Source organism: Papilio machaon, chromosome 6, assembly GCF_912999745.1.
Source record: "Papilio machaon chromosome 6, ilPapMach1.1, whole genome shotgun sequence".
Taxonomy (NCBI): Eukaryota; Metazoa; Arthropoda; class Insecta; order Lepidoptera; family Papilionidae; genus Papilio; species Papilio machaon.
Genome location: NC_059991.1, coordinates 2394103 through 2457364, shown reverse-complemented (window position 1 = coordinate 2457364; position 63262 = coordinate 2394103). Strand labels below are relative to the sequence as shown.

Below are 63262 nucleotides of genomic sequence, written 5' to 3'. Positions count from 1 at the left end.
CCAAGTAAAAAATGTAAGAGTTTTACTGAAAACATTATTATAAAAATAAGCATTATTTTAATTTGAAAATGTATTTTATGAACCCAGGACAGGTGCTCAATTTTTTAAATGAATTTTATTTGACTGAACTCTCTTTGCTCCGTTGCCAAGTACGAATTCATCCATGTTTTCTCAGTCAGTTTTATATAATTTGCGATAAGGCTTCATTTTATTCCCACAAATGTTTCATTTTTGAATCAAACAATTTAACAAATTAAATACCTTTTTACAGCAAGCAGTGATTTCAAATTATTTTCAAAAGTTAATAGATGTGTGAAGAAAAAGCAAAGAAGTAAATCAGGTTCGATAGTAACAAAGCATGTGCGTGGAAAAAGAAATAAAAAAGGCAACAAGAAAGTTGCCCATAAGAAAAAAATTGTTAAAAAACGAAGTTGTACGCCGCCAAAAAAGCCTAAATGTCCTAAAAGAAAAACTAAACAAAAAATTGTAATACATAAGAAAAGTAGGTCTGCTAAAGACCTTAAAAAGCATAAATCGAGCAAAAGCAAAAATAAGAAAAAGAAAGGCAAGACTCGAAGACGAATCAAGAAAAGTAAAAGTGTTTTCAAGAAATGTTGTCTACTTTTTAAAGATGAGATTAAAATAAAACGAAAGAAGAGGAAGTCATCAAAACCGAAAAAAAAGAAATCGAAATCCAAACCGGTTATTTGCAAGAATAAAGACAAACCTCGCTGCTGTGACTCGAATTTCGAAAAGTGTCAGTACGATTACCTGAAGCACACGAAGACGCCGTGCTTGTGGCTGTTCGTTACCTGTCCTTTCCTACATCGAAATTATATGATGTTTCGCTCTATATTTCATGATTGCACTCGTTGCATGTTACTGATGCTTGCCTTGGTTTTCTGGTGTCCGTGTTTCTTGTGCATTGAATTGTTTCGTTGTTTTTGCACTTAGTTAATTATTCCGTATCTAGTGTTGTCTACTTGTAAACAGTTTATAAAAATAAGTGAACAATAAAGTACTTTGTATCTTTATTATCTTTTTTTCCGTACAAATTAATGATTATGATGAGTTATATAATTAATAATGAATATACATAGTGTCCGGGGAAGACGTGTAATCTTTATTCGGTAAATACTCTCTTTGTACGGTAATCTCCGAAACAGCAGGACCGATTTTGACGGAACTTTTATGGGAATGTATGATCTATGCGTTAATATTGTAGCCTACTTTTCTTTACTTTTAATTCCACGCTGACAAAGTTGCGGGCAACAGCTATTTGCATTATAAAATTGGTTCACAATAGGCAGATAATTAATATTCACTAATGGTATAATACTACGGCACTATACACGGTTCACTCAGTGTGCACGTCGAAGTGTCTGAATGAATACGAGTGTCTCAAAAGACATTCATCCGTACAATTGTAAATCGTAAAGACATTAATGTCGCAATTTCTGTCGTAGTCTAGTTGAACCTTAAGATTGTAATCTTAAGGTGTACAACCTGTGGGTTGTAGGTGTCACCAAAGGGGAGCAGGGGAGGCAGCTGGCGCTTATAGAATAAAAAATGTAAATTAGAGATATAAATTACTTCGAAATACTAAGATTAAACTTATTCTTCGAAAAACTAAAACGACGAGTTTTTCATTAAAAAATGAACCACATGTTCACAAGCATTCTCGTTGAAAAAAAAAATTACCAGCCCTGTCAGTTCAACGTAAATGAAATACAAAATGCGTTCTTATAATTTTATAAATAATCGATACATGGTGTGATTGAAATATGTACATTTATGCTTTATAAAATAAGGGATTACACTTTTAGTAACTGCTTCCTTCTACAATGCCACTAGTATACAGTCACCTTACAGTTCCTATAATATTTGATTCATTTTCTTTCTTGATCCATGTCGTTATCAAAATATGTATCTGTGTTTAAAAGTTTAGACAACCTCGTATTTCTACTTTTTTTCTTTGAGTTCATATTACTTAAAATTTCTTCTAGCAGTGATAAAACTTTGGTCATACTTTGTTTTTCTTTCACAAGTTCTTTAACACCACTAAAATTGTTAGTATGGGGATTGACATAAGCAGAAGCCGTAGTTTCTTGTACTTGTTGCAGATACGCGTCATCAAGCAGTTTAGAATTTATTTCTGCCGTTAAACCAACCTTGTCATCATTATGTACTTCGCGTAATTCTTCGTGGATTCTTGCTCTAAAACTTTCTTGATCCGATAAAATATTATGAGTAAATTCGTCCAATTCACCTGATCTCAATCTCCCCCCGGGGCCGCTTCCGCCTCCGGTTGGTCCAGATGTAGTAGTGTTTGTCGCAAAAGGAGAAGTTGTAGTATTGGCCATTGTACTAGCAGTTGTTGTGGTTGCATTCGCTTTTACAGACGTACATTTACCTAATAGAGTATCAATCCATTGCGTATGAAATATGATCATAAAAATAGCCACGACTATCAGTAACAAGCAACTGATGCTGCACATTATCTCGCAGGTCTATACGATGCAATAAGATTTTGGGCATGAGTCTTTCGTTTTTTCATTAATATAATCCGTCAGTCGTTCAATTAAATCACAAAGTACTATTCAGATAAATACAATTAATGATTCCGCATATAATTGTACTTTTAAGTTCAAATAATCCCACTATGATATTTTGAGAAGTATTTTTGAGATTAGTGCAGTAAAAGACAGGGGGACAGATATTGCACATCGCACACGCAGTATTTTTATCTGAATTTTATTTAAGGTCACAAGTAATACCGAATGAACACAGTTGTAATGAAACATAAGCAATGGCTAGACAACTATCACTTAAATTTTTATTCAATATTCATTATTTACCGCAAATGACGGCTTTCACATTTTAATGATTTATAAAGCGACAAGGCTATTTTAAATGGTGGGCATAAGTCAAACTAAATTAGGACAGACCACTAGCGCCCCTCTATCAACGTCAAAAAATGTCACAAGATTGTACAAGATTCTCTTTGTACTGTAGGTGTCATGTCATTTTCTATGCCTAAGTAGGTTTTATATATTCTGACAAAACTAACCGCGATAGCAGCGTCTCCCTCACCGGTTCAGATATCCTTGTTTGATTATAACTATAACAGTACTTTCAGATTATACGAAGAGTATGTACAATTTTTTTTTATTTGTATAGGTATCCGAGGAAAATAAAACACCTCGCCGTGTTGCAGAAGTCTACGGAACTAAATACTGATAATGGCAACAGTTTCATAAAAAAAATGTCGTTGCTATGGCAAGTATTTTATGGTAATCACTTATAGCCGCAGATAAAAAATATATACATGCGTTAATGTGGAATAAGTCTAAAATACTGGATATAATTTCAAATTACATTTATTTATTAGCTGGACGTATTGAAATTAATGTAAAATGTTGCAATATCAAAGGAGATTGTGGTGCTCTTATATATCAAAGGAGGTAGAGGTGTCACTATAATTATGGGCACTTTGAATGTACTCATATATTTTGACGATGTGAAAGCTCCGATGTATTTGCGCAGAGTGGGTGTTTCATTTAATTTGACGACTTTAGTTGTACTTATATAATTGATCACTTTAGATGTTCCTATATATTTGGATATCTTGTTTGTCACTATATTTATTCAACTGACTGTACTAACTCGTACCATGTTAAAAGTACATTAGGTGAGATTCGATCAAGCGCTGAACATCTCGTATCTCTTAGGTTTATTTCTTAAAAGCTTTCATCAATACTTATGTTAGAGGATTATGTATTTATTTGCAGATTACGTCGTTAAATGCAATAAAAAACGCATTCTCATATTTCTTTTTAAATAATCTACACAAACGTAATGAGATTGAAGTACATTTATGCTTTATAAAATACACTTTTGTTAATTGCTTCCTTCTACAATGCCACTAGTATACAGTGACCTAACAGTTCCTTTATTATTTGTGTTATGATATTTGGTTCATTTTTTTTCTTGATCCATGTCGTTATCAAAATATGTGTCTGTGTTTAAAAGTTTAGACAGTCTCGTATTTCTACTTTTTTTCTTCGAGTTCATTTTTGTTAAAATTTCTTCTAGTAGCGATAAAACTTTGCTCATACTTTGTTTTTCTTTTACAAGTTTTTTGACGTCACTAAAATTGTTAGTATGGGGATCGACAAAAGCAAAAGCCGTAGTCTGTTTAAAATACACGTCATTCAGTAGTTTTTGATTTATTTCTGCCGTTAAATCAATCTTCTCATCATTATGTACTTCTAGCAATTCTTCGTGTTCTCTTTCTCTAAAGCTTTCTTGATCCGATAAAATATTAAAAGTAAATTCTGGCAATTCACCTGATCTCAACCCACCTGGCTCAGTTGACGGTGTGAAAGGCGTTGTAAGGGGCCTAGAAGTTGTAGTATTTACAAGTACTACAATTTCGGGTTTACTGCTTATAGTATTTGTACCTCCTTTTAATGAACTATCGTATTTACCTAATAGAGTATCAATCCATTGCGTGTGGAATATGATCATAAAAATAGCCACGACTATCAGTAACAAGCAACTGATGCTGCACATTAATTCGCATGACTGTACGGTGCATTGCGACTTTGGGCATGAGTTTTTCGATTTTTCATTTATATAGTCCGACAGTCGTTGAATTAGATCACAAATTAGTACAACTGTATTATAAATACAATTAACGATTCCACAAATAATTGTACTTATAAGTTCAAATATGCCCAGTATGATATTTTGAGAAGTATTTGCAAGTTTAGTGTAGTAAAGCACAAGGGGACAGATATTGCACATCGCACACGCAGTATAATTATCTGAATTGTATTTAAGGTCACTGGTAATACCGAATGAATACAGTTGTAATGAAACCCAAGCAATGGCTAGACATTTGTCACTTAAATTTGTATTCAATATTTATTATTTATCGTAATTGACGGCTTTCACATTTTAATGATTTATATTTCTAGCAAAGATTATGTAACTACTTCGTAGTAAGAGTTGAGACTTAGGACAATAAAGGGATGTACCATTGGCGCGGCTTTTAATCATCGAGAATGGGTCTTGTATTAAATTTAATAGATCAAAAAAATACTACAACTTAGCCTAGGTTAATTAAGTGATCATTTTTAGTTTAAATTTTTATTTCTTTATTCGGTTTTGATAGAAATATAAGCTCCCTTCCTACCCTTTTCTTCTAAATAAAGAGTGGGGAGGGGAAGTGGATTTGATGGTCGAGAACATGCATAAGAAGGGGAAATATTCTTTATCTGTACGTCTCTTCCGCCGTCGATTAAGGGTAGGCAACGCATCTGCAATTGAGGATGTCTATTGGCAGCGGTCGTTTCGCCATTTGGGCGTATTCAGGTGACCGCTTGCTCGTCTTCCACCAATAATTAATTAATTATCATAACTTATTTACTTTTATTTTATACTAATTTAAATTTAAATTTTTGATCCCACAGTCAAATTATTTTATATAGTTTTGTGGGACATAGTTCTATTTTTGGTTATCATTGTATTATAAATAAATAAATAATAATAATAAGAAAGAAATAATTATATTTAAACTGTAATTCCAAAATAATAATCCCGAAATTATCGATGACAAGTTCTATGAGAGCAACCATCGAAAATCGAGAAGATTCATAACCGATTTTACACAACCCATCTGTCAATATTGTCAAACTAATCATCTTAAAACAGACAAAGACCAACAACAACAACAAGGCTTTCTGAACTGGTGGGCATAAGTCAAACTAAATTATGACAGCCCACTAGCGCCTCTCTACAATGTCAAAGTCACAATATCCTCTTTGTCATGTCTTTTTTTTAATTTCCCATACCTAATTAGGTTTTATTTATTCTAACAGAACCAATAACGATAGCAGCGCCTCTCTCAACAGTTTAGACATCCTTCTTTGACTACAAAAATAATTTGACACACTTTTTTATTGATCTACCGGGACCATTAGTCGGCTGTTATAATATAGTTTATGAATTAGTCACTTATTGTTTACTAATAAAATAGCAACACTGAAACATTGAAATTGAATGAAATATATCTAAATAGTAGATGATGATACATTAAAAAAAATAATTAAAAGAATTTCTTTCGTATATTAGTCATTTTGTAATGCTAAAATGTATGTTGGTGTAGAGTTTATCATTGTACGTTAGTCTTTTCTTCATTTAGACCATTTATAAGAATAGATTTTTTATTTAGTATCTTGATCGAATGCTCTAAACTCGCGACCTTATATGGAGCGCTTTATTTGTGGAAGGTGTACTTGATTGGGTGCACAAGGTTAGTTTTATTGCCACGCTCGAGTAAATCCAAAAATCCCCGCTTCGCCTACCCTACTATTTTGGTTTCACCTCATCGACTAAGTTAATTCAGTCTCTGTGTACATAGTTCAATACTATTTAAGCCCTCTATCTCCAAAATTTTTGTTTTATTCGATAAACAAAACTAAACAATTTTATATTGGTAGGGTTTAATTAAAAAAAAACAATGGTATTCTAAAATAAACAGTTCAGAATAAATAATACAGCATAGTGGACAAGTTACCAACTTTACTATATTCAGTGGCGGCGTATGTGTCCGCCATTTGTAAAGTTGTCATGACAGTCGTCGTGCTATTTTCAAAATCATCGAAGATATAATTTGTGATATCGTCTTCGCTAGATTCGGTTCCCATTCTACCCTCGGGGCCTCTCCTTTTGTGGTTTGCCTTGGGTGGTGCGGTGAACGTCTTGCCCTCGTGTTTCCACGCCCTGGAGTAACCCATGCGCGCCAAAAACTTGTCGGCGAGGCCGTAATGCCGCAGGGCTTTGAACAAGAAGATGAAGAAGAGCACGGAGAGGAAGCAACCCACGAAGCCACCGCCACCGCCACCGCCGCAGCCGCCACCGCCGCCGCCGCACAACAAGCAGCGCATCTTCGCCGTAAGCATAAATATGCAGCAGATCGGTATCAGAGATATGACTTGAAGTATCGTTGATATGAAGTTGTATATTGACTGCAGCAGCATTCTGATCATATTCTCAATCATCAGGAGCACCGTCATGAAGATCCTTGTGATCATTTGTAGCGCGCATATGATGGTTTGTATTAGAGACTGAATGGTGCGGCACATTTTGCATTATTCTGTAAAATGTTTATAAGGAAATCGTTACGCGGTCATTTTACCGCCGAAGCGCTGAATACTTAAACATATAGCTATCTTATCTCCTTAAAGAGAAGAAGACGTTATGATATATTCGATTCGATTTTTAGCCCACTTCGCAGCAACTTATCTAGCGGTTTAACAGAAATGACAATGTTTAGGTACCCAAGTACCTCCGTAATGTCTAAGAACAAGATTATGTGAACAAGGTTTTACTAAATTAGCGTCCATCAGATGGAATTGTGGTAAAGCGTTGAAAACTTTAAAAAGGAACGGTGTTTTTTCAAGTTGTCAGTATTTCTTGAATAATCCATCCATCCATCTATTCAGCCTCGTAACGTCCACTGCTGGGCATAGGCCTCCCCCAAAGATCGCCAGGATGATCGGTCCTGTGCAACCCACATCCAGGATACTCCCGCAACCTTGACCAGATCATCGGTCCATCTTGCGGGAGACCTGCCCACGCTGCGTCGACCTGTACGTGGCCGCCATTCCAGTACTTTGCGGCCTCATCGGCCGTCCGTTCTGCGGGCAATATGGCCGGGCCTTGAATAATATTAATTAGTAATGATACATACCTTTCACACTTTTTACAATTAACCGAATCTGATTCAATTTCAACTCAAATCGTATATTTTAGTAAACTGAAATTGATGTTTATTCCTTCTTGTACAAACGTCTAAAAATTAATATAAACAGGACTGTGACAGATAGTTAACTTCTTTTTAAATCAATACAAAGTAGTTTAAAAAAAGAATAGAATATAGTGACTGTGTCTTTCAAAGAATTGTCAAATTAACTTTGAGTATTTACTGTTATTTACTTCCAAGATATACTGAAAGCAAACAAGTCACGTAGCCACCGTCGTTGTTAATGTGGAGTTCGCAGTGGTTTGAAGGTCCGAAACCCCGATTTTTCCAGATGACTTTACCTTGTCCCAGAATCCCTTCATTGTAGGTGGGCCATTTTTATAGCTCACGTTTGACACTTCATCAAAATCCAATAACCTTATAACGGCCGGCATAAATATTATTTACTAGCTGTCGCCCGCGACTCTGTCCGCGCGGCATACAAAAAGACCTGCTGTCACTGAATCCAAAAATGTTGATGTTTTGTAAAAATATAATATAAAATATAAAATGCAGCTGCTCACCGGCACTTAAAAAATTACTTCTGACTTTTACTAAATATAAATACTTTCTGTTTAAGAACTAAACATTTTTGAGAAGTCATCAATTTATTTAAACTACTTTAAATATGCGACTCTTCAAACATCGAACATCGATGTTTTTGAGAGTATTTTGGCCTATAGTTAGTAGCTATACCTATACATAATAGCTGCATCCCTGCCATGCCTATTGCGTATTTGCTGCCGGTCCGCATCCATTTTGTAAACACCATAATGCGTCACAAAATTATTAAACCAAAAGAACCGGAAAAATCGGAACACATTACACACAGGTATAAGTAATATGCGTCATAAAATGTTGCATTTGCAGTGAAAATGATCCGGTTTGTTATAAATAATAAAACGTTTATTTTTCATTATTACAGCTCTTGATACCGCATAAACAATTCCTCTAATGAAAACTCTCATTCCGAATGTAAAAAACGTTTATTCTTGAAAAAGATCATTCAACTACCAGTAAAACCAAACAAAAATATAACGAATGTTACTACAACATTTTTTTTTCGTTATTACTTTAAACCAGTGATTGTCAAACTTATTTCTTTCACCGCCCCCTTTGAAAATCAATTATATTTCAGAGCCCCCTAATTTTTATTAAGCCCTAAAACTTTAAAACCACAATTTCATTACTTTAATTAATTTCAATGCCCCCCCATTTTTTGGGTCCCTTATCGACACCTCCTAGATTTCAAACGCTCCCAAGGGGCGTTATCGCCCCCAAGGGGGCATTATCTGCTTTGGGAAACACTGCTTTAAACCATCAAGTTTGTATAATAGTAGAAATTAGGTATTGTTAGGACTGTTGAGGGTAGTCTCACAAAAGGTTTTATAAGGAAGCGTGCGCTGCTGCTCGAGGCAGTCTCTTTCCATCCGTCATTGCGGAACGTCTGACATTTTTGTTTGTTTACGTTCGGTTTGAGTTTATACTACAGCGAGGATTATTATGAAGTAGAGTTAAATTCATTATTTCGCTGTTAGTTTAATTCTTTTAAAATACTTTTGCATCAAATATCTTACATCAGAAGTGGGATAGGATCCGCGTGATTCTATCCACTTTGCTCACTCTGTGTTCGTGTTTGTATTTTTGTGAAAATAAATGCAAAGAGAAAAATGTCAGATCGTTACCGTGATCATAATAATCGTCGTAGTAGCAGCAAGTTGAGTCAAGATGAGAGTCGTACCAGTGTTCGCGAATCAAGGGTAGCGTGGACCAAGCCATGTATTCTGCATGGAAATATGTGGGTGGTGAGGCGAACGCGCTGTCTGTGTATTTCACAGCAGACGGGATTGTGGATACGATCTATTCAATTTGTACTGCGGTAAGATCGAACCAATATTTTTATATTTCATGTTTTGATGCCAAATAAGACAACATCTTTTTAATTAATGTAAAAATGTGTTCTTTACTTAAGACCGAAATTGAATACCTCGATCAGTTCATTAGTGAGGGTCAGGTAAGGCCGAGTCGTGATAAGATTAAAAGCCTTTGCCTGAGTCAGATGGATGTCATTATGTCGTAATAGTCATTGATGCCCTTTATGAGTTCAGTTTGCTTTGTCCATGTATTGTCGGGATGGTCTGCGTTGCGTAGACTGTGGGATACCCAACTGCAGAAGTGAGATAGTGAACGAACTGTGAGACGTTTTTGTATCAGGAGATGATGCTTCTAGGGTATTTTCAGGACTGACAAACTGCGGGTTGCCATTAATATCATGTAGAGGACGGACTGCGGGACGCTTGCCCTACATGGTGCCACGGTGAGGGGAGTGGACTCCCGAGACATGCTCTGCTTTTTTTTTTAACGGTGAGACATCTTATGTTCGTATGACACGCAAACGACGTGCCTATGTTATACGAACGATTGTGTGATACTACTTGCGTATAATAAGCGAACGTCGTGCCTATGTTATGCACATGTAGATGACACATGATATGCGAACGTCGTGCCTATGTCATGTGCTGAAGTCATTTGTGTAGATGAACTATGCAAACGTCGTGCCTATGGTTCACTATGTTGTTGTAAACGAACTATGCAAACGTCGTGCCTATGGTTCACTATGTTGTTGTAAACGAACTATGCAAACGTCGTGCCTATGGTTCGCAAAGTTGCAAAGAAGTACAGGAGGACTAGGACGTCCTCCAGTCAGGAGAGGCCGTGTTAGGACTGTTGAGGGTAGTCTCACAAAAGGTTTTATAAGGAAGCGTGCGCTGCTGCTCGAGGCAGTCTCTTTCCATCCGTCATTGCGGAACGTCTGACATTTTTGTTTGTTTACGTTCGGTTTGAGTTTATACTACAGCGAGGATTATTATGAACTAGAGTTAAATTCATTATTTCGCTGTTAGTTTAATTCTTTTAAAATACTTTTGCATCAAATATCTTACAGTATATAATAATAGTACTTACTGTTTGATAATGTGTGTGGTTTACCAAGATACATGTCATCCATTTTTAACTTTGAACGAAATTACTTCAATTTATGCACTATAAATGATATAGTATTCTTTATTTTATTTAAAAGTTGCAATACATCCCTCGGACCTCCCGGAAACCACCCACACCACCATCCACTTTTCGCGAGAGGTAAGGATACTGGCCTGTACAGATATCCGCTAGACAGGTAGCTGCTTGGAAAGAAGAGCTTTTGCTTCGTTCTATCATAAAAGCGCCATTTGAAGTTACTGTCGGCTAACTTTAAGACTCTTATTAGTTCGAGTTTCCAACACCGATATCAATAAATAAAAAAATTAAATAATATAAATAAATAATAATAATATAAATTATGACAAGGACGGCTTAACCAATATGGGTTTAATTTTCATTAATATACTGTTGTAGCCTTGAAATCGACAGTTGCGGACATTTTGAAAATATAAACTACGCATATTAAAACTGTGCCTGTGGGCGGTAATCTCAGAAACGGCTTAATCGATTCGGGTACGGTTTTCACTTATGTATAATAATAAGTGTCACTTAACATTCAGTGTTAGTATATCTCAAGGAATGTATAAAAATGTGGCAATTAAAATGTTTGTTTAGATATTTTGATTTTCTAATTTATAATTTTATTTTAGGATCAATATTTTTATGGGTATAACTGCAAGGTGCGAGGCCCCTTGAAGCGCGAGGTCGTGGGCGACTGACCATACCACCCACGCCTTCCTCCGCCTCTGAACACTGCAGTCAAAAATATGTGAACTAACGATGTCATCATAACAGCATCTTATTTTGACCAATTAGAGAGCAGCAACTGCACGGGAGTTGCCATTTTTATATTTTGGAAAATTCAGAAAAATATCACTTGTGACGATTTAACGTATTTTTAATTGCTAATATCAGGACCATGGATATAATGAAGCTAAGATTCGACTAATCGTTATTAATGTACTGATATACATATTTATTAAAATTTGTTTTACCTTGTGTTTTCTAGAAAATTCTAAAGCTGTACCAATTTGTGTAGATTATCAATTTAAGTAGTAAGTATTACAAGGGCACAGGTTTGAAGTTGCAAATGATTAACTTACAAATTGTTTTTGTTTGTCTATACAGTACAAGCAACCTTTGACACTTTCATCATTAGCACGGGGCGCTACTGAGCTATCACAATCTATATATATAAAAGAAAGTCGTGTTAGTTACACTATTTATAACTCAAGATCGGTAGAACTGATTTAGCTGAAAATTGATGGGGAGGTAGCTTAGAACCAGGAAACGGACATAGGATAATTTTTACTCCGTTTTCTATTTTTTATTCCGCGCGGACGGAGTCGCGGGTAAAATCTAGTTTAGAATAACATGTCCACCGGGTCACATGAATTTAACCGTCTTTACAGTACCCTAACAATTAATAAATCCAAGATGGCTAACATAATTTGAGGTGACGTATTTTTGTACGATCACCCAAAAATATTTATAAAATTTAATCCTAATCAAACTAGATTACAGCACACTATGAAAAAATCCAAGATGACTGCCATTACATAGAAGCATTCCTTTGAGCCCTAATGAATTTTAAAACACTGTTAATAAGGTTAATAAAACAAAAATTTTTTTTATGTTAAACATTTATTAAAAATATACTCTTTATCATGAACAATAGAACACAAATATAATTTAACGGATAACATTAAGCATTAGGCAATTATCGAATAGAATTGCGTCGTGCGTGCGTAACAAAAGTTTCATAGTTAATGCGTGTTGTCTGTGTGTATATAATATATATTGAAATTACAACTTGTAACATTGACGCATCATCAAGTCGAAGTAGCAATCATTGTCGATGGACACGCTGATGCCACTGTAGTAGTTCATGAACTCCTCCAGTGTTACCTGTTACAAAAAAAATATATATATTCCGTACACGATATCTGTTCATAATTTATAAAATGGCAACCCTAAAAATTCATTCGTAATCAAAAATCGTACGTTTTTTATCAGATTTCTCAAATGTACACAAAATCGTTAAACAAGGCATATTCTATAATTTGAAAACACAAAGTCTGACATAAAGTTTTTTTGTAGTGTTTTGTAATGCGGTCAACCAATGTTGCTATGTTCAAATTTTCGATTTTGGTAAATTGGCAATATATCATGGTTAGAGTATAGCAACATTGGCTGTATAATTTCAAGTGTACCGTTCCGTCTCTATCGCCATCCGGCTCAAAGTTGGCGAGGAACCTCGTCATCACCACATCAGCTGTTTCCTCGCCGCTCATATATCTACAACACAAATCATTACATTTTATTACTTATTTTTGCCATTCCTTAATTATATAACTGCAGATTAATGTTAATTTACCTAGGATGAGCTTCCATAGAATAAACTCTTCTTATATCATTAACAGACAGCACACCATCACCCGTTTTGTCTAACTTATTGAACGCTCGCTCCACTATAGCACGCCGTGACTCAGACATTGGAGGCTGAAATAATCTGACTTTATTTTAGAGTACTCAAGCTACTAAAGCTAACTCTTAACCTTAAGGCTTAGCTTTAGTAGCTTAGTCTTAGGCTTTAGTATAGAAGACTCCTTTAAGGGTGACTAAATAAATTCCAATAAAGTGTTAACATCTAATAAACACGCATCGCAAATCTTCATATTGATGCACCTATAGCACTAAGAAAATATAATATAAATAATCTACATACTTACACGTAGTTGTTTGATAAATTCATCGAGATCAACAAATCCACGGTAATCGTAGTCAAATTTATGGAATAGTACCTCGGCTTGCTAAAAAAATTATCAAAATTAGTTACCAACATGTCTTATTAACTTAAAACTATTTAATCTGTCTCCCATTGGTCGAAATTTGAGCATCTCATAATCAAAGATTTTTATTAAAAATAACTCTATGCACTTCTTCTCCAAAACTTCTACAAATAACTGTAACTGTGTCCATTTTCATGTTTGCGCAAATTCCTTAAAAAGGGGTGCAAAGTTTTTGCATCACGTATTTATCTTATAATATAAGATACGAGATACATGGAAATAAATACAACAAGATACATAACATTGTAACATGGAAATTATATATATATATATATTATATCAAATTTCCATGTCACAATGTTAGTTACCGTACTCCTCCGAAACTACTTCACCGATTTTTACCAAATTTTATATGCGTATTCAGTAGGTCTGCGAATCGGCCACTATCTATTTTTCATACCTATTAAGTTTTTTTTAACTGCGCGCGGACGGAGTCGCGGGCGACAGCTAGTATTATATATAAAGTTTGATTGTGGAATAAAATTGATATACAAAATTAAAAATAAATCAATAAAATGTTTGTTTAGAAATAGTACAATATTTTTAACCAATTTTAGTCCGCTAAATAATTTAAAAAATTAATTTATTAATAATAAATTAAAAGACATACGTCTTTGGTCAACTCCAGTCCTGTTTTCTGCAAGATGAAGATGAATTTTTCTTTGTTTATATGTCTGCTATCATTCAAGCTTCTGAAGATCCTGTATACATTTTAATGATTATCTTTAACAAAGACTTCCATTCCTAGAAAAAAGTCTCGCCCCAAAAAATCGCCTTATTCTCGTGCAAATGCCTGGGCCTGCAAATGGGCCATATGATATGATGATAGCTCATGCCCTTGGCCCAGAAGGGTAGGCAGAGACCACAGACCTCCATTTGGAGCGATGTTGACACACCTCTCTCGGTTCTTCTACATTCATACATCAACGCATTGCACGTTGTTTAAAAAAAAAATTAAAATGCTACTAAATGATACAATGACAGTTTTTCACGGGGACAAAGTCGCGGGCACAGCTAGTATAATATAAGGTGACAAACGAGCAAGCGACCACCTGGATTCGCCGAAATGGCGACGCCACCGCTTCCCATAGACATCCGGGACGGGCACCGATGTCGTTCTCCTGTGTCGGAGGACAAGTCCCACTTTGCGTCGATGTGCCAGCGAAGTAAGTATGAAACTTATGGGTTTTAAATGCACTCATTATTGCAAATATGAGATGACTATGCAAATATAATCTGAAAGTGTAGATTGTAAGGCCCTTCGTAAACAAGGCAACGTAAATCGCCGAAAACAATATCGCATGGTTGCGTCGCGAGACTCGCGTTGCGCGCGCTCCGTACACACAACGTTGTATCGTCGATGCGCATGTCGCTTAGCGATTAAAATCGCCGGCGTTGAAGAATTCAATGCTTGGGAAAAATGCCCATAAAACTAATGAGACAAATAGAAGGAATAGAATCTGTCTTAGAAGTTTGTGGTACATCAAAGGCCCTTCCATGGCAACCATATGTTACTGATATGACCCACTAATATTGTATTACAGAAATAAAATGTAAAGTGTTCTGTAGGTATTAAGATCCTAACCTTGCCAAGACCAGTATCCCAGTGGCTCCTCGAGACAAGCACAGGAACCGCAGCTTTTCCAAAGGATCTGTTGCGTGCATAGCCGCCTGGGTACTGTTCTTGATGAGTTCCTCTTCCACCCTGGACGTAGCAGATTGAGGACGATGCCATGCTACTGTAATTTTCAATACAATCACAATATATTTGACCCTCTTTACATTTAAGTTATCTGTACCTTAAGGAACTGGGCCTGATGTCGGGTAAGCACTCATTCAAAACTATTTTTACATTTGGTTCACCGTTATCAGTCACGCACCATATTTTAATGTATCTCTATCTACCATTATATATAAAATGTATATAACTATGTATCTTGTTTAAACTTTCGTGAGACATAATAATTAATTAATTAAAAAACGGCTAAACTCACGTTTGATCGTCCGGTGACGGCACCGACTAGTTTCGGACCCATCGGGGGTCCATCATATTAGTAAAGTGTTATCATTAGTGATGCAACGGATGTCTGTTTCCGTTTCCGCAAGTGCGGAAGTTCCGCGCACTTTTCAACATCCGTTTCTGCTTCTGTTTCCGCATCTTTTATAACGGAGATAAAACGGAACTTTACGACCCGGAACCCACTCGGATCCGAGTGGTCAGCAGTGAATGTATTAATAAAGAAATATATTTGTAAAATGGTTTTAATATTTAAAAGCCTCCGTTTGTCAACACGTATTTTAACTTATTGCAGCACAGTAAAAATACATACATTGATGGCTAAAGGACACCGATATCCAATGCCTTAATAAATTAAAAACGAATACAAACTGTTTTTGCCAAAAAAATATATATATGTATTTGTAAATTTTTTTTTTCATATTATTTACACTTCTGTTTCCGCATCCGTTTCCGTTTCTGCTAAAAATTATTTTTGACATCTGTTTCCGTTTCTGGTTCCGCTAAGACACTTCCGTTGCATCACTAGTTATCATGTGAATGTGTAAAGATCTGATTGTTTGCTTGAATTGGATATGCTCCGAAACTACTAAAGTGATTTGAAAAATTCTTTCACTGTTGGGAAGCTACACTATTAATGGGTGACATAGGCTATCTTTATTACTAGATTTTTTTTCCGCGTGGACGAAGTCGCGGGCAACTGCTAATTTTTAATAAAATAAACAATGTTGGAATGGTTATTTTTTTAGCTCTTTATAAGACGTAAATATATTCATAGATAGGTATAACTTGCACTGAGAAGTAACAGTCTAAAATAATTATACTAAAAAGACAAACGTTAATCTGCTAACAATTCAAATTATTTTCGTTGGTTTCTAAGTCCAAAATCCTTATATAAAACATATCGTCATCACTATCATTATCTTTGGCATAACAGAGATAATATGTTTTATACAAGGATTTTTGGTCTCAGAAACCATCGATTACCTTGACTGACGGCACAGATGCCACAGTGGTTTTAGCACAAGCTTTACTATGCCTATCCAGTCCTTTATCAGAAATCCTGCAAGCACTATTTAGGTTTTATCGAAACGGCTTAAGAACTGAAGGTCATGTCTGCGACTGGGTACTTTTCCAGCTAGTAACTACGCCTAATACGAATTTCGGCCGTGTGCAATCGAAAATGATCCCTAATATGTTAACTTAAGAAATAAATTCATTATAAAATATCAGTTACATTCATTAAAGAAAGTACGAAAACTAAAAAAAAATGTGACAGTGAGGATGCAATGTTTTGTCATTTTCATATTTACGTATGAATAATTATTACAAAAAATAATAAGTAACAGAATAACGTTAAATTCTGCTGGCAATATTGAAATTGTAACGAAAAATAATAATTTAACTTCTTTAGGCCATTCTTTTATTTGACCTTGCGGGGACAAGCGCGAATTACGTCGCGTCGGACTCACTTTGAACAAATAATTTTCTTTCGGGTAAACTTTCATTAGGTAGTCGATATTACAATAAGTTTCGCCAATCGTATTGTTTATATCGTAAATCCAATTTTTTAAAATCTTATTTCCGTCTGCAAATCCGAAATTTGATCCGTGTAAGATTTTTACGGGACTTGGACTAGAAAGTAGCTAATGTATACGGGGACTTGGACTACAAACTAGCTAATTTATACGGGAATAACTTGGGACATTTGTTTTATTCTGCGCTTACGTAGTCGCGGGCAACCTCTAGTTATTCATAACAATAGAAACAATTGTATTAAAATTGTTTTAATATTAATGTCTAGGTTAGACTGTTAAAAATGGATGTCTGGTTGGTAAAATAAAGTACATATGATTTTCTTTTATGAAAAAAATCAACTAAAAACGTGTTACAACATCTTAACATCTTATAAATAAAATTCGCGTGTCACAATGTTATTTACCATACTCGTCCAAACTTGAAATTGACTTAAAATGTTATATGCATATTCTACTAAATTACACATTTTACTTTATATTATACATAAACTACTTTAAATATTTGTCTGTTCAAACACTTTCGACACGTAAGACACAGATATAGGCTGCATCCATATAGGGACCTATTGCGTATTTGCGGCCGGCCGGCATCCATTTTGTAAACACCATAATGCGTCTTAAATTATTTCACAAAAACAACCGGCAAATACGGAATAAAAACTTTAGACAAGTAAAACGATTCATATTATGTTGTTGTATTTACGGTGAAAGTAACCCGGTTTGTTATCAAATAAAACATTTATTTTTGTTGAAGGGTGCAAAATAAGTTGGTAATGTAATTGAATAATTACATTTAAAAATGTATTATAAATATGATTTACAGTCCGCATCTAATAAACGCATATTCTTAAAACACGAAAAAAGGAAATATCCATACGAAAAAGATTATTCAAACATATATTTTTATCCAAATCAGAATGTAACGATGGTTATTATCATGTACTAAATAGGATAATATTTTCGTTATAACATATGACATCAATTTTGCATAATAGTATAAATACCGTATATAATATAGGTACTTACTGTTTGACAATGTGTTTGGTTTGCCAGGATACACCACATAATCATTCATTTTTAATTTGGAACAGAAATCTTTCAATTTATCGAATTTTTTATTTTATTTAAAAGTTGCAATACATCTCCATCGAAGTATTTTGTACGACTAACGAAAATCGCAAATCTGCCGCTTGCTACTTTTCGCGAGGAGTAGGGAGTCTGACTTTTATAGTATAGAATGCACTATAGAGATGGGTAATGCGTGAGTGAGTGATAAAAAGATATATATCTTTAGCTCACTTCACTTCAAAGAATATATTATATTTATATCTTCAGACATAATACCCCGTTCACACTAGGTCAGTCGCGCTCGAAATCAGCGCTGACATGCAACTGGACTAATGTGGACACCCATGGAAGCCCATAAGCCAGTCTGACCGATAACTGGGATGGTCCTGGTCCTGATGGTCATCCTACACTTTCAGGCCAGTTCGGCCATTCCGCCGCAACTGGCACAGTGTGAACGGTCTGGGACAGGCCAGTCCAGTCCAAACAATTGTATGGGTACCACACGTTGTTATTTTATCTAGACAGTTAAATCTGTCAATGTTATTATTAGTAATTTTTGCTTTTTTGAATAAAAATATACTATGACGGAAGTATGTTAAGACTGTGACGGAATTAAATATTAAAAAATAGAGCTCTAAAGCAGTAATGCAACGACGCAAAGAGTATGTAACTATTTCGTAATATGCAATTACGGATGGAAAAATCGGAACTTCCGCCTTGAGCTGTTTTAATAGGAAAGCCGACCCCCCCTTATTCCTTTCACTAATCCACTTTCTAACCCAAGATTTTCTTTATTTAACTCATAATTAATTTATTTTACAATTTCCTGAAGTACTAAATCGAAGGCTTGCTTATGTAGCGTGATCCATTTTTTTCTCGACGACATTGTCCCTTTAGTCTTTACTAAGCCACACCTCAGACTGCACTGGCGTAATGTGGATAACACCGTCCATGACAGGTCAGCGCGACTGGCCTACTGAGCTGGCCTGGTATGAACGAGGCATAAAATTCTTTTCCCTATATATGATTTGAAACGGCAAGTGAGCGATTTCTGGCTTGTCACTCATTACTCACTCGCTTATAGCGCGACAGGGAGAGCATATTCAATTAATGTTTTAAAACTGAGGCTAGGGAAAGGAAAATAGATAGAATTATTTAATAATTTTTTTCCTAAATTTATCGAAAAACTAATGTTAACAATTATGCATATGTAAAAAAACTATATCTATAATGTGTTTTACCTTTACCTTTATTTTGTTTACCTTTAAATTTCAAATGGTATTATATCTGTTAAATCCTAATTGCTCTTTACTTGTTTAGTTTAGTTCAAAACTTCTAGTACCGGGAGATACTGATACAAAAGAGTGATGTAAAATGACTCTTTTCTTCAAAGTGACACATTTTGCCCATCTCTAATCCCCTACACAGTTCGCTGCATGGAAATGACAGTTGACAGCTTCGTTCCGATTTAATGCCCCGTTCACACTAGGCCAGTCGCGCTAACCTGTTATGGACGGTTTAGGCGTTGTTGTTCACATTACGCCAGTCCAGTCTGAGGCGTGGCTTAATAAAGGCTATAATAAGACAATGTTGTCAAAAAAACTGGAATACGCTACACAAGCAAGACTTTAAGTTAAGACGATTTTATTTAACTTAGGCAAAGATAGACTGTGATAAGCTGATTTACCGGTAAGATACAACACACAATACTACGGTTTATCAATTTAATAACTTCAATTTAATAGTTCAAGGTCAAGTAGTGAAGCAAACAAGCAAATGAGACCCAAAAACGTCTACGCACTTAAACAGAAAATGTATGTAGCTGCATCATTCTCTCGAATATCTTATTATAAATATCACTCTCTTGCAAAATAAGATGGTGGCGATTTGCGTCTCTGGTTTCTCTGTGGAATGTGTCAATCTAATATATAAAATTCTCGTGTCACAGTTTTCGTTGCCATACTCCTCCGAAACGGCTTGACCGATTTTGATGAATTTTTTTGTGCTTATCCGGTATCTATGAGAATCGGCCAACATCTATTTTTCATACCGCTATTAAGTTTTTTTTAACTGCGCGCGGACGGAGTCGCGGGCGAGAGCTAGTATACATATATACCTTGTGTGATATTGTATTGTGTCTTCCTTTTGGGTTATACGCTAACAGCTTGTCTAGTTATATTCTTAGTCTAAGTTTTCAGCCATAATGGATTTTATTATGACACCATAAGACGTCAGGGTAAAATAAAATACATTTTTTGTTAAGCATTTATTATTAATGCACTGGTCAAACTTTATCATGAACAATAGAACACAAATATAATTTAACGGATAACATTAAGCATTAGGCAATTATCGAATAGAATTGCGTCGTGCGTGCGTAACAAAAGTTTCATAGTTAATGCGTGTTGTCTGTGTGTATATAATATATATTGAAATTACAACTTGTAACATTGACGCATCATCAAGTCGAAGTAGCAATCATTGTCGATGGACACGCTGATGCCACTGTAGTAGTTCATGAACTCCTCCAGTGTTACCTGTTACCAAAAAAAAAATTATATTCCGTCCACGGTATCTGAACATAATTTATAAAATGGCAACCCTAAAAAATTCATTTGTAATCAAAGATCGTGTAGAAAAAGATCAAACATGTTTAATGAATTTGTTTGATCAAGTTTAAGTAAAAGGCTGCAAACAAGCAAGTGGCCGACAACACGAATTCGCCAAAATAAAGTACCTTGGCACATAAATATAATTCATAATTGGTTTCCACAGCATATCAGAAATATTGAAAAACGAAATTATTAGTCTTGAACTGAATGATGAAGTGAAACTTGCTTAATGTTTTAATTTTATTGATGTATGTATTATATAGAAACGATTTAAACAAAAAAAATTGGACTCAAATACTGAAAATTGATCTGTTTACAATTCATTGTAATAGCAACCCTAAAAAATCATTTGCAATAAAAATTGTCCGGTAAACTAATAAACATTTCAAATATACACAAACGCGTCAAAGCATTTACTATCGTTTAATTTGAAAACACGTAGTCTGACAAAAATTTTGATTTTTTTAGTGCTGTCAATTAATATTGCCATGTTCAAACTTTCAATTTCTACTATTGCAAATGTCGTTGTTAGAGTTGTATAGCAATATTGGTAGTGCATATTATCATTTCAAAGTGTACCGTTCCGTCTCTATCGCCATCCGGCTCAAAGTTGGCGAGGAACCTCGTCATCACCACATCAGCTGTCTCCTCGCCGCTCATATATCTACAACACAAATCATTACATTTTATCACTTATTTTTAGGAATTCCTTAATTACCACTACAGAGCATAGGCTTTTTTTATATTAGGTGGCAAACAAGCAAGCAGCCACCTGAATATGGTGAAACAGTGAAAGCAATAGCTGACCATAGACATCCGCAAATACAAATATTTATGTTTAATCGACAAAGGAGGAGACGCACAGAAAGAGGATACAGTGTAATTTATTAAGTGGTACACTATCAATTTGTGGTGAAGATGTGCTAAGGGCATTAATACTAATTTACCTAGGATGAGCTTCCATAGAATAAACTCCTCTTATATCATTAACAGACAGCACACCATCACCCGTTTTGTCTAACTTATTAAATGCTCGCTCCACTATAGCGCGCCGTGACTCAGACATAGGTGGCTGGAAAAAAAATTAATAATATCAATCTTAGAGAACTTAGGTTACTAAATAAGTGCCTTAGTATAGAAGAGTAGTTTTAGGGTGACTAAAGATGTCCCAATATAGTGTTTATGTCTAGTGCAGAGACATCATAAATCTTCATATTGATGCACCTAAAGCACTTAGTAAATATAACATAAATAATTTACATACTCACTCGCAGTTGTGTGATAAATTCATCAAGACTAATAGATCCACTGTTGTCGGTGTCCAATTTATGGAATAGTTCCTCATATTCCTAGAATTTAAGAATGTCTTATTACCTCACTATAATCTATATATATAAAAGAAAGTTGTGTTAGTTACACTATTTATAACTTAAGAACGGCTCAATCGATTTGACTGAAAATTGGTGGGCAGGTAGCTTAGAACCAGGAAACGGACATAGGATAATTTTTACCCCGTTTTCTATTTTTTTTATTCCGCGCGGACGGAGTCGCGGGTAAAAGCTAGTTATATTATAAAATGTGTATATTTAACAATGACAATAAGAAACATAGAACAAGTTTAAAAAGTGTTATTTAGAAATTAGTTTTTTATGTAGTCCAATATTCAATACTTTCAAGTTAGTTTGTAAAATGTAAAACTAACCTCCACAGTCATCTCTAGTCCTGTTTCCTTCAAGCCGTTGATAAATTCCTCTTTATTTAGTCGGTTGCTTCCATCATCATCCAGTCTTCTAAAGAATCTGAATCAAATTTAATGGTCATTGTTAACCAAGACAAAAACTGCTAGAAATATATCTCCACTCAGAATCGGCTCATATATCCTGCAAGACCTATTTATGCTTTTTTTCCAACTACTGGCTGTCAATTTATCTTGCTTCTTTAATTCAATTATAAAACATACTTCTTGAAACTTGTCTTCTTAAGAGGTTGCGCCCTTAGATGGTATACCATCCCTATCATAAAGTTATGGCCCATTAAAATTGTATTAAAGAAATAATATGTAGTGATCTGTAAGCATTGAGATCCTCACCTTGCCAGGACCATTATCCCAGTGGCTCCTCGAGACAAGCACAGGAGCCGCAGCTTTTCCAAGGGATCTGTTGCTTGCGTAGCCGCCCGAGTACTTTTTTGAATGAGTTCCTCTTCCACCCTGGATGTAGCAGACTGTGGGCGATGCCATGCTACTGTAATTTTCAAGCACATTAAAAATTAACTTTTTACTTCTTTAAATTATACATAAACAAATGTTTTCTCCATTTAGAAAACATTTGTTTACGTTTATGTTACGTTTTTAAAACACGAAGATGATTTATTCGTATAAAAAGGCACACAAAAGCTAATTTGGAAAAACAGTGAAAATGCCATCCATATTCTGTTCTTATGTAACTTTTTGAAATCTGGGGCTGTCACTGTTTTCTTATGATTTCTTAAAAAAAATATTAAACTAATCTCTTCAGCAGCAGTGTAAATTTCTTCATTTGATATTTCACTAGAGAAGAATTGAGTAAAATCGGTTATGAATCTAATTTTTTTGTAAGTCATCGATTTAGTTAAACTACTTTTAATATTCGATTGTTCAAACATTGATGTTTTCGATTCTCTGGGCACAGATATAGCTGTAAACCCTGCCATCCCTTAAACATATTGCGGATTAGCGGCCGGCCGTAGGGATGGCGATTCTTTCCAAAAAAGATCGATTTTTAAATCGATTCGAATCGTAACCTGATAAATCGATTCATAAAAAAATCGAGGTCTAAAAAATCGATTTCTAAAAAATCGATTTTTAAAAAATCGATTTTTTTTCAAATTTGTATTTACAATGTAAATATAAATCTATTTTATGAAAAACAAGAATGGTACCATAGTAAATAATCTCTGGGATGTCTTATCAATTAAATCAGGAATTTTTTAGTTCAGGGAATTCGATAATTACAATTATTTTTATTACCATATCAAAATATCAGATCACATATAAAAGAAGATATTTATTTTCTAAATGCATTTGTTAGATTAAAAATTTAAGAGAGTAGATAACATAGCTTATAGTTTCCAATGCTTCATATCTAAGCTTTTTAAAAACAACAATTTGTCAAGTCTACTGGGATCCAAGCGGTTCCGCTCATCACTTGCGATTGCCGGCAATGGAAAAAAGGCGCTCACAGGGAACACTTCTATTACGTCAAATTCTTCACTATTATTTTGTGGAAGTTGTTGCTGTGATTGAATATCTAAAATTGAAGTATTTATTCTATTTATTGCTCGAGAACAGGCTACATGGTCAGAAAAATGAATATATTTTGGTATTATATGGTCAGTATATTACAACAATCAACCAATCAAAGCATATATATAAACAAATGAATAAATAATAACAAGACAAAACAATGACGCAATATCAATCAACCAAGTCAAAGATTACCAACGTAACTTTTTTTTTACTAAAGAGAAGCAACGAAAACTAAGCACACCGCCATCTCGCGAATTTTAAAGTAATTAAACCTTTAACTGGCAATGCCGTAATACATTCATATATTCATTACATTCAATACACACATTCAATACATTCAGCTAATTCTAAATATATTTTTTTTTACCATAAGAGAAAAAATCGAAAGTCGATTTTCAAGGGTAAAATATCGATTCACTGAATCGATTCAGTACGACATATCGATTAAAAAAATCGATTTATTTGGTCCGAGAAATCGATTCTTCGATTAATCGATTTGAGATCGCCATCCCTAGCCGGCCGGCACCCGGCATCCATTTTGTAAACTCAATGTAATGCGTCATAAATTTTTATACAAAAACAACCGGCTAATACTGAATAAACACTATAAATTACATTTAAGTAAAATGCTTGTTGTTTTGGTGCATTTATGGTGAAAGTGACCCAGTTTGTTAATTATGTAATTAAACGTTTATTTTTCATTATTAAAGCTCTTGACGCGCTCTCAGTCTTCGCGGAGTTCGGGGTGCGGACCCCTTTATTGTATATTCCTATTACCAGCTACAAATGATTGAAATAAGTAGGTAATGTAATCGATAAATGACATTTGTAAAGGCAAATAAAATTAGCAGTCCGATTCTAATAACACACATTCTTAAAACACGGAGATTTATATGTATTTAACATAAAATCATAAAGATGGCTATACTAGTAGAAATTTCCTATTAATATGTCCTAAAAATGTAAGGTACTTACTGTTTGATGATGTGTTTGGTTTACCGAGATACATTTCAACCATTTTTAATGAAATAATTTCACTTTATATTCTTGTTATATACTTCCAACGTTTATTCAAAATTTGCTGCAATACGTCTTGCTCACGCGAAGTATATTGTACGACTAACCAAAGAGTATAGCTATAGTAAAAGTCAGTCTAGTGATGCGTGTAACTGAAATGTAGCGAGTTTTTGTTTTCAAGTCGATGCAATTTTACTTTTCGAATATTCCAGAATGATAATATGGCTAGCGCCCACGGGTGATTTTGTCATGGTTTTCATTTCATCACTTTTTTCGCGATGTGCAAATATGTGACGACGCGCATCACGGTATTTCTTTTTAATAAGCGTGTACTACTTGAGTTGAGTGTGAGAGTTGAAACTTTACAGAAATTAATTGCGTATTCCTTTTGAACTTTATAGCATACTGTTTTGAAAAAAAAAAAATAAGCAGGTGCAACACTGACAGGAAACTTGAATTATGTAAAAATCATTTTTAATTGTAAAAATATAAAAGGCTAAATTTATTATTGTGATAACAACAGTCTCGTGGTCACCAAAAAACTGCCACCAATGCCTAAATCACAATTGAACGACTTGTCATTTTGCGTGCTGCAAAAAAGTTGGCAATGGCATATATCTATATATTATCTTTATCTAGATAGATAGATATATATCATATCTATCTATCTAGATAATCTTAACAACTTTTTGTTTTAAACAATGCAATAAAAATCGCACGTTATTTGCTCTATCCGGAGAATTTAATGTAGATTAAAATTTCCGCAGAACATGATTCTGACAAATAGTTTACAAGATATCACGATCATAAACAATAAGCGTGGGCCGGGCACGGCCGTTTTTATATGGGTTTTACTCTTTACGAATAGATGGATCATCGCAGGGTAGGGTACTACTGATATGACAGAAAAGAGATCAGATGTATCTATAGTTGTATCCTTTGCCATCCGGGTGAAGCCGGGGCGGGTCGCTAGTCTAAAAATAAAACAATTAACACAAGACACAGACTGCTGGCTTACGTGCATCTGCATACAATTTAAATCAAATATCAGTATGTAACCATTTATATATAATGTACCGTTTTGCCCCAAGTATTTAATTCCATCTATATTTCTTATGAATAAAGAAATGAGAGCTTACGAAATAATGAAAGGATCTCTTTCTATGTGTTGTCTACGTGTTGTTAAATACATCTAAATTAAACTAATTTCAAAACTTACAAGTGGCTGGATCCATAACCTCTTTTGCGTCGAATTTATTCACCGTCGACTTAGTTTCGTAGTTAAAACAGGCTGCAAAATAAAAACACTTATTACATCAGTGTATTTCAACCTTTTTCTCAACTTGAACCCCTTATCATGCGATGCAATTATTTTGCGACCCTTTTAGAACATGGACGCCCTTGGTGGTTACTGGACAACAAGAAAAAAAAAGTCGTCGAAATTGTTCATAGTAGATATAATACACGTCAGATCAATATACGAAAGCAACCCCAATTAAGTTATATGTAGTTTAAGTCAATTGAATGACATCGATTTATAGCCAAGGTTTTTGTACCAGCAAATAAAAGCCAAGGAAACAAAGGAAACAGCAATAATGGAATTGAATACATAAAAAGATACTTTTACGATTAACTATTGTTGATAGCATTCTAGTTTCATACATTAATAATGTTAGTTACAACCGCAATCGTCGTCTGGTAGCATTGTAGACACATGAATACTTAAGTTAAATCGATATTTTGTACTTTTCCAGAAACATTCAACTAAAGGGCGACTCAAGGACAATCGTATTCAGTGAATCAGCCCAACCTACGCCGAACACAATCGGCTTGACAGTAATCTTGGAATGTTTTCGAAGGCGTCGCAATTGTAGCGAGACGTAATGTTTGTTTGTCTCAGGCTATGCATTAACGATTCGGTTTTTAACCGTGTCCTAGTTAGGCAGTCGTATCTTTTCCGGTCTACCTCTCTGGTTCTCGCCCACAAGCTTCGACGATCGATTGAATGTAGACGTACTTCATTTTACAGTAACATGCACAGTTTATTCATGCGCCGCCTGCGACATACAAATCACAAATCTGCATTCGACGTGCACGCGTTAAACCGGATCGTGAGTACTCGGCCTTAGAACCCGTTTCATTATGTCTAAATAAAGTCTTGACTAAGATACTTGAAACTTATGTGACGAAATAATCGTTGTATTTTCACAATCTTAAAATAAGCTTAATTATAGACTAGATCATCTGTTAAAGTTAATTGATGGTTAATTATATTTAAAATAACTAATGTCATTGTGTGATGATACACTAAGACTAAGATTTTGGTAATAATTATTAAATGCATAAATAATAATAAAATAAATTCAAGAAAAAACATAATAGCTATGGTCGAATTTGATTGGGCAGAAGCATTAATAGGTTTAGTTCGGTGCCCAGTTACACGATGGAATTGAACAACGAACATACTTTTCCCAACTAAAGGTTTTTTCCCTCCTGTAGATAGTAAATAAGTAGCATGGGATATTTAGTACGAACTATAACAACTACCGTTCAAATAAAGCCTACAGCAGTGTGATATACTACTAACATAATATTACATATTATGTTGCGCAGATGGAATGGTTCATCGGGTACATTTATAGTCTTCACGGTTCAATAACATTAGATAACGCATTTGCGACTTATTTTTCTGTTGCAGATGCCTATGTGCGGTTACTTGAATCAGATGAACCGCTTTCTAGTTTGCCATCGCATTACTTTAAAATAACATGATATGGTAGAACAAAATTGAAATATTTCTAACTATATGATAAGTTTGCGCTGCTATAGTACCCATTACTTTCGTAACATATAGACAGGTTGGCAACGGCCATATATTATCTCACGAATATTATAAATGCCAAATGTTTGGATGGATGGATGGATGGATGGATGTTTGTTTGAGGGTAGCTCAAGAACGGCCTAACGCATCTCGATGAAATTTGGCATAGACGTAGATCATAGTCTGGAAGAACACATAAGCTACTTATTTTTTTTTATTCCGCGCGGACAGTCGCGGGCGACAGCTAGTAATACATATTTATTATTTTGGCCTATCGTGGAAAAAGATTTTAAGTTAAAGCGCATCGTGTGACTTTTAAATATTATACAATGCACTGACACGATTTATTTTAACTTACGTATTGCCTTTTCAAACGTAAGGGTAAACAGACTTGTAACACCTATAACTTACAATCCTGTAATAATACTGGCACCTACATACGAAAATCGATGAACTATAATACACCATAATTATCTTTAATTTGTAAGCGCTATACTGTTCCTACAAAATGATAGTTGCGTGCTTTGTTGTTTGTAAGTTGTTTACTTGTACATGTACATATTTATAATCAAAGGTTGTATGATTCACGCCAGAATAGAACACTAGCGAACACTTGAGTCACTTCGCTCGGAATAGATTAAAATATCCTTGCTCCTTTTACACAGCGTGCGTTACATTCCATGAGAAAATTGTTTTAAGATACAATCAAACGCTTTACCCTTTTTCTTATATTTTTATATGTATTTAACAAACATTTTTCTAAAGAATATCCATCAGCCTTTGCTGTGAAACAACTATTATAATGACGTTGCACTGTGAAAGTTGTTTTAACAAAGGGCTTACTCCTATATTTTACGATGAAAGGAAGATCAATGAAACACAAAGTCAAAAGACTATGGTCCAAACTGAAAAGAATTCCAACTCGCTTTCCTTTCAGATCCTGGATTAACCATCTGAAGATATGTTACTGTTACGACTTTAGTTTCATGATATCCAGCTTATATTTTTGTTTTTATTTCATCGACATAATAAACTGATTCCTTAATTGGTTTTGCGAAAACAAAAAACTCACCGGCCATAGAGGCACTGCTCATTCTTCCTCGTGAGAAATCCATTTTGAATAATTTCTCTAAAACGTTTACAACAAACAAAATAATCAACCAATTTGTTGAAATACCTACTTATAATACGTCAACAAATTTTGTTAAGCTATTGTAACTGTCAATTTTATTTGAATTAATGTCATAACTTTTGAAGGTAAGGTTTTTAAATATTTTACCTTTTTTAAAAGAGATCAGTAGCAAGTAAAAAGAAAAAAATAAAGAATTTAATCAAATTGAAGTTATTGATGTACTAGCTGTCACTCGTGACTCCGTCCGCGAAGTATTAAAAAAAAACTTAAGTAGCCTTTGTGTTCTTCCAGACTAAGTTCTACATCTGTGCCAAATTTCATCGAAATCCGGTGAGCCGTTCCGAAGATACGTTTAAAGAAACATCCATCCAGCCATCCGTTCATGTAAACATTTGCATTTATAATATTAGTAAGTTTGTTTAACTTTGATAACACCGCCAACCGTGGCTTTCAAACATAGCAGATTGTTTTAAAAACCACAAATCAGCAACTCTTACAAAACCTGCGGAATTTATAAAACGTTTTAGCTTCAATTTAGTTTTTCTGAAACCTTGTTGTAAATGTTTTTTCACGATATTAAATTTTTTTAAACTTTTTTCAGTTTTCCTCTTCTTTTAGTGTCCTTTTTAGGTCAGGTATTGGCTTTAGGCTCCTGTGTAAGTTTATAAAGGGTATGTAATTATTTGTTTTGACTTTACTACTTTACTCTACTCATATGCTTTTTGATGTTAATGTCAGAGCATGTTGTCAAAGTCAAACTGACACATGTGTGAAGGTTATAAGTTTAATGTAAACAAAAAAGTTAAAACATCCATTTTCATATAAAAATTTGAAACGATGCCACCAGGAAAAAGAGGCGGTATTCGAGGCAAGCGTTCCAACCATCATGTCGAACGAAATTATGCTGAAAGACTAAAGGATCTCAGCGTACACTCATCAGAAGACAGCGATTCAGAAAGTTCAAACGGTACAGATTCTTCCAATAATTCTGATGACGAAGGTATCCAAGCTAATTTCTCTATTAGCATGTGGGATTTAAATCACTGTGATCCTAAAAAGTGCTCTGGAAGAAAATTGTTAAGGCATAACCTAATAAAAAACTTAAAACTTGGACAGAGATTTCCGGGCCTTGTATTATCACCAGTTGGCAGTCAATGTGTAAGCCCGAATGACAAAAATATCATTGAAAAATATGGTCTTGCAGTGATTGATTGTTCATGGGCGAAAATTGATGAAACACCGTTTGGTCGAATGAAATCTCCGCATCCAAGACTTCTACCATTTTTAGTAGCAGCAAATCCAATAAATTATGGCAAACCTTACCAACTCAGCTGTGTAGAGGCTTTGGCTGCAGCTTTGTTTATTACTGGCCATAAACAAGAAGCTAAATTTTATTTGTCTAAATTTTCATGGGGTCATTCATTTTTAGAATTAAATTCGGATGTTTTAAATCTTTATAGTGCTTGCACTGACAGCAAAAGTGTTTTAGAAGCTCAGAACAAATTTTTAGAGAGTGTGGGTAAAGAAAATGAAGATTCCAGACCAATGTGGCCGCCCAGTGACTCCGACAGTGACTCCGACAGTGAATGTGAAGATGACGTCACTAAGTGACATCTAATAAAAAAGATATGAAAAATATTAAAATCATCAAGGATATTTTTACTTGAATGTTAATAAATGTAAAACAATATAAAATCTAACTGTTATATAAATTAATTACTTACTACGCTGGCTCTGCAACCCAAAGTGGGACTTGGCCTCCGACATAAGAGATTGTCAGAGTCGCCTGTCCTGTGCCTTCTCCTGCCGGTCCATCGCTTGTAACTCCAGCAGGTTTAGCTCTATCTGGGCGGCCAGCGTTATCTGGGCCGGCCGATAGGTTGGTGGCCAGATACACCTGTATAAATTAATATTATATACCCGATGAAATTTGTCATAGACGTAGATCATAGTCTGGAAGAACACATAAGTTACTTATTATTTTTTTTTTATATTCCGCGCGGACAGTCGCGGGCGACAGCTAGTAATACATATTTATTGTATTAGCCTATCGTGGAAAAAGATTTTAAGTTTATTTAACCATTAGCTGTCGCCCGCGACTCCGTCCGCGCGGAATTTTAAAAGAAACTTAATAAGAATTTAAATATTACGTGAAATAAAGTAATAGAATTTATATTCTAAGAAATAGAACACAGCGCCATCTATTGAAGAATTTTATCGACGAATTAATGCACACCGCCATCTTCATAAAACTAAACAGTAAATAAACACCTTGCTTAAAAAACAATTAATTGAATACATTTTATTCGTTTACATTCACGACTTATGCGAAAAATGGAGATGATAACTATCCTATCCAGTAAGTTAAACCAAAATATAGGTACATGTGAAAATTGATTGAAATCGGTTCAGTAGTTTTGGAGTTTATTGGCAACATACATCGTGACACAAGATTTTGATATATATTAAAATAAGGTAAGATATGGAATATCTTCTATTCCGTCTTCTTACAGTAGTTTTATTTTCATTATATTATTCGCTGAATGACATTTTTGAAAAACAATTTATATTTCTTTTTTCCCGATTCTCATATTTTAGATAAATCATTTTGTTATCTTACGCTTTTGATAGATGGCGCTTGTCACAATGTAGGCGTTGAATGTCTCACAAAACAACTGGATTTTTCTCTTCTACGTTTATCGCATGAGAATTTTTCAAGCTTGGCAAAAAGTCAATTAATTAATAGGGATGCAACCTATAGCAGTAATGATTTTGATACTTTGAATGAAATGCATCTATAATTATAATTATTGCAGTTATAATTGTAACTTAAATATATGGTAGCTAGATGTAGCCCGCGACTTCGTCCGCGCGGAATTAAAAAAATGTCAAATTTCATCAAGATTGGTTGAGCCATCTGGAGATACCTTCAAATAAACATCTATCCATCCAAACATTCATATTTATAATATTAGTAAGAAGTAAGATTTATGGGAGAAAATAAAATGTTTGTATTTTGCTCTGTTATTTAATAATTTAATTAGACTCTAGAACTATTTAACTATTTTCAATTTCTCGGCCACCCGGTTCTATATTTTCCTGGTATGGAGAAAACGCCTTTATTTCTTTCTCCTTCCAATGCAATTTTTCTCACAGTATTAATAGATTTACCTGCAAAATACAAATTTAATATATAAAATAATAATTTAATTTATTAGGCAGAGTAATGGTCCCTTCCAATTGTTAAAAACAAGATTAATGCATAAATATGCAGCCATATAGCATGAGCTGCAGATTGTAATTTTGTATGTTTAGAACACATTTATCACTAAGTTCACAAAGTAAATGGAAAAATATTCAAAAAAAGATCAGTTCAGTTTCTTTATAATGGCTCTCCTTCAGCAGATTGGGCCAGTGTCGTGTGTTTATGCTTTTATTCTTGGTTTCCAAAAAAAAAAATCACCAATCTCAAATATTATGGATACAACACAACTTGTTACTTTGAAATTATGACAAGTGACAGACTGATTGTTGCAATTAATAAAAAATTTTTGTTCCATTTCATGACTTTTTTTACCAGGCTTTTCTATCAGGGTAAGTCTGTTGGATTATTTGTTTGTTCTGTTATTGTCATTCAAAAATCAAATATTTTTAGTGGCAGGTCTATGATTGTTAAAAATTCTTCGTATAAATATAGAATGATAAAATTCTCTGTAACTATTTTTCTACACGGATAAAAGTGTATTTTAGAGAGTCATGTATTATGTGAAAAGTAATAAAGTTGAGAAACAGTGAGTACAATATATATATATTCCATTTATTGGATGTGAAAGAAATGTCTAAAATTATTACAGAGAAGATGTGCATGTCATAATCTATATATATAAAAGAAAGTCGTGTTAGTTACACCATTTATAACTCAAGAACGGCTGAATCGATTTGACTGAAAATTGGTGGGCAGGTAGCTTAGAACCAGGAATAGGACATAGGATAATATTTACCCCGTTTTCTATTATTATTTTTTTATTTCGCGCGGACGGAGTCGCGGGAAAAAGCTAGTTGATGATAAAAATAAGCAGATGTGATAAATGTTAGTCACTATATTGTCTAGGATTTTCTAGTCTTGGGTTTTAGAAATTTTGCACGCTGTTTAGAATGTTACACACCCATCGTAATTTTTGTAGTCTTTTCTTTATTGTATGGCTTAATAAATTAACAAATTAAACTTTTTTATAATCCAACTCTTCTTTTTCAGATATTTCAATTTTAAAACTTAAACTGGTGCACTTTTTACAACCGTGCGTTGTAAAGGATTCTGATTTTTGGTAATGCTTAAAGAATCAAAAAAAAGGCTATAGTAACATGAAACCGCCTTCTGATACTTTTATTTGTCCTAGAAAAAGTATTTCGTTTTGCCCACGTAAGCTGGACAGTAATACACAAATCAAAACCATTTATCCTCAACAGTTTAAAATTTACAATGTGTGCAGTCCAGTTTTGCAACCCAAAGAAATAAAATTGCTTCAGAAATTATTAAAGTCCAGAGCCGTGTACGATGACACTAGGAATCAAGTTTGTGAAAGTCTGACTAGTATTAATGGTAAATGTGTGAAGAATCTGTCACCATGTGAAGCTCAAAAAATTAAAGCTATAGTCCAGTTTATTAACAATGTAGACAAAGGCTCTGCCATGCTACCCATAAAGGATCGTAAACAAACTTGTTGCAATGAAAAAACATCATGCACACGGCCTTGCTCACGAGAGAGGTCCGTTCGGTCACAGGAGCCGTGCGCGGAGGTCACTCCCGAAAAGCCACGCAAACAGACAAATGTATTTATAAAGCGAGTGGTCAAAAAATGTTGTAATAGAACTACGTGCGTGCAAGTTCAAGCAATAGAAAGTATTGACGACGATAGTCGTAGCGCTAAAGGTAAAAGCTCCTGTGATACTAAGGACATAATGAAATGTTTTCCCCTTGAAAAAGACCTGTTAAATAGTTTGCCCAAAGAATGTCGTAATTTTGTGAAAAGCTGTACGAAGCTAGATTGTACGAAAGGTAATGATTTAAAAATGCCATATATTGCAAGATGTTGTATCAAGAAAAAACTTTGTGATGAAAAACCACTCGTCCAAGTGAAGAGTAGCAAAAATATTGGATGTCAAAAGGAGATCACCTGCAGGAAGGCATCTCAAGCTAAAATATCTCTGTTTAAAAAAGGAACGCATACCGATCCTTTTCCAAAAGGAGGTTGTTGTGCTAAAGTTAAAGCCAAATTGAAACCGAAGCCTTGCATGAGTACTCGCTCTTTGAATTCAATTATAAATAGTACAGAAAAAATATGTGGGAAACAGTGTCCAAGAAAAGCTATTTTAAAGAAATGCGATGTATGTAAATGTAATAAAAAAACTCAAACCAAAAAAGTGGCAAAGAAAGATGTAAAACAAAACGCAAAAGGAAAAAACGCTAAGAAAAATGCGAGTTGTATAAAATTGAATGTCGAAGATAATAAAAAAGATAATACAAGTGCGATTGTGTGTGTTAAGATGTTCAAAGATGAGAGGAATCCAAATTGTAGTCCACCGAAAAGCGAAACCTTTAGACTTGATACATATCTTGATAAATCGCGCCCAGCGTGTCCTACAGCTGTTTATAAATGCCGAAAAAATAACACCAAACCGAAATGTCGCTCACAATCCTGTAATACTCTCGAAGAAAATCAATATACGTGCGTACCAACAAAAATGAAGAAACACAAAAAAGGAAAGTGTCCTGGAGAAAAATGTGGAACGTGTCCAGGGAAACATAAACACGAGTGTCCAGCAAAAGAAAAATGTGAGAAGAGGTGTTGTACAGCTAAAAAACATGAGACCTGTCCAGCAAAACCACCGAAATGCCAAGTCGTTCGAATTGGTTCTAATTTTAGTTTCCACATAGAATTTTATAAAAATAGAACGAAAGAACGACGGCCGACAAAATGCAATAAAAAAAGCTGCAAGAACAAAGGGTCCTTCACTAAATGTGAGCCACCGTTATGTAAAGCACATAAGTTTAAATCTGTTGCCACTACAACTAAACCGATGTGTTGTTCAGTATGTTACTGCATAAAAAAAAATCCCCAGAAGAGTAAACCCAAACCGCCCAAACCAGCCGCCCCAAGTTTTAACCCGACCTCTTGTTCAGTATGTTATTGTATAAAACCTGGGAAACGTAAACCTAAATCTAGCTGCTTGAAACCGACTTGCTGCTCAGTAAGTTATAGTGTTAAAACGAAACCTCGGAGGTGGAGATCCAAACCTGCCTGCCCCAATTACGAGAAAAGTTCAACTGTATGTGTTAATTATTCTGATAATTGTACGAAAGCGTTTTCACAAGAAAATATTGTAAATAATTGTTGTTATGAAAAAAACATTAAATATCAATGCAGAGTTTTACAGGCATATACACTTAAAAATATATTCAAAAGAAATAAACATAATCAAATAGCTAAAGACTTCGTTAGGAAATACATCGATAAAGATATTAACCCTGTGTTGCTAAAAAAAAATACTTGTGTTGAAACTAGCTGTTCAGTTTGTTCACCGAAGCCAAAGTCATTTTTTCGGACGGTGTGCTCGCCGTTTTTTCAAATAGAGGAGCCTCTTAACTTATATATAGTTAACAGGCTTTATCAGTTTTGTCTACAGCTTTACTTCTGTTTTATAATACAGATCAATAGCATTGCGAGCAAATTTTGTCAAATAGAACAACGCTTCGACTCTGATCTAAAAGTAACAGTAAAACAAACGAAAAACTTTATTTTTGAAACAGCTATGAATATTTTAGGTATTTTCATTTTGACCTTTATTAATTATTAATATATATATTTGTTTAATGTTTATTTACTAAATTTCAAGTTTATTTATTCTTACTTATCGTAAAAGTATCTCGCGATACGTTGTCCGTTTAATACCACATTTTTTTGATATAATTAGATTTCATATTAAATTTATTTCTTAGTTCAATGTTAATACAAATTTCATGAATTAAAGAAGTGTTTTTATATTAGGAGTTTGATACAATTTAAGACAGAATTAGTAATATTTACCGAACTATTAACACTAGAAGGGTTTGTGATTAAAATTCCAAATTATTTCCATTTTTATCGTACAATTAATATTAGTTGCAAGAACTTTTACGATACGTATGTTTTGTCTTACACTGTTTTGCAATCCACAAACAATTTTAATTATAATTGAGTTTGTTTTATATATAAAAATTAAACTTAATTTTTATAAACTTCATTTGAGTTTAATTTAAATTAGTTGTTTATCTAGAATTTTCTTTTAAATATCTATTGGTAATTGATTCATATTATTTTATAGTTGTTTGATAGGGATATAGTTGAAATTTAAGTGAAATCTGAAAACGCGTTTACTTATATTTTGTATAGCATTTTTCAATGTTCTTTTGACAGGTTTTATGTTTATACTTAATATTGTTTTTTTACTCTCTGTTTTCTATAACTTATCTAATGCAAATAAAGTTTTTGTTCAAACGTGGATTGCATACGGTGGACGTCTTTTTTATTTATTTATAATTTAAAATTAGGTTTATTTACTAATAATCTGAGAGACAAAGAATGTATTTGGCACAAAGGCAAAGCGGAACCTGAAGAAAATTTAATTCTTTTCAAAAAGTAGTCCCTCCTTAGCTCATTGATTTCATTAGGTTATTTTTAAGAGAATCATAAATCTTGAGTACCTAAATTAGATAACATAATACATGTAACATCGATTAATTGGGCTGATATTGCAACATAGATTATTTAACACGTAACGATCTATGAGTTTACCTGAATCTGTACTAATAATAAACTTTAAATGAAGTTGGGTAATTTTTGGACAAACTCGTTTTTCGGAGACTATAGCTGTACTAACAATAAACTTTAAATGGAGTATGGAGTTGGGTCATGTTTTGGACAATCACTTGTTTTTCTGAGACTATAGGTAAGTTTTGTTAGCCGACTTATTCTATAAGTCTCTTAATATATAAGGCATGGCGAATTGACCATGCCAGTTGGCGTCTTCATTTATGTATAAAAGTCTCTGGTTGCAGAAAGCAGAGGAACGCATACTTTATAAGGAATTAGTAGACTTTACACATTTGAGATTAAGGTTTGCACTTTTTGGCCTTAAATAGGCTACTTTAAGGTCATGTAAGTTACTTCAGAAACAGACACTACGGAACTGTAACTAGAAAGATATTCCCTTTTTTAAACGGAATGCCGGCATGTGTTTAGGCAATGGAAACTGACATAAGAGATGACTTACGGTCATTGAAAGCGGCTGCGCAGAACACAGAGAGGACATTGTAACTGGCGCCTTTAACACAAATAGAATTACATACAGGTGACGGCCTACAAACCATCATTAGCTACATCTGAATCTGCCTAGGTATTTGGATAATCGCATACGCAATACGTTGCCGGTGCTGTTTAACGTGTCCAACTTAATCATTTATCTTCATTGAATATGTAATATTTATTTATTTTTGTTGTGTGCCTCATATTTACTAGTTTTTAGTCTTTGAAATATCCTGAGGAAACTCTAAAAGATACTTTTCTTAATGTAATATATTTAAATTCTTTTTAAATAATAGAAATAAATGCGTATAAAAATCTTGAAGGAATATTATCTAAGTACTTCTCGTAACAAGATGAATTTCGAGTCCACTCTGCTTGATTGTCTACTTCGTGAGTGTTTCTAACAAACTTCTTTGGGGACGATCGTTGAAGCCTTTATTTGAATGAATACTAAAATAATAATTTTATATTGCTGTATATTATAATATAGAATATGTCAATCGTAAGAAAAATACGGTGCTTTAAATTCTTGTCACATCACAATCGAGAGAGTTCTATTCATCAAATCCACACGTGACCCGGTTTCAAAAGATGGCTACGAATCTACTATACTTTGTTCACGAGTTTTGATTTTTCTCAATAACGATGTTACCACACATAAAAAATAAAATCTTAAGTTTATTTGTAGTTTCGTGTTCTTGAATAGACTTGGGCGCACGCAAAGTAGTTTTCAGAAAACTTTATATACGTACCATTAGGTATTTTTTGTAATTTGGCTGAACATACTTAATAACAGTGGTAGATACTAGCAATAACAACATTTGTTGCTCGAATGGGCCAGCTCGCTCGGTAAAATACCACAACCTTACAGAAGACAAGCGTGAAGTAGAAGTAAATCCGCGTTTTGTTTGATGAATGTGCGTTCCGTAGTTTAGTGCGGGTTTAGTTTTAGTCCTCTTTCCCTTCCCATTCTTTTCGTATAAGGAAAAGATGGGAAGGGAAATGCTCTCTTAAAATATTATTTTTCCGTGCGTCTCTTTCTCCGTCAGTTAAAGGTAGGCTACGCATCTGTAATTGCGGATGTCTACGGGCAGCGGTTGCTTTGCCATTTCGACGAATTCAGGTGGCCGCTTCCTCGTTTCCCACTAATAATATACAAAAAAACTTCTATAATATTTGTTAATATTATTGTAGTGGACTGTATAAATGAAAGTTCTTCTTGATCGGAGATACTAACGCCTTTATTGCTCCCAAATGATTGGACCATTTGATAAGTAACAATAGCTATTTATACTAGTTCGCCGCGGCTCCAGCAAACGTAACCCTGTGCCGCACCGTTCTTTAGCGGGCTCAAGTTAAAACAACGCCGCGTCTTTCGGTGTAGGTTGACAAAGGATTTACAAAGAAACCCGCCCTTTAGCGGCCCGCTGTGGCGGCACAGGATAAACATTGAACCGACGCTAATTACTTGAACTGTTAAACGTGTTGCGATGCGAGTTCAAAGACGGCACGTGTAACATGCGTTGGTAACTACGTCGCCACCAATTATTGTAAATATAACATAATTGTAAAAAAAAATCTTTCGTATAATAACAATTTCCTTTAACAGGAATAAAGTTGAAGGCGTATCAAGTAGGTTTTCAATGTAGGCTTCCGCGCAACACTTCAATAGTTGAGGACACTTGAAAGAAAATCCTCTTTGATAAAATTTTACGATATTTTATATCTGTGAGTTTGATATTTTTATTTCTGTTTTTACAAGGACAATGAATAGCATAACAATATGTTTTTGAATAAAACCGATGATTACACAACATTGAGTTCACTTCTAATCTTTATTACGGTAGAAAAAATATGAAATATAATAAAAAAATTGTAACAAACCTATCTAAAATAAAACACTTTTAAAAGGATTATTACAAATAGACATGTTTGTATCATAATTAAAAAAAAACTTTCTACAGTAAAATACATAGACAATAAATGACATTGTCAGCCAGTGAAACGTGTAGATATTATTTCTCAATTCCAGTGAATTTGACTACAGTCACAATCTTTGGACCACTTTAGAAAACCTGAAAAAAAAAAAACAATACTAGCTGTACCTTATTATACATAGGCTTTTAAACGCTTTTTATTTTGTCATCAAATTGGAAAAGGACTACGTTTATGTATTGATGTCGAATTAGATACCGTCCCTTTAACGCAATGTGGTCCCGATTGCTAATAGAACGATCAATTAAGCTTGTCACGATTCGCTACTTGTATATCCATTGCGTCCTTTTCACGGCCGTTTGAGCATCCTCTACACACTCACTAATCACTGTAAGCGTTATTAATTAAACATGGTATTGACATATTGATTAGTATCGTTGCAAATGTGGTTATAACATTTAATTTTTATAAAAGAGCGGCCGTTTAAATCACTGAAATACCACGATAATTTCTGTGTATAAAAACTCGTAAGAGGACGCAGGAAAGGATCAAACGAGGTTTAGGCTAAGCGCCATCTGCGCCCGGCCATCTCAAGCCCGGTGAAACTGTAAATGCCTCTTCAAAGCAAACAGTGACTACTCAGTCACAAAAAAAAGCAGGAAAGGATATACAGAAAAAGGATATTCTCTCACGTTACATACCCGCCTAATCACTTCCCTTCCATCCTTTCCTTAGTATTTACTAAACTCTGCAAAGATTAATTAAGTCAAGCTCTGGAAATGTTACTATTTTAAATAATTTTTAACAGTATAAAATCGTCTCGCGTGTCTCACGAAGTTATGAATATAACGAGACCTCCAAATGTTGAGAACATACATTACAATTCCAACTCGCGCCGACAGAAGTTTTCGCTCTGTTTTACTTTTATTACGTCTTTAATGAAACCCAAACTTTACTCATGTTACATTGTACTCCCACAAAACTTTCCAAATTAAATCTGAAATTCCTTAAGGGCTTAGCAAATTTTTGTGTCAACCTTTATCAAGTAAAAAAAATTAAACAAAGAAAATAATACATACATTTCTCGTTGGTATTTAATATATTTTAAGGTGGGGGTCCAAAATGGACCCGGGAAGACTGCAACATATCGTGGTCTTATGTCGTAACACTTAGCAACGGGCAGAGTCCTGTACTGTGTAGTAAAGTACTGAGGGTTCCGGTGCGTTCCTCGGAGAACCAGGAACCTTCAATTGCGCTCTCGGCTAGTCACCGAGGGGGTTTTAGTGGGTCAAACCACACATAACCTCAACTTCCCACGGAAGGCAGGGTTTCTTTCGAAGATTCCCCCCCCTCCCGATAAAAAAAGGTATTTGGTAAATTGAAAGCTGCATAGTATAAGTACCTGTCTATAGTGCCCTATCTCTATTCCATCACCTGCTTTTACTATCTCCTGTTTAGTTTAGTATACTATCTTGTTCAAAGACTGTTGCTGCATTTTTATCTTTTCTCTCACACATTTTTTTCCCCAAGAGTGGGTACCAAAAAATGCAAAAAATAATTACATTTACTTAAGAACCCCTGTTAAACTGTTTACAGATATCGATAACTATTACATAAATCATTGAAAAACGTAATTCAGCGCAAAACATACATCATGAGTAGAGCAAAACGAGAATAACCAATAACGCGTTTTGGCAAAGATTAGTTTGCTGTTTTGTTATTAGTTTAGCAAACAATTGATTTTGTATTCATGTCTTAATTAAAATCTATAAATTAGTCGTCACTAAAATCTTAGGCCTTTCGTACATAATGGCAAAGTAAATCGTCGTAACTAATATTGTATGGTTGCGCCTCGAGAATCGTGTTGGGCGCGCTCTGTACACACAACGTTGAATCGTGTATTCGATCAATATAGGCATGGCGACTACATGTTGAAAATTGCAGTGACTTCTCACGACGATCTTAACAAACATGTTGCGAGCGACTGGTTTTGGGGATCCGTGCCTGTGTAGAAACCTCCATGACATTTGCGTAAGTCGATTAGCGACTAAAATCGCCAGGTTTAGAAAATTTATGTTGCCTTGTGTACGAAGGTCCTAACGCATAAATTAATATCGGTACACACATAACGCTTTGTAACATTTACTTCAATTAGATAAGTTTGTTTAGGGAAATCAATTTAAGCCGCGTCACACCAATATTAAATTAAGTTTATTATTAAGTTCGAATACATAATATACGTCGTTGTTCCGCAATTTAAGTTTTGATCAGCATATCAATAAAAGAAATGTCAATATTTTTTTAAGTGGGCATAAAATACAACGTTTATGTGATAATTAAACAACAACTTTAAATCTGTTATCAAATGCATGTACTTCGCAACAATATTGTTTTCATATTCTTTGTGAGGATGTTCTTAAACTTTGCAACTACAAGTGCTGACGCTGGAGCGAGCATTGTCAGACTTACATCCCTGAGGCGTTCAACTTTCCGCTTGAATGAAGATTGCAAGGAACTTCGAATTAATATCGCGCAAACAAATGAGATGGTGAGGTAATTAATCAATTTCTTTTAACTTAATCATGCAAAATTTAATATAATATATCATTTTTTGCTCATAAATTGTGGTATAATTATAGAAATAAAAAGTTGCCGAAACGCCAATTCAAAACGTTATTTTAAAGGGAATTAAGAAGCATGAGAGAGATAACGAGTTGTTTTAATACAACTATGTCGTCAATGGAAATCTCGAACAAAAGATATTGTCAACAGTCTGTAACCACAATAGTTGCTAATTCCACCATATTTATTTATCCGCTGAAAGTTACCTAACAATTCTAAATTACGATGTAAATCCATTTTAAACGTAAATCTCACCAGTGCGGCATACAGAGGACTTTTCCATTCGGTGACCGCACTAATTTCCTTTGAAACCTAGGTCTCCGGATTAATTCGACATTTGGGACGCCCGGACAATACGATGTGGCATTTAGTTTAATTTCGTCAGATAAGGGTTACTGTCTGTTGGGAAATTGGACAGTAATGCGATCTAAATAATAAATAATTACAATTATACTAAAAGATTTAAAGCTTTTGTTTTGGTTACTACATAAACTAATTACTAATTAAACTAGTTAAACTAATTACTTTTGGTTTCATTGTAGTAATTATTATATGGAAAAATAATTTACCTTAATCTTTATCTATATCTATATATATAAAAGAAAGTTGTGTTAGTTACACCATTTATAACTCAAGAACGGCTCAATCGATTTGACTGAAAATTGGTGGGCAGGTAGCTTAGAACCAGGAAAAGGACATAGGATAATTTTTATCCCGTTTTCTATTTTTTATTCCGCGCGGACGGAGTCGCGGGTAAAAGCTAGGGTATAATAATTTCTTTACAAATAAATTTAAAAGTGAGGATGTTTTATAAATCTCCCTCAGACTAACAAAATGCTAACGGGGTAATTATTTTTAACCGAATTGTTCTTGTATTTTGAGTATGAGAAAGAGGCTTTTCAAGTTATAAGTGAAATCTTGCAAATTGCTCGTATCAAATAATAGCAGAGTTAGTATTCAGAGCGGTTAATTCTACACAAACAGAGAGGGTTAATTTGTAGAGGACGCATTCAACAGAATTATTGCGGAGTGAGTGTATATAAAAAAAGCGTTAATTTCACATAATTATTAAAAGCATATCAAATACCTTTTTATATGTAATTATATCATTATTTAACTAGTAAGATTTTTTTATACCATAACGAGCAAACGGCCAACAATCTATATATATATAAAAGAAAGTCGTGTTAGTTACACTATTTATAACTCAAGAACGGCTGAATCGATTTGACTGAAAATTGGTGGGCAGGTAGCTTAGAACCAGGAAACGGACATAGAATAATTTTTACCCCGTTTTCTATTTTTTATTCCGCGCGGACGGAGTCGCGGGTAAAAGCTAGTTATTAATATTTTACTATAGTAGTCAAAAAAAATGACAAAACAAAGATTTTTTGTCATTTTTTTTGATATGTTTTTTTTTGAAAAAAATATTGTAAAGAGACAATAGAAATAGAATTTACAATTTAACTTGAAACGGGAAAAAATAATTAATTATAAAAAACAATCGAAATATTTTGTAACACAAAAGATTTTTCCAAAATGTTGGCGAAGAGGAAAAAGTACAACAAATGTTTATTGCAGACCTTAGGTTAGATAAGAAAAATTTTGCCCATAACTCTACGGTTTTGGTGGTTTTCCGACGTTAGTTGAGTATACTAGAAATTGATATATTGTTATTTTGTAAACGTCATCAAATAACGCAAAATCATCTGGATAAAATGTTTTTGCGTTTATATTCGTTGGAAATAAAAGTTTATTAAAAACTTTTAACTCACAGATGTAACAAAATTTTCATATTCATGATTACGAGTCTCCTTCAGTTTATCTCTCTAAAACAATTCACGAAATTTTATATTTCCCAACTTTTCAAATTTGCAATGCAAATTTTTTTAAATTTAAATATTTTTCTGTTATGTTGACAATTTTTTTTTTTGTAATACGTATAATGCTTTCATGTTAATTCTATTTTTATGGTTTACAAATCTATTCTATATTTTTAAATCATCACTAATTTAAATTTTAAAGGATTAAGAAAATCGAGCTTTATTATGATCACTTTAAGAAATTTCCGATAAAAATAAAGCATGTAATGTGTTCCATTTTTTTACCCTTTGAAATCAGACCTCCTTTCAACTTGGTTTACTTGTGATAAATGTATTTTCTGCTTCAAACATCCTTTTACTCGGAATGAATGTTTTTTACTTTCTAGGAAAACTTAAGGAGAAAAATAAATGCTTCAAACGGTTTCTATACTAAGAAATAATAAAAGAAACGATCAAACATATCCATTATGTGCAACGTTCAAATCTATTCGATCTAAAAGAAATCTTCTATTGTCATTACTAAGTAAATGTTCCTATAGTTTGGTTTACGTTTAATTTTTCTCAAATTCAGTTCACCCAGAAAGTAGTATTATATATTCTTTTCGTACTTTTTAGTTGTTTATGAGAAATAAGACGATCTGTTCGAAGTAATATTAATAAGGTTGAATTTCATTCTCTAACTATTGCTATAAAATTTTAACAGGCGCTTATAATTTTTGCGACAGTCTTATTTTGTGCACTATGTATTTATTACAAATTTATTACTTTAAAGTTCTGTACGATCAAAAGAAACTTGCTGTAAATTCAACCCTGGCACTAAGCTTAAACTTGTTTCATATCATTCCCCCTCAACGAAAGTTAAGTAAGCAGCTTAAATATTCTCTATTACGTTGGTTCAAAGTAAAGCTGTATCAAGTTATACCATTACTCCAGATAACTTAGAGTTCATCTAGATTCTACTTTAAAGTACGTTTTATAAATAAATGTATAGATTTAAAGTACTTCTATATTTTTAAGACTTATTTTATTCGGGTTTTCATTATTTAATTCTATTAAATAATTAAGTACAATGACTTAGCAAAGATGATTCGGGAAGGTTTTATTTGAATTATGATTTATAACAGAAATAACGTCGAGAATGCATTAGCTTTATAATTTAAAAGTAAAAATAGTTGTTGATGTCCGTTTTTGAGCTGGTAATTTGGTAATTATGACCAGACTATTGAGAGAAATTAATATATTTTTTTAATTAAATCGTTTGACAGAATTAATGATGGTTTTTTTTTTATAAAATCCTATTAAGACGTTCGATGTCACTCTCTCGTCCTGCAAGTTCACTTTATACGTAAGTCGTGAGACACTGAATTGAAAAAAAAATTGTAATTTATAAAAATTTTTGGAACGAAGTTCCTTATCGCGCGTTGTGAAAGGGGGCTAGACGGAAAAAATTCTTACGAAAAGTTGTCACGACACTTTTTGCTATATCACCATGGCAACGACGTGACAATATATAACGAAAATTCATAGAAATCAAATGTACTTCTTGTGACTTAAGTTTTTTATTCATAGAATAAACATTGGTTCCTTCACTAATTAATTGAAAGGAAGTTCGTTCCATCCGGGTGTCCCTTGACACCTCACAAGTTTTTTTGTATCTAATTTATATTGCCTATATTCGAAAATATTGATACTAGATTAGGCCGTGTACAAATAGTGACGGTAAAATTTTGTTAGAAATGATGGAACACATTCAATAGTGGAATGTAACAATATTTTAAATACTGTTAGAAAGTAATAATCCTTCTACTCTATAGCTACCGGAATTCCGTACAGTAGCAATTTCCTGCTAAAATCGTTGCAACGCCCTGATACATTCAACAAATTACTTTTTATAGCGGCCATTGAGAAAATGAGTGTAGAGTCAAATTCCTAACTTTACTATTGAACGGTGTACAGAGAACAGTCAACGACTATTATTTCGTATCCATTTGTAACTTGCCGTAGTTATATAAACGTGGTAAATTTAAGGCTTACGCAATTCGTACACAAGGCAACGTAAACGTCGAAACTAATATTGTATGGTTACGTCGCGAGATTCGCGTTGCGCGCGCTTCTTACATACAATGTTGAATCGTAGACGCAAGTCGTCTATTCGTTTAGTACAGGTATTGCAACTACATGTGGAACTATATAGACTTGCTTCGCGGTCTTGAAAATAGCAGCAACTTTTCTCACGACGATCGTGACAAACAGGTTGCGAGCGACTGTTTGTGGCGATGACAGACACAAAAGTCGTCGACGCGAACGACGACGTGTACGAACCTCTATGACAGTTTATTGCGTAAGACGCTTAGCGACTAAAATCGCTGGGTTTCGAAGATTTTCATCGACATGTGTACGAAGGGCCTTATGGTGACAAGTTGCTGTACCATATCCGATTTAAATAAATAGAAATAAAGTGAAATCGAATGTTAGTTTAATTTTGTTGTTCTGTGCAATATAGTTCAGGTTACATTTTAGTACTTACAATGTTAGGATATGAGATTACGCCGAGAACAGAGCGATATGGAGGCAGCTCGTCGACATATCGGTGAAAGCACTTCAAGATGAGCACGCAGAAGAAGTTAGGATATGTATTTAGCAAAGGTGAACAATCATCTTTTTAGGTCAGTTCCTGTAATATGCGGGATGCGGGCGCCTAACTGACTTTTATTGCAGGATATATTAATAAACATGTTATGTGAGAAGAAATATAAATTCATTTGTCCTTAGAAATTATTAAACTAATTTATTCGTCCTTTCCTATGTCGTCTTAAAGTTCGCCTGGCCTAAAACATAGTAGAGATTTTTGATAAGGAAAAGAACTACCCAATCAGTTAATAGAAAAACAAATATGGAGACCATTATGTGTTTTGTTTCGGCACTAACGTTAACTTAAGCAATCTCAGATAGGTTTTATTGCTTTTTGTTTTTTTAGTTTGTTATAAACATATTTATAGTGTATGCAATAAATTTGTTATAATACGAGGGAAGAGGAGCGAGGAAGTTAACAAATATTCCCGCTGGCTGTTTCGTCAGGGAACAAGATTTACGTACTAACTTCCACGCTAACGTATTTCCTGTGAATTATAGAGTCTGAACGGTGGTAACTTTCTGTGAATAAACTCTATAGTTTCAGATAAAAAAAAATATTTCGATGTTTTTTGTATGTATGGTTGCTAATCATTTGGTTTGTAAGGATTTATTCGTTGCTAGTACGACCGGTATCGGCTATTTGAATGTCCTGAACGATCGTTATGAATTATAAAAGCATTAAACACTGGTGTAACAATTTTGTAACAATGCCTTAATAAATTTAAAAAAAAAATTTGACACACACACACGGTGAAAGAATTTTTCAAATCGGTTTAATAGTTTCTTATTATAATATTATGTTATATATGTTACAATACTGTGTTTTCATATAGTAGTTATTTACATGCTAAAATTTGAATTTGTTATATCTTAATAATATTATAAATGCGAATGTATTGATATATGGATGGAAGTTTGTTAGAAGTGTCTCCAAAACGGCTCATCTGATCTCGCTGAAATTTGGTGTAGATGTAAAACAGAGGCTGGAAGGACACGTAAGCAACTAGTTAAGTTTTTTAATTCTGCGCAGACGGAGTCGCGGGCAACAGCTAGTTTATTCATATATATTATAGTATCTAGTACATATTCCTTCCTGTCTTGATAAATAATGTTCTAGTTTCGGTCCCAGATCGTAAGAAAAGAGGAACGTATGCAGTGAAATGTACGAAATGTGCAGTTAATGTCGCTTGAATGGTTTATGAGTTTCCTCGTTGTGGGCCGCCACTGATAAAGTCACTTAATAGCAGTAATTGCTATGCTCACTCTGACGACATATTTAGGTTATAATACGATAGTTTATAATTAAACCTGTAGCAAGAAAATTAAGCAATTATAACAAGATCACTTTAAGAAATACATTAATTTATCTACATATGAAGATATTATTATAGTAATGATAGGTTGATGAATGATGATAAAGAGTATGTTATGAAAAATAAGTCGCTTTTCAAGATTATAAAAATAAAACCAAATAGTATTAAATAAAATTAAGTATCAATTAATCTACCAAAATACTTAAAGTTAACCATACTTAAACAATTAATTGTCGTTTTACGGCAATCTAAATTAATAGTCCAAAAGCTCTAGACAAATAAGAAAGGACGGCATATGCACAAAGTGCAATAATGGTGCCTACACACTGTCCCAATTTCACCGCAGTTCCAGTAATGTTAGTTTCACACAGAGCACATATATAGACAGTAACAACAGGTACAGTTCACAACAACAAAACTGTTCTCTCCTGTCTCGCCGCGTTATGCGTTCAAACAATAGCAGTACTGCATTGTCTTCTGCTCTGCTTCAGTGTTCTGTCTACGGGTGAATCTAACATAATGGTGTCAATACACTGTCTGAATATGGCCGCAGGCGCCGTAACGACGTAGCGAGCGTCCAGCCGGTTGTGATAATTACACGATTCTAACTCGCTACACAAACGACGTACAGATTCCTACCAGTATTGTAGATATTAAAGTTGCTACATACGATGTACATCAAGACACATAATAAGTCTAAAATCAAACCTAACTTGGGTAAATATATTAGACACGAAAAGGTCTTTATAATGCTTTAAGATCTGGCTATCAAAATTGGCACATTTTTTGTTAACTGACACAAACTTGCCAAGATTCTTTGCCAAAGAAATATTACCAAGAATAATATTGTTCTGTAATCTAAAGATAAAACATTAGGATTTGGGAATTTAAGCTTTACAATCCTAATATTAATTTGTTTTTCATGTAATAACTAGATGTATATAATAACAGTAAATGCTTTATTACATCTTAGTACTAATATATTTCGTTGATTAAAATAATCCGGACGTCGCTGCCGGTCTTAATATATTTGTCAATTTATTACAACTGATGCGACACTCGTAAATCGTGAACATTCCACGCTACATTAGCTTCATTTCCACGTCGCTTTACGTCGACCCCCTCTATTCAATTTTGAAGGAAAACAAACACATATTTCATTGTATTACTGGAAATATGTAATGAAACGTTTATCAATCAAAATCATTCGCTGAAATAAAACTTTTTAAGAAAGTCCCATTTTGTAGTATAATATGGACTTTTACAATAAAATATTTAGTGTATAATGGAAAACATAACTTGTAACTATTACTGACATACGAATTGTCATCCTTATTGTTATCTATATATATAAAAGAAAGTGTTACGTGTTAGTGACACTATTTATAACTCAAGAACGGCTGAATCGATTTGACTGAAAATTGGTGGGCAGGTAGCTTAGAACCAGGAAAAAGACATAGGATAATTTTTACCCCGTTTTCTATTTTTTATTCCGCGCGGACGGAGTCACGGGTAAAAGCTAGTTTATAATAAAAATACAAATAACAATAAAGTACATAAACTTATGATTCGATAGTAAACCTTACCGTAGGTTTCTAAGACCAAAATCTCTGTATAAAACATATCGTCATCCCTGTCATTATCTTTTAAAACACAGAAATAGCAATATGTTTTAAACGGAGATTTTAAACTCAGAAACCCACAGTTTCATTGTTTAACGTAGTGACAAATGCATAGAAGCGGACTGGCTCGTGCCAAAACAAAATGAGCAGATTAACATTCAAAGGAGGTCTCCAACAGTTATTATGCTTGTTCAATTTCATGGAAAGCGATTCACTCTGTACACTTTGATATTAACTGTAGCCTATGTCTAGACGTCTTTACATCTTCACTAGTTATTTTAATTGACAATTACGTGACTTTACTTCTTTATTATTCATGCTTTTGTTGGTTATTAAAACAAACTATATCATACTGTTTCAGGAATGCCCCATAACAGAAAAAAAACATATAAATAGTTTATAAAATTAAAACTAAAACTACGTTACTAGCTTGTAAAAAAGAGTCATACAAAAAGCAATTAAAACACAATTTCCCCTGAAACATAATAACAAGGGCTGACCACACTGACCTATCATTACAATTTTGTTTAGATTAACTCTAATAACCCTTTTAAACTTTACCCAGTCTATTCACCCTATATTACCAATTTTGATTTAATTTTATTAAATAGTGATTATTTTATCTATAAATGGTTAATTTAAATAAGTGAACTATTGAAATTATCTGTTTCAACGCGTCGAGAACAGGTAAACAATTAACGTTTTTTTTACATTTGCTTAATTGTTCCGATGCGCTATTACCCATAGGAGTTCAAGTAATGATAGAAAAGGCACGATGATTAAATTAAAACCTAGTGCATTTTCAGATGAATATTATAACGAAAGCAAACTGAGTTCCGTCTTTTACAAAGGTAGTATATTAAATTTGTTGAGGAAATAAGATTGTTGATAGACAGCACCAGTTCAAAGCGGGAACTAAGATGCTTACCAAGTTTCCACAAGCTTCTTAGCTGACGGCCATTTTAATACCATGTAGAAATGTTTTTGTGTTCTCAATATTTCAATTTGATCTATCTACGGAGTTTTAAAGTATGATTTTTATAAATAGACAAATTCGTTTTAGTAATTGACAAACCTAAAATTATCAGTCACCGCAGTTAGTATTTGATTTTTGTTTTCGAACGTATAAATAAAATACTTCAGATAGATGGGAGATTCAATTTATTCCACTGGACACGATTCACACACAGTAATATTCTTAGTCTGCACAATTTTCGGAGTCAAAAGGCCCCGATTCGACTAAACATCACCCGTTCGGCAAGAAGATAGCATAAAGTTCTCTTAATGTTAACATTATTCAAGATCTGATATCAGAAATGATAACCAAAAAATCAACATAAAGTTAACATAAAGTTAACATAAAGCTCTCTTATGAGCCATCTAGCGCCATCTTTTAGAGATCATTAAAAAGATATCAGAAAGATTAACGTTTTTATGTTAAAATTAAGAGGCTAGTGTAAAATTAAAATCGACATGGTAAATAGGTTTAATTATTGTTTATTTGATAACACAATGAATAATAACGATATGACATACCAATATAAATAATCTTATTATTAAAATTATAAATACTTTTACGGCTCAAGTAATGATATAGGAGTTTTAAATGTTGGTGGTGGTTGCTGATCCTTTTGGCTCACGTACGTGGCAGGTGGCATTGGTATATTATTTATTCCGCTATCTGAAAATAAAGTGTTTTATTAATAAGGAACAAAGTAATTATATATAATTGAACAACTTTATTTGTTACATACCTTCATTATCAGAAGAACTTGACGATATTATCCTCTTTCTACTTTTAGTTTCTTACTTTTACATCTTGTGTTGAATCCTAAAAAAATATCAAATTAGAAATTGAAAATATTCATTAAATTTTAGCGCATTCTAAATTTTATCAGACACTTTTACAAAGACGATGCTGATAAGTTTTTTTTTATTATGTATGAATGTATGAATTAAATGAACAAAATTGTATACAAATGTTTAAAGTTAGAAATATTTTAAAAAGTAAAATATTTAAACTGCATTTAATTAAAATAGCGACGAGCATCGTCTTACAACAATTTTAAATAATTTAATTAGTTATAAAATATAAAAAAATGTGTTTATAACCTATATTCATACTTACAAGTTTATTTGTTCGGCAATTAAATTCTTGATAACTAACTGAATAATAAGAATCACAAATACTATTAATTATAGTTTCAACCAGTATGTTAAGTCAAAAATATTACGTTTATGTTGTAATAATTGAATAAAACCACTTAGCAATGCCGAACGAATTACGATGCAGTTCACGCTTGTCAACAATCACTCTTTAATGGATGAGTGAGAGGTCCGTATAGAACAAAATGGCCGCTGTTGTCGCGAAAAGTACTAACAATTCAATTTTTCGTATATTTCAATTTCGAATTATTTTTGAATTGAACACCAAATTTATTTTTGAAAAAGTAACTAGAATTGTTTTTTAAAAATGATTATTAAGGAAATTCAATAAATCTGAAATTTTTTTAAAGTTTTATTAACAAAAAAATATGATCTCGAAGTCATCATTTAGTTATCATTGAGATTGCTTTAAAATGACATCGACAAAAAGTTATCGAAAAGACAACATTTTGCTGAGCTCTAAAAGTCAACATGTTTCAGACAACATTATGTCATCTTTCTGACTTTTATGCCGAACGGGCATCTTTTATATTTTTTTCTCCCACCTCCTCAATCCTACCCTCAACATAATTTATTCAGTGTTGCTATTATAATGTCTTAATATTACATTGAAAATATTAGAATTCTTTAGATTATCTTGTTTATACAATTTTAAATATTGAATTGCTTATCAATAATTACTTAAACCTAACAAACGCTCACTTTAACTTTTCACCGACTTTTATCGAAGTTTCTCACATCAATTCAATTAGGATTGTTAATTTGAAAGAAGAGAAAATGCAGACGCTTGTAAAAAGTTTCGTTGAGGCGAAAAAAAAAAAACATTAAATCCAAATAAACTTTGTTGGTTTTCAGAAAAGCTAACAACTTTACGGAATCCCTCCTAAATCTTTGTTTTCCAACTTAGAACAATCTTAACTTGTGTGCCCTGTTCCGAAATACCAACTTTCAAATATATTTCCACGTTAAAACTACTATAAATTTTATTTCAAATTCTATTTTCTTTTAAATTCAGTTTAAAAATAAAATTAAGACATTACGACTTTGAACAAGAAATTATTGTGAATAAATGTGGCTACAAGGGTAAAGGAAATCTGAAGAAGCTATGATAATAATAGAACTGAGATATGATATCTGATGGAGGTGTTCGAAACATGTTTGTGCCGACTTTCCACAGATTAAAGATCAAGAATTGATGTAGTTTGGGAGGCAATAATGACGACTGTGATTCAAAAAGATTGACGGAAATTGAAAAATTGATTGTTGAAAGATTAAACTACGACAATAATGTAAGATACCGCCGGTAAAAGTTAGTATTCAATTAAAATTGATACGAGAATATATTAGAGTCAGTGGGCACGTTTATATCGACTCTCATTTAACATCAGGGGACTCAAACCAATCTGTATTCACAAATACATTTATCAATTCACAAATATTTTGACTGTTGTCAACTACATATTTCACGAGAGATTTTTGAATGGAAACGTTTTGTTAACCACATCGAGATCGAAAATGTTTAAATTTACTGAGTTGAATACAACGAGAAAGTAATTATCAATGGTTAATCGACTAATAGTCACTCTAGAGGTCCTACTTTTTATTAATCTGTGTAGGCTTCTCTAGCTAAAGTTTGAAGAGGTGGCACTTAAGACAATTGAATGATATTTTTTCGTTAAAAGCGTAATTTAAAAATTCTAAGAGTAACAAAATTTTAGTATCAACTTAGTGAATGGACTGAAATTATGAAAGCAAACGTGATTTAAAATTATTAATATACTAAATTTTCTAATAAAAATTTAAGAATTTAAATCTAGAGCTATTGGATAAAATTGTAGCGTAGAATTTTATGAAGTGGAAACTAGTTTTAGTGCTTTATTTCCATTTCTCCACGGCATTTCAATTTCCCGCTTATTGGAAAAAATGTATAATCATGTACTATTTTACTATTATAATTTTTTTACTTTTTTATAAGTATTCGATAAATAAAAATAATATACAATTATTTTTAAACTGTTGTTTTTAATAATTCGTTGTTTTAAGTCCACAATTATTCTGTACTCGTATACATGATTTATAGTTCAATACATAATATTTTACTCTGGTATAACTTAAAAATGTTGCCTTTAGTGTGTGCATGTGTGTGTTTACAAGCTAACAACTACATATATATTTTCATGTTTATTTTTAATTAGCGTTTTTTATTTGCCACTCAATTATAAAGTTATTCTTACATACTGTTATAAAGCACGACAGCACATTTTTGTTAGAAATATACTAAGAAGCGAATTTAATTAATAACTTAAGTAAGTATTTGTCTTATGTTTGTTATGACCCAAAATTAGATGACAAGATGTAATGCTAATAGATATGAGTGAGTGCTAAGTCTCAGATGAAGATGACGAGGTCGAGCGAAGGAAAGCCGACCCTACCACCGTGTGAGATACTAGCTAGGCAGAGAGAGAGAAAGAGAGTATTGGAACGAAGTTCCTTATCGCGCGTTGTGAAAGGGGGCTAGACGGAAAAAATTCTTACGAAAAGTTGTCACGACACTTTTTGCTACAGACGAATGAGCGCTACTTCACCATGGCAACGACGTGACAATATATAACGAAAATTCATAGAAATAAAATGTACTTCTTGTGAAGACTTAAGTTTTTTATTCATAGAATAATCATTGGTTCCTTCACTAATTAATTGAAAGGAACTTCGTTCCATCCGGGTGTCCCTTGGCACCTCTCAAGTTTTTTTGACTTATGTGTATTTTGTTCTTACTTCCTATGATATTTTTAAATCAACATTAATTTTTAATTTACCGGGGTTTTTTTTATATGTAAGTGTAAATCAAGTTTCTGGAATAAATATATACAATGAAAGTGAAATCTCTATTACCATAATTAAAGTTGAATATGAAATAGTTATAAAAATAAAAGTATAAATGATTGCTTACGGTTTACAACTCTCACTTTCTATGTAAGCAACCGTAACGCACGTAGTTAATTTAAAATGTATAATTTAACATTCTGTCGTCCGTGACTCCGTCCGTGCGGGATTAAAAAACAACTTAATTAGTAGCCTATGGGTTCTTCCAGAATATTTTCAACACCTGTGCCAAATTTTATCGAGTTGAGCCGTTCTGGTGATCCCTTCTAATAAACATCTGTCCTTACATCTATACTTTTGCATTTATAATATACTAGCTGTCGCCCGCGACTCCGTCCGAGCGGAATTTAAAAAACTTATTAAGTATCCTATGTGTTCTTTTACACTATGTTCTACATCTGTGCAAAATTTCATTAAGATCAGTTGTGTCGTTCCGGAGATACCCTCAAACAAACATCCATCCATTAACCAACAAAACATTCGCATTTATAATATTAGTAAGACGTAAGATTAGTAAGATTGAACGACGTTGGTTGCTAGTTATTTACATAAGTTGTCTTATTAAGATAATGAATGACTAATTTGTAATGCTTAGTAAATGCATTATGCTTTATAGGAAAGGGAAATTTATGAAAAAATTGTATAATCAGAATTTTCTAGACAGCTTTCCTTCTAAGTTTTATTAATATTAATACTAAGGGAAGAAGTTTAATTGCTCATATTTACTGTTGGCGTATTTTTATCAGTATTTTTGAAGTATTCAATTAGTTTTTTATTTATGTAAACAATGAATAGTTAATTTGAATATATTTTTCTCAAGTAGGGTTAATCGAAGACAAGAGCCCGCGGTAAAAAATTAAGCCAAAAACTCAAGGTTTATAAAACCTTGTGCGCCGACCCCACGTGAGTGGGATAAATCCTAGGATGACTATGGACTATGAGATGACTGAGGAAAGAACAGTCTACTAAAATAGAGCTATCTTATTCAGCTTTTGCTATATGTTCATTAGAGCCAATGTACGCACAGAAGGTGCGATACGAAAGCTTCCAATTTAGGTAATTCTCCTTGAATATTGTAAGCTTCAGAAGCTCGTAAACAAAGGCTTATTAAGCCGCAGTTGTATCAAGGCTTTATCGACAAACTTTACGACGTTGTAAAATACATTCTTTATCGTTTGTGTTAAGTTCAAAATTGAATTTGTATTTCAATAAGAACATGTGTTTATGGCTAGAGTTTTAGAGCTTATTCTTTAATATTTAAAATTTGGACAATTCCTATCTTACTTATTTTAATAATATTATAAATGCGAATGTTTAGATGGATGGATGGATGTTTGTTTGAAGGTATCTACAGAACGGCTCAACGGATCTTCATGAAATTTGGCATAGATGTAGAGCATAGTCTGGAAGAACACAATAGCTATTAATAACGTTTTTTTTTTAGATAATTTCATACACAACCAGTATCTTGTTTACCAGCTTTAGGATTCCATGTTTGTGAGTTATTTAATGTAACCTATTACTATGTAAGTAATGAAAAATATAAAACATTCATGATTTATTCGTGATTTTCTTATTAACATAGCTTTTTTTTCTGTCTGAGTAGTCACTGACTTGAAGAGGGATTCGCAGCTTCACCGGGCTTGAGGTGGCCGGGCGCAGATGTCGCTTAGCCTAAACCTCGTTGATATCGCTGTTTTTTTACAAGCTTTTATTTATTTTCACCTGTGTGTCTTCAAATCTTGTTAATTGAATTACAATTCGTGGTTGCTGACAGAAAAAAAATGATCCCTTTTTTGTAGAAAATACAACTTTAATAGTAGAATATATAGAATTTTGTAAGCATGTTGCCAGCGACTGTTCCACCGTTACGAGGGCTTGAGGCCATAAACGGTACAGTTAATTTAGTTGTGTATTATTTTAAACCATTACTTGTAGATATTGTGTACAGCAACTATTTGTGCAACGGTTCATAGCGTATTTTTCTGATGGTAACTTGTATTAAGCTGCTTGTTTTTGTTTACATTTTATAACAACAATTGTGAAGAAATAATAATGTCATAACTTTTATGACCGAACCCAATAATCAATGCTACTTTGTATGAGAGGATAAAAATGCATCAAGCTTATTGATTGCAGCCTTTAATGGAAAGTTTTTAGGCCTAATTAAAGACTTTACATTTAAAGACCTATTTAGCAGAGGAATAAATAATCTTACATCTTTATATGTTTTTTTAATTTTTTCCGAGATTATAAATGAAACATTTCATCTTTAATTAATTCTTATTGCATTTTAAAATAACTTTAAAAGTACAATATGTGTGTTAGATGTTGACATGACGTTATAAATACTGCAAAAGATTACTATGAAATCAATGATTGCAGTAAATTTACTTGGCTATTATTTTAATATGTTCATTTTGTTGAATTTATCAAAATAAACTTTAAAACATTTCACGTTAGTTCTAAAATCCTGTGTGGATTAAAAAATCGATTTGAACAGTAAATATTTGTCTAGAATTACTGGTTATACCCCGTTATTCGAGTTCCTTCTAGAAATAAATTTAATATGACTGGATTATTAAGGCCTTGCTTTAATTGGTGTGTAAGTTATAATTACAGTACTAATGAATAAAAAGTCTTACATGTTTTTGCCATGTGATGAAATAAAATAATAATAAGGTTGTGTAAATGCAGAAATTTTATGTAAAAATATAGAAGTACCGTTTTAAATTTAATTAATTGCTAATATAAATAAGTAGGTGTTTTTACTTATCCAATTTATCGTCACGATCCTGTCCTTATCCCTTTCACGATTGGTACACCAGTTCTTCGTCCTCCAGTTGATCTATCTTTCGTCATTTTAGTTGTCACTCCCTTCTTGATCATGTCTCTTTTAACGGCAATCTATCCATCTTCCTAGGCATACCTCTACCTGTGTACCCCTCAATGCTCATAAATAAAGTTCTCCTTGTCACATGAGATTCTTCCCTCTTCAAAACATGCCTCAATTTTTTTACTTATATAATTACCATTTACTTCATTGGCAAGACTATCTTGTATATAGAGGTATAAAAATCAAAATGTTTACAATGTAGTTCTTCGTATAGATATAAAATCGATTCCTCATAGAAACATCAAGCAACTTTGTTTCTATCCAACGGTGCCGATGCGTCCATCAAAGGCATTTCAAACTGAATGTTTCTATAATACATCGTAGAACATTAGAGATTAAAACAAAACAGTTCATAAAATACTTTTTACGACTTTGTCACTTTAATCTTTCTTAAAATTATTTTACCTTAAAAATCAGACTTCTTCAAATAAACTCCAGTAATATAGCTATATCGTATGTTTTACTTTATTTTCATTCGTTACGAAACATCAAATTCTCAATCAAAGTACAAATCTTGCGTGGGCAATTTAATCACGTTATTTAGATGCCATTTGACCTAAAACCTTTTCTAATAAAGATATATTTATGTAAATTTAAATAACAAAGTAGCATCTCGATACTGGTATCTGTAAAACTAACTAAACTTTGTTTATTATAACATATTCAAATTAGATTCTATAAAACATAATAAAAACGTTAAGTAATAGATAGTATAGATAAATAAAGGCTTTTAACTTCTTTATGAGGTATACTTTTTATCAGAGTTTATTACAACTTATTTACAAATTGCAAAAGCGAGTTTAAAGCTATATTTTATAAGGCAACATTCCCTATCGATGTTTTTGGATATCGGCCAAATGCCGAGAATGAAACAGCGCGGGGAATACGTCTGCCAATTGATTTGTTTCTGTTATTGCTTCGAATGATTTAATAATTTCCCTACGCGAAGCTCGGATGGTAACGATATAACAATGAACATTGCATTTCTCACGGGAAGAGGAAATAAAGATTTTATTGATGAAAAAATGCGGAAGTTACGAAGTTTGTTTATTACAAACTAGCTTTTACCCGCGACTCCGTCCGCGCGGAATAAAAAATAGAAAACGGGGTAAAAATTATCCTATGTCCGTTTCCTGGTTCTAAGCTACCTGCCCACCAAATTTCAGCTAAATCGATTCAGCCGTTCTTGAGTGTAATAGTGTAACTAACACGACTTTCTTTTATATATATATAGATTGACGGTTAATAAAGCGTTACTATGTTAAAGATATAGAAAGAAGGATTATTATGTGTTTGATACTAGGCGATATAAATAGGAAAAATATATAGTTTTCATTATTATTTTAGTTTTAGTTTTTATTTTATAGTTCCAATTCATATCCAATCCAACATCTGCCACTACACAGTGGCCAAAATAAAAAAAAATCTATCTATGTAAAAATAATAGTTACATGATCTGTATAATTCACAAGAGCAAAATTACAAAGTACAAATATTGTAGACGTCATTCTAGGAATCATCACGTTCGATAAACTATTAAAGGCATCGGTTGGAGGCATGGAGGCAGGTACGCGGTCGTTGACTCAGGCGGAGTGAGATTCTCTCCCCACCACTGCGTTCGTCGTACTCGCAGCTTACAGCTCGCAGCGTAGCGCCTTGAGCAACTTTGATCAATTCACTCTGTTAGACTTAAGGTGGGCTTCCACGGTGCTCGCGACGAATATTAGAAAAAGCGCTATCTTTGTCTTTAGTATTCTTCTATTCATTCCTAGCCTGAAATTAAGTAAATCGGGAAATGTTAAATTTCTTACGGCGATCATTTTGTGAGATAAAATAAAATGAAATTGTGAGATGGCAGCTAAAGGTTGTGAGAAAGAGTTTTGATCAGAAATATTTCCATATTTTTGTATTTTAACTCAAAATGTCTAGAGTTAGCTCCATTTTCTCGACTAGTTAAGGTCTTGTGTAATGTTTGCCTGTCTGCATCTATCCGCGAAATAATGCATGGTGGAAGCTCACCTTAAGTTCGTCTTAAGATTACACGGTCACCGTGTCGGACAAGTCAAACGAGCTTATTAAAGATTAACATATGGCTACGGTATCTTTTGAACAATTGACCGTTTTGTAAAAAAAAACTCGACAATTATTATAATGAAGTAATTTCTTATACCTATTTATTTAAGAATGATTGTTTTTTACTTCACAAGTTATTATTTTATCGTTTAAAACAAAAAGTAAATAAATACGAGATATGAAAAAAGAAAACAATCCTTCATGAATGAATAACTTCCCTGTAATGCCTTTTTTTTTTTTTTTTTTTTTCAGAGGGGAATGCTTTATGCATACTCCGCGCCCCGGGGGAGGCGCGGTAGTTATGTGGGATTCTCTTCCAGATGGGAAGCATACCCACTAAACCCCTCTGTTCCTCCAACGCATGATGGAGGGGCTGCGGGCACGCTTTCGCTTTCGTCCGCAACCCCGCCTGCGCCAGCTGCCGAGGCAGCTCCCACTACAGGGGAGGTCGATCCCTAGCCACAGGTGACGGATCCCCCCGTATCCGACACCCTAAGGCTGTTGAGGGGGGAGGCGAGGGCGGCGACATATTGCCGCCCTTGCCTCCCCACTCTTCTACGTCGGAGCGGGGGTACCAGGGGATTTTCCCCGTGCTCCCGCTCCCTTGCCCCCCTCTACGAATAATAACTTCGCAGAGGAAAGCAACCGCTCGCCGTGACCTCTCACTTCCCAACATGGCGTCTATAACGCCGGAAGCGAGAGGTCACCGCCTGTCGCCACCATCATTATTGCGGCGCTCCTGGGCCTAGGCTATTGTGGGGGGGGGGCGAGGGCGGCAATATATTGCCGCCTTCGCCTTCCCATTCTTCTACGTCGGAGCGGGGGCGCCAGAGGATTTTCCTCGCGCTCCCGCTCCCTTGCCTCCTTCTGAGAAATAACAATTTCGCAAAAGGAGGCAACCGCTTCCCATGACCTCTCACTTCCCAACATGGCGTCTATAACGCCGGGAAGCGAGAGGTCACCGCCAATTTCCGCTACCAGGGTGCGGCGCTCGTTGGACCAGGCTGTGCACACCTCTAGGGTGTGCTGCGCCGTGTCCTCCTCAGCGCCACACTCATGGCACGTAGCTGTCTCTTCCCTCCCAATCCGCCACAGGTACCGTCCGAAACATCCATGACCGGACAGCACCTGTGTGATCCGGAAGGTGAGGGATCCGTACTTTCGTACGCTCCATTGATGGAGCCGTGGGCGTATGGCCTGTATTGTGCGGACGCCATGTTCAGCGCCAGCCAGGCCATCCACCCAGAGCTCCATCGTTTTTAGCCTTCTGATCTCTCGAGCACGGGCGAACTCCTCCGGGGCGGGCAAATCGCCCCGGGCTCTCTGCTCAACCCGCGCTCGGTATGCGTCTGCCAGCACTCCCGCCTCTATCTCCCATGGGGGAGTGCTGGCTAACACGCAGGCCGCAGCGTGACCCACCGTGCGGTAGGCCCGGCAGGCGCGTATGGCGATTATACGCTGCGGCTTGCGGAGGAGGGCTCGGTTAGTTGCGTCCAAGGCCTCTGCCCAAATGGGCGCGCCATATAGGGCCATGCTCCGGAGGACCATAGAGTACACCCTTCTGCAGGGTGTATCCGGTCCTCCCAGATTTGGGAGGATCCTCGACAAGGCCGCCGCTGCGCCAACAAGGCGGGGGGTCAGCGTTCTGAAATGTTCATTGAAACGCCAACCCCCGTCGAGTATGAGGCCCAGATATTTCATCCGGGCTCTCACCCCAACCACGGCTCCATCGAGCTGAAGGGCGGCCCCCATCGGCACTCTCCACCTTGGCCCTTTAAAACAAAGGGCCTCAGTTTTACTGAGTGCCACTTGGAGGCCCAGCGCCCTGATCCTCCGGATTATTAGTGTGGCCCCAGCCTCCGCCCTCCTCTTTAGCCTCGCAAAGGTGGTGTCCCGGATGGCCACTAGTGTGTCATCTGCGTAACAGATGACCGCCATCCGGGGCAGCACCTCACCGCGGATGGCCCAGTCGAAGCCGATGTTCCATAACAGGGGTCCTAGTACAGACCCCTGGGGAACACCGCAGGCCATCCGCCGCTCTTTCTTTATTTTACCCCTCCCCATGTAGGACACTACCCGCTCTTGCAGGTAGTGCCCTATAATCCTTCTGAGGTAGAGGGGCACTCCGTGATAACGGAGTGCCTCCTCGATTACCCCGAAGGGGAGAGAGCCGAAGGCATTGGCAATATCTAACGATACCGCCATGGCCCCCTCCCTCCTCCCGGCTGCACCCTCTGAGAACCTTTTCAGTGCGGTCAAAGCGTCCAGAGTGGATCGCCCCGACCGGAACCCGAACTGGTTCTCAGAGAGTTGCGGCCCCTCCGTTGCCAGATGCTGGATGATGCGGGAAGCCAACACTCTCTCGAGTAGCTTCCCAACCTCATCCAGCATCACTAGCGGTCGGTGCCCGGAAGGAGAATCTGCTGGGCGATTTTCCTTCCTTAATAGCACTAACCGCCCTTCCTTCCACACCCCGGGGAAGCGACCCACCGCCAAACAATCGTTAAATAGGCAGCGAAGTCGCTCCCCAAGGTGCTTCAAAGCAATAGGGAGTATCTTTCCCGGCACCCCATCTGGTCCCGGAGCCTTCCGGGACCTCCTGAGCCGGCTGACCGCCCTATCGATCTCCACTTCCGTAATCGGAGGAGCTTCAAGGACGGCTACCTCGTCCTCCCGATCGTTGAAAGGAGCCATGCGCGGCGGTTCGAAAGGAGGGCTGTCTGGAAACAGTCCCTCAACCACCGCGCTGAGGACAGCCGGCTCCATGTCTTCCGTGGCAGGCGCCACCTTTAATTTTGCTCGTACCATGCGGTACGGGCGCCCCCACGGATCCGCATCGAGGGTCGCCAAGAACTCCGCATAGGCAGCGTGCTTGGCGGCCCCGATAGCAGAGACGAACGCCTTTCTGGCAGAGCAGAGCTCTGCCTGAAGGCGCTCAAGTTCGCCAGCTACCCGGTGCCGACGTCTACGACACCGGGTGAAGGCACGCCTTGCAGCGTTACTGGCAGCGCGTAGGACTGCAAGGTCCTGCGACCACCAGTATACGCCTGCCCGGGACGCAGGGCGTCGCGCCCTGGGCATCCCGGCGTCACAGATGGCCGTCAGGTCCCGGCGGAACCTGACAGCCCTCTCTTCTACCCCCACGGTATGTGGAGGTTCTTCCGCCCATGCACGGACTATAGCGGCCTCTTCCGCGAGGTCCGCATCGAGGCGTGAGAGCTGCCACCTCGGGAAGCTCTCCACGCCTCGCCCACCCGCCACACGGACTTGTGGTCTGTGGGGCGCGTTGGAGACCCTGAACCGAATGTACATGTGATCGGAAAGGGTCTCCACGTCCTCCAGGACACGCCAACACGTTATGCGTGCGCCAATGGCAGGGGTGGCGAATGTGACATCCACCACGGAGCCCCCCTGCCCGCGCACGCACGTATAGGCATTGCCCTGGTTCTCCGGAACCAGGCCGATCACTGCAGCCCAGTCCCGAAGAAGCGCCCCTTTCATGTCAGTGATGGAGGACCCCCATGCTGCGCACTTAGCATTGAGGTCCCCCATCACGATGACCTGGGCCGGCGATGCTCTCTGCACCACCGGTTCCAGGTCATCCAGGAACCTCTCGAATTCCGAGAGGCTCCTGTTTGGAGAGAAGTAAACTCCTACGAGTATTATTTCTCCCCAATTTGCCGCCACGAAACCCGCGCCTCTATCCCTAAGGGATAGGCGATGCGGGCCTGTTGGCGACACCACTATACCTACCAAACCCTCTGTGTCCCCAACCCAATTTGGGTGAGGGGGAATCACGTAGGGTTCGGCCACGACCG

The 63262-nt window shown here is 35.0% G+C and overlaps 5 protein-coding genes and 1 long non-coding RNA gene across 8 annotated transcripts; 2 read left to right on the top strand and 4 right to left on the bottom strand.

Annotated features, from left to right (window-relative positions):
* Positions 1-6513: 6513 nt before the first annotated feature.
* On the bottom strand, positions 6514-7897 carry LOC106716003. The gene is made up of 2 exons (XM_014509418.2): positions 7760-7897; positions 6514-7162 (listed from the first exon to the last, which is right to left on the bottom strand). Exon 2 carries the CDS (start codon positions 7149-7151, stop codon positions 6549-6551), a length of 603 nt encoding a protein of 200 aa, XP_014364904.2. The 5' UTR covers positions 7152-7162; positions 7760-7897; the 3' UTR covers positions 6514-6548.
* A 4562-nt stretch (positions 7898-12459) lies between these two features.
* Positions 12460-18418, bottom strand: LOC123721059 (calcyphosin-like protein). The gene is made up of 7 exons (XM_045678291.1): positions 18226-18418; positions 15230-15383; positions 14255-14345; positions 13525-13605; positions 13170-13294; positions 13006-13090; positions 12460-12700 (listed from the first exon to the last, which is right to left on the bottom strand). Exons 1-7 carry the CDS (start codon positions 18272-18274, stop codon positions 12599-12601), a joined length of 687 nt encoding a protein of 228 aa, XP_045534247.1. The 5' UTR covers positions 18275-18418; the 3' UTR covers positions 12460-12598.
* A 2110-nt stretch (positions 18419-20528) lies between these two features.
* Positions 20529-29164, bottom strand: LOC106716010 (calcyphosin-like protein). 3 transcript variants are annotated; one of them, XM_014509428.2, is made up of 8 exons: positions 29076-29164; positions 26402-26473; positions 22969-23122; positions 22582-22678; positions 22148-22228; positions 21827-21951; positions 21459-21543; positions 20529-20804 (listed from the first exon to the last, which is right to left on the bottom strand). In XM_014509428.2, exons 1-8 carry the CDS (start codon positions 29116-29118, stop codon positions 20703-20705), a joined length of 759 nt encoding a protein of 252 aa, XP_014364914.2. In that variant the 5' UTR covers positions 29119-29164; the 3' UTR covers positions 20529-20702. The 3 variants fall into 3 exon arrangements, with proteins under 3 accessions (XP_014364914.2, XP_045534246.1, XP_014364918.2); XM_045678290.1 differs by lacking the exon at positions 29076-29164 and adding an exon at positions 26863-26902; XM_014509432.2 differs by lacking the exons at positions 26402-26473; positions 29076-29164 and adding an exon at positions 25141-25295 and having other exon boundaries at positions 20530-20804.
* A 720-nt stretch (positions 29165-29884) lies between these two features.
* On the top strand, positions 29885-30783 carry LOC106715986 (18S rRNA aminocarboxypropyltransferase). The gene has a single exon (XM_014509401.2). It carries the CDS (start codon positions 29973-29975, stop codon positions 30744-30746), a length of 774 nt encoding a protein of 257 aa, XP_014364887.2. The 5' UTR covers positions 29885-29972; the 3' UTR covers positions 30747-30783.
* Positions 30784-32854: 2071 nt separating this feature from the next.
* On the top strand, positions 32855-37568 carry LOC123721083. Its single transcript, XM_045678391.1, has 3 exons — positions 32855-32926; positions 33391-35384; positions 37524-37568. The coding sequence occupies exons 2-3, from the start codon at positions 33498-33500 to the stop codon at positions 37566-37568; spliced, it is 1932 nt and encodes a 643-aa protein (XP_045534347.1). The 5' UTR covers positions 32855-32926; positions 33391-33497.
* Positions 37569-50979: 13411 nt separating this feature from the next.
* LOC123721101 lies at positions 50980-51590 on the bottom strand. The gene is made up of 3 exons (XR_006756145.1): positions 51555-51590; positions 51181-51257; positions 50980-51107 (listed from the first exon to the last, which is right to left on the bottom strand). It is a non-coding gene; the product is annotated as an uncharacterized LOC123721101 (long non-coding RNA).
* Between the last annotated feature and the right edge of the window lie 11672 nt (positions 51591-63262).

What these genes read in the sequence shown, in the direction of transcription:
- LOC106716003 (XM_014509418.2), bottom strand. Translation starts at nt 7,151, where the DNA reads ATGTGCCGCACCATTCAGTCTCTAATACAAACCATCATATGCGCGCTA.
- LOC123721059 (XM_045678291.1), bottom strand. Translation starts at nt 18,274, where the DNA reads ATGAATGATTATGTGGTGTATCCTGGCAAACCAAACACATTGTCAAAC. An exon ending in ACCAAACACATTGTCAAACA is followed by an intron (nt 15,384 to 18,225) that starts GTAAGTACCTAT and finishes TGAAAATTACAG; the next exon opens with TAGCATGGCATCGTCCTCAA. An exon ending in AATTTATCAAACAACTACGT is followed by an intron (nt 13,295 to 13,524) that starts GTAAGTATGTAG and finishes AGATTATTTCAG; the next exon opens with CCTCCAATGTCTGAGTCACG.
- LOC106716010 (XM_014509428.2), bottom strand. Translation starts at nt 29,118, where the DNA reads ATGGATTTCTCACGAGGAAGAATGAGCAGTGCCTCTATGGCCG. An exon ending in GGGATAATGGTCCTGGCAAG is followed by an intron (nt 22,679 to 22,968) that starts GTGAGGATCTCA and finishes AATTTGATTCAG; the next exon opens with ATTCTTTAGAAGACTGGATG. An exon ending in AATTTATCACACAACTGCGA is followed by an intron (nt 21,952 to 22,147) that starts GTGAGTATGTAA and finishes TTTTTTTTCCAG; the next exon opens with CCACCTATGTCTGAGTCACG.
- LOC106715986 (XM_014509401.2), top strand. Translation starts at nt 29,973, where the DNA reads ATGCCACCAGGAAAAAGAGGCGGTATTCGAGGCAAGCGTTCCAACCAT.
- LOC123721083 (XM_045678391.1), top strand. Translation starts at nt 33,498, where the DNA reads ATGAAACCGCCTTCTGATACTTTTATTTGTCCTAGAAAAAGTATTTCG. An exon ending in TGAAACCGACTTGCTGCTCA is followed by an intron (nt 35,385 to 37,523) that starts GTAAGTTATAGT and finishes AATTACATACAG; the next exon opens with GTGACGGCCTACAAACCATC.